The sequence below is a fragment of the Arachis ipaensis genome, chromosome B9, assembly GCF_059453495.1.
Source record: "Arachis ipaensis isolate K30076 ecotype BB chromosome B9, ASM5945349v1, whole genome shotgun sequence".
Taxonomy (NCBI): domain Eukaryota; kingdom Viridiplantae; phylum Streptophyta; class Magnoliopsida; order Fabales; family Fabaceae; genus Arachis; species Arachis ipaensis.
Genome location: NC_142444.1, coordinates 40,010,045 through 40,082,133, shown reverse-complemented (window position 1 = coordinate 40,082,133; position 72,089 = coordinate 40,010,045). Strand labels below are relative to the sequence as shown.

Below are 72,089 nucleotides of genomic sequence, written 5' to 3'. Positions count from 1 at the left end.
GTGCCACCTTTTTAGGTGGATAACCGTCCCCATATCTTAGGGAGGTTAAGATATGGCTCTATGAAGTGGTTAGAGAGCTTCTAGGGGCAGTTACTCATTCGAATGAGTGTTATCTGCCAGCTAACCCTTGTGTCCGACTTCTTCGGAGCAAGTCGTGTTTAGTACCGACTTCTGGGATGAAGGCTGATGCTGGATGGAGGGCCAACCTTCTGGGTTGGGCGCCTTTGCTTGGACCCTGAGCCCTATTTATTGGGCCAGGGTATGAACAAAAACTTATAGTAAAATAAAGATTTTGAGAAAAATCGTTTTGTATTGATTTTAAAAATTCGGTGTCATTACAATTAATATTGATTAAAATCATTAATTTTTGATCTATTAATTTTGATAATTTAATTATTTCTTCTCTTAAATCTTCTAATTTACTTTTTTCTATTAGGTGACGCTTTTTTTTATAAAGAGTTACGGTTTTAAGTAAAAAGTGTGGCTTTAGAATGTATAGTTTATATTTTGTCAGGTAGCATATCTTTAAACTTTAATCTATACCTTATATTTTACCTTTTGAGTATTTTTGACATTATTAGGCAGGTTCAACACTGGATAATTTTGGTAAATCAAAAACTAATTTAATTTACTGTACACATTTGAATTTTATTAAAAAATTTATTATTGATCAATAAATTATTATATATATGGAATTCGAATTTTCAATACAAAGGTGCTAACTGCTTAAAAAAGCCTCTTTAACTCATTAACCCAGCCAGCTTTATAAGCGTTCAATTCAGCTAACGAAACCCCTCTAACACGCTTGCTTTCCTGTGTGGCTTCGGAAACAAACCACACAACGCACAAACCTTCCTTCCTTGTGTTCTTTCTCAGTTCTCACCAATACCCTCTGAATTTTGATTTCCCAAACCCCAAGATAACAATCAAAACCTTTCTCTTCAATTCCAATATCATTCAATCAAATCACCTTCAGTCCTTCATCTCCCACAGCAACAGAAATAACCTTTGAAATTCCCGAATTGCCCTCAAATGTCCGATACCCAACAAACCCTAATGCCCCTTCACTCCCCCGACCCCGACGATAACGACGAATCCCCTCCTAACCAACCCCAACCCGCATCCCCTGACCCAACCCGAACCGGAACCGGAACCGCCATCGCCACCGCCCCTTCCCTCCTCCACCTCTCCTTCAACCAGGACTCTGGCTGCTTCGCCGCCGGCACCGACCGCGGCTTCCGCATCTACAACTGCGATCCTTTCCGCGAGATATTCCGCCGCGACTTCGGCCCAGGCGGCGGCACCTCTCTCGTTCACATGCTCTTCCGGTGCAACATCCTCGCCTTCGTCGGCGGCGGACCCGACCCTCGCCACCCTCCGAACAAGGTCATGATCTGGGACGACCACCAGTCGCGGTGCATTGGCGAGCTCTCATTCCGCTCCGAGGTCAAAGGCGTTCGCCTCCGAAGAGACCGAATCGTTGTGGTTCTCGCGCACAAGATTTTCGTGTACAATTTTGCCGACCTGAAGGTTCTTCACCAGATTGAGACAATTGCGAACCCTAAGGGTTTGTGCGAGGTTTCGCACTTGTCCGGGACGATGGTTCTTGCATGCCCTGGGTTGCAGAAGGGGCAGGTTAGAGTTGAGCATTACGCCTCAAAGAGGACAAAATTCATCATGGCTCATGATTCGAGGATCGCGTGCTTCTCGCTCACGCAGGATGGGAGGTTGCTCGCTACTGCGAGCAGTAAAGGAACCTTGGTGAGGGTTTTCAATACGTTAGATGGGTCCTTGTTGCAAGAGGTGAGAAACAGAGGAGTTGGTTTCTTGTTTTGGAATGTTGATTGGTAACTTCTATGAATTGTGATTGGATCAGATTGGTTTTCTTGGTATGCAATTGATTATGATCAGAATTTGATTTTACTCAAGTTGGTGAAGTCGTTAGCTCACTGGTCAGCTGAATTCGAATCCCACCTTTTATGCATGCAGTAATCCATTTGCCAGTGTCAAACCCGCAAATGGAGCTCAGACCTGCGATAGATTAGTCTTTAGTCTATCGGGTGGGGTTGGAAACCAAACGGAAAAAAAATGATTTTACTCGAGTTTCTGAGAGTGAATCTTTTGATTCCAAGTGAAAATTTGAATGTGTTAAATGCTACCAACACCGGGTTGGTCAAGTGGTAAACAAGCCTTATCCATTTTTAGTGGTCTTGAGCTTAAGTTGTATTAATCCGATTTTTGTTAAGGCTAAGAGGATTCAGATAGCAAAGGCAAAGACCAAGTAGAAAAATTGTGCTAATGCTTAATTGTTGATTTTATTGTTGACGATATGAATTTAGCAGAGGTTGTATCATAGAGAGATTAGAGTAGAATCCTGCCTCATGTAAGGAAATATCGATTGAATGGCATGTCTAAGGATGTAGCTTATCATAGTTTGCTTGAGTGTGGTTTGATTTATAGTTGGCTTTAACTAATAGGAAAATGATATTTTGTTGTTGCCTTTCTAGTGTTTCTTTGCCTGTTCAAATGAATTTAATTGACGTTGTTCATGTGGAATGTGATTGTTCTGCTATATGGATATTTTTAAGAATTGATTTATCTGTTCGGTTGCTAGGATTACAATGTTAGAGTTGGTTTGTCAACCTAATGATATGCATTTGGTGTTTAATGTCTTACAGTTTGGATTTTGAAATGCTAGTTAACGCTTAATATGTTTTGAAAGTTTGATTGTAAATTAGTGGGATGGTGATTCCAGGTACGGAGAGGTGCAGACCGTGCGGAAATATACAGCCTTGCCTTCTCTCCTACTGCACAGTGGCTAGCTGTTTCGAGTGATAAGGGGACCGTTCATGTCTTCAACTTAAAGGTTGATTCTGGACTTTTGGGGCTTGACAGATCGAATAGTTCATCTGAGTCAAATCCTAGTTCCCCAACAGCAGTTTCATCTCTTAAATTTATGAAAGGTTTGTGTATTTTTCTACCATGAGCTATGTCAGCATCATATATGAAATTAGATGCCTTTTTCAGAACACGTAAGAATTAAAGCAACATTTATTGATGAAAAATATTTTACAGGTGTTTTACCCAAGTACTTTAGCTCAGAGTGGTCTGTGGCTCAGTTTCGCCTGCAGGAAGGTTTGCAGCATATTGTTGCCTTTGGCCATCAAAAGAATACAATTGTTATACTTGGCATGGATGGCAGGTACTTTCAGTAATCAATCATATCTTTGCCCTTGTCAGTTTGCCATTGCAAATCCTTTTTCTTGTAGGTGTTTGTAAGAAATCGATATCAGTAATACCAATAAAAGGGTGAAGTGCAGAAGAATACCTCTATAGGATTTAGCCTATACCAGTTGGGATGCAAACCTCCTCCGTTGAAATTGTATTATTTTCCACTGAAACCTAAACTGGTCTGTTGAGAATTTGAGAGACTTAGTACTTCCGTACAGAATGCTATTTCCAAGTTTTTTGGGATACCCCACTTGGTTCTCTTCCTCCATTTTAAATACCTACTCTCCTCACCTATAAAGAATTACACTCACTATGCCAACATGGCAGAGTTAGTTACAAGAGTCTTTCCCTAATTTCCCTGGCCAGTTGCCTTTCCGAACGTCAACATTTTTCTTTAAGTTCCTTATTTTCCTAAAATAGGCCTCTGCTTGAAGAATGATTTGATTCCCCCCTCTGACAACATTACTAGCTCCAGGATCAGTCATTTTCACATTTGACTCCCTAACATTCATGTTACATTAAATCAGAGGTCTTTAGTAGTTTTCTCATTCATTCTTGTGCATTGCATGCTAACATTGCTCGATAAGACTGATGATTCTTGTTTGTTTGAGGGTTTGGGGTTCAAATGGTTCTTCAATATTGTCATTGGTTATATTTTGCTAATAATAATTTCTTTATCTGTTAATGGTTTATTATGAGTTATGACTGTTAAATATCACCTATTTAGAAAGTTATATCATGAAGCAATTAGACGAAATAAGGGTGTCTACTTTTTCAGATGATCAACCTACAAGAAATAGAATGTTCTTTTCCTATATGGCTATCCATCTCTGGGAGTTAAATATTGATGCAGATGATTATTGAATTTTTTTTTTGCAGCTTTTATCGATGCCAGTTTGATTCTGCAAATGGAGGAGAGATGACCCAACTTGAATATTACAATTTCCTCAAGACAGATGAGACATTCTAATAAAAATGCATCTTGTATATATCTTCAGTGGCCCTTGCTGTGAATACTCTTATTTTCTGTTTACCTCGTTACCCCCTCCCCTTTTTCTTTTATTTCTAAGCTGTGTAAGTACGAGTATATGCTAAGGTCCCAATGTCAATCGCCTTGCGTTGTATATATTACATTGTGAATCAAAATCAAGTTATGAACTCTCAGAATTCAGCAGGTCTCCGGATTCTTTATCAGCTTGAAAAAGTGGATATTCCTTTGATGTGGTAAATTGAATATTACTGTGCGAAATTTAACACAGCAAAAAGGAAGGGTAAAATGTTGGAAGTATGATTTGGCCTGGGCAATTTTTTCTTTTTTTAAAGACAAACCTGGAAGGAAAACAAGTTTATAGGATCATCTGGATTAGAAATTTAGTAAAGCCTTATATTTTAATGTGTTTTCATAAACATTTAATACATGTTCCAGTGATCTATATCGAACAATGGTTCCCATAAAGAAATATGAACATTTTTATTCTCCAATAAAGGATTAAATGCTTCATACATTATGCAAGAGATTGGGGGAATCTGGTGAACAATAGCGCCAAATCTTAAGCAGGCATAGAATAGAACTCAACAATAATCAATAATGGCAAGTGGAACCAAATTGTTTATTAGTTCGCAATGATGGGGTTTAGGTTTTCCCACCTAATCTTTCATTTTTTCTTGTATATATATAAAAAAAAAAAGCCGCCAAAGCCAAACCTATTCAGTTGTCTGTTTTTGACGTATCCAAGAAGACATCGATTGCATCAGGGAAAGAGCGAATGATTTTGAGCTGAATTGTCCTCAATTGAACAGCAAACTCCAATACCTCGTTCATGGTTACTCGAGCCCCGTCTAGTGCCTTTACAAGCTCGGTGTTTGTTAAGTAAGACTGACATATTTGATTCAAAATTCTATCATGTCTCTCTTCATATCTCACTACTCTTTCTTCAGCCGCTTCAAGAGCCTCCGTAATGAGTTTTAGCTTTTCTGCAGCCACTTGCTTCCTTTGCCATCTCTTGATGGTTGGAACACAAAACAAGAACGATGTAGAGAAGCCTATTATGGCGTACACTATGTTGTTATAGCCCATGTTCATGGCTTCCGCAAAACCATGGAGGATATATGAGCAAATATAATAATAATAATGTAGGCTCTCTTGTTATACCTTGCTTCACCTTGGGTTTACATCTTTACTTTAGCTTTAGTTTATTATCTATTCTTTTCACTTTGCTACCTTTTCCATATTTGCAAACCGAGTATCAAGGCCACCCTTATATCTAGCCAACTTTGAACAAACAATTAGCCTAAAGTTTAATTTAGGGTTAATTTTTAATAAAATTTTTTATGTTATTCCTAAACTACCCCTATTCCTATTTTAATAATAAAAGTTATAAAATTAAAAAAAAAGAAAACGCATGTGTGGGGGGGGGGGGAAGGGTATACGAAGGGAAGAGGGGGAGGGAGACGGCGCCGGCGCCGGCGAAACTTGGAGTTGCCGTCGCCGTCACCGACAGAAAGGAGAGAAAGGGATACAGAGAAGCGGGGGTGGGGAGAGAAAGAAAGGGGGGGGGGGAGAAACAGGGAGGAGGGGGGAGAGAAGGGGTCCTCGCCGCGGCCGCTCCTCGTCGCTCCTCACCGACTCGTCACCGCCTCGCCCTCGCGCCGCCGTCGTGCCCTCGCGCCTCGCCCTCCTCGTCAAGCCGTTTCTGCTCCTCCTCCTCGCCCTCGTCATCGCCGCCTCGCCCTCGTCGTCACCGCCGTGACCTCGTCGTCGCCGCCGCCTCCTCCAGAACTCTGATGATGATGACGATGATGATGATTTTCTGAGTTCTGGGTTCTGATGATGATGATGATTTTCTGAATTGAGTTCTTGTTTTTTTGAGTTTGAGTTCTGGGTTTGTTTTTCTGAGTTTGAGTTCTGGATCTGAGCTCTGGGTTTTGATGAGGATAACGATGATGATGTTGATTTTCTGAGTTTTGGTTGGTGTGATGCAGATGGTGATGGAGTGGCAGCGGGTGGGGGTGGTGTTGGTGTTGGTGTTGGTGGTGGTGCTGGTGGTGGTGTTGGTGCTGGTTGTGGCGGTGGTGGTGGTGTTGGTGGTGGTGGTGGTGGTGGAGGTAATTGTGTTAGTAGTGGTGAGGGTATTTTTGTCCAAAAAAATTAAAAGGACGATTTTAATACGAAAAAAAAACGTTAAGGATGATTCTAAATCGAAAATTAGATGAGGGACGGTTTCGATTTTCACGCTCAACTTTAGGGACCAAAACAGTACTTACCCCTTAATTTATTAGTAGAACCTAGAGCTTTCTTGAAATTTCCTTTAATTTTTCCATAAAATTGACAGGCAAATTCAAAGATTCATAGTTACCCAGTAGAAATAATAGAGTAACTAGACAAAAGGAAAAATATAATATATTACTTGTGTATAGTTGTATATTACTATAAGCATGGTTCTGAAAACCGGACCGAATTGGCCGGTCGAATCAGTCTAACTGAAAACTGGCCATAAAAGCGGTCCGATCTACTGCTAATAACCGTTGGAGAGAGAACCGTTTAGAAACCATTGAACCGGTAGGTTCTAAGAAAACGACGCTGTTTTGTGATTTACAAAAAAAAAAAAAACTAATCGTAAAACACCCCCTTTCCTTGAATTAAGAATCATTCGTGCACCCCCAATGAACCCTAGCCCTAGGTTCCTTGCCGCCGTAGTCCCCAGGTTCTTGATGCCTCCACTTCTTTCTCTTCCCCCTGTTCGGAACCCAGGTCGCTCGGCCTCGGCTCATCGTCCCGATCTTCCCTGGCTTTTCTGTTTGTGGCTTGGAGTAGCTCGTTGGGTCACTGCTTGTCTTCGCCTCACCTATCGCCGTCGCCTTGCCGGTTGCCATCCGTGTCCCCGTCGAAGGTTAGTGATGGCTCTGTTTAATTTTTCTTCTGGTTAATGAATACTGATGGCTCTGTTAGTCTGTTTACTTTTGCTTCGCATCCGCTCCTTCCTTTTAATTTTGCCATGGCTAGTGGTTACTAATGAGTGATGAGTAATGGCTTTGTTTAATTTTGCTTCTGGTTACTGATGGGTCTGTTTAATTTTGCTTTGCATCCGCTTCTTCCTTTTAATTTTGCTCTGGTTACTGATGAGTGATGGCTCTGTTTAATTTCAGAATGCTTGGTTCTTCTTGTTCTTTTTAATTTCTGGAATTTTTGTTCAAATTTTTGTGTAATATTTTGTAATGTTTTATAATGTTTGTGGCTATTTTGTCATTGCTGGTTGGAGGTTTAATGTGAGTATTGGTTAATGTTTTGTAATATTTGTTGCTGAATGCTGATTGTTAAGTTCAGATATGTTCTTGTTGCTGAATACTGTTTGTGCTGAATGCTGTTTGATGCTGAATGCTGCTGCTATTTTTAATTTCGTGAATGATTTATTAATTTCATTGTTCTTAACTTCTGTTCTTATTAAAAAATTTGTAATTGGTGATCTTTCGATTTATTATATGCTTCATGTTTTTAATTTCACTCTGCTTCTAGGCTTTGAAATCAATTTATGATAACTGTGATGCAATTATTTAGTTGGATAACTGATGTAATTATTGAATTCAAGAAATTGAGTTTTTCTGTTCTCATTATTAGTAAGACATGGATAGTTTAGAATTTTTTATTTCTTTCCCTTCTGAAGTTCGTTATTTCAGAAAGTGTTGGCTTCAACTTTCAAATGGGAATTAGGAGTTGGTGAAGATAATAACATCTTCTGGAACTGAGTCTGTTGTTTCACTGCCTAATAGAAAAGTAAAATATTATCTAAAATTAGTGAATTACGATAGTACACAGTGGTTTTGATCCATCTAGCTGGCCTCAGTGAGACAACTGAAAAATGTTCTTTTTATTTAACCTTGTTAATCATATCTTGTACAATTCACAGGGCCTATTTTGGTTGCCAAGAAAGTTATTGAAGCCTACAAGCGTAAAAGAATTAAAAGGGCTGTTTTACTTTACTTTTTGACTCAGCTACATTAAGGTAATATTTTCTATCTTTAATTTGTGTACTGCAATTAAATTCAGCTATTTTTAACGGAAGTATAATTATGTTAATTGTTAACAAATTTGCTGTAAGCTTTTGCATATTTGATGATTAATTACATTTAGTTGGTGATATTTTATGAAGGGATTTAAATTTGAAAGATATTTTATGTTTATTTATAATTTATTTATTATTTTATTAAGAAACGGTTTTTTCGGTTGAACTACGATTAGACCGGTTAGACCAGTAAATCAGTGAACCAATGAGTAGACCGGTTCGATGATCCGTCCAGTTTTTAGAACCTTGCTATTTTTCTCTATCATTCTCCTCTATATATAACTTATAATTTATATTTAATATTATTTGATAAACCAAAATGTGTCATGAAATATTCTTTCGTTACAATTAAAATAAAACCTTTTTCTTCAAAATTAACAAACTTTCTCATTTCTTCTTTATATTTTTTTCTCTTTTCTCTCTCATTCTCTATTTCTCTACCTTTTATTCTACAAAAAATAAAATTAATAGAATAATATATTTTAAATAAATTTATAAAATTAAACAATACATTAAATATATAATTAAAAATAATTCCATAATATTATTCACATAAAAGAATATATTATATTATTATTATTATTATCTGCATACTTTTTAATTTTTTATTTAGTTTCAAATTTTCACTGCTTATCTTTCTAATATATATTTTTACTTCTCTTCTTTCAAATATTATTATATATAATTTAAAGAAAATACTAATATGATAATTAATAATTCGAATCAAGATTCAATTTTTTCCAAAAAATTGATTTTGAGTAAATTTTATAACTATTAATATAAATTTGTTTATACTAATATCTAATTATATTTTTATATATAGAAAGAAAAAATATTATTTTTAAATAACAAGCATAAAAATTAATTCTTTTTGTTTATGCAATAAAATCAACACCTAATCAAATGTAAAAGTATATACATTAAATTATTTCAAAGTTTAGTTAATAAATATTAAAATTAATTATTAGTAAAAAATTTAAATTCTTTCACATGAAAATATTAACTAAAAAAACTTATCATTTAATCTTGTTTGTTTACAAAGATTATGGTTTTCTTAGCCAACGGATACTTTTGTCCCATACAACTTTTTTGTAAAAATAATTTGATTTAATATTTTATACTATAATTTATAATGTTAGGACAAAGTAGGTTTAAAAGATTTATATTCCCAACATTACAAACAAAAATACTAGTTAAATAAAGGATTAACCACCAAAATTGCCTCTGAATTATTAAAACGCTAATAATAATAACCCCCACTTTTATTATCGACAAAAATAATATTTAATAATTTAAAAACCTGCACGAAATATCCAGCCATCAAAAGAGACATTTTTTGTTAACAGAAATATCTGATGCGACAAACAGAATGCAAACGTGGCATCTGTAACTGATGATGTGGCACCGTTTAAAATTTAGGGTTTCAATTTCCAAATTATAACTCTAATTTCCCAATTAAATCCCTAATCTTCTAAATTTTTCTCTCTTCCTTGTTCCCAATTTTCCATTTCCAGATCTGCATTTTCATTATTCCTCATTCAGCATTTATGAGTCTCTCTCTACCAACAACAATAGCAACAAGAACCCATGAGACCCTCACAAAATCGTCCCTACCAACTCTGCCAAGATCACCTCCAGTGCCTACTTGCACCGTCGGAGCAATATCCTTCTCCCCACCTTGCTCATCCTTCTCTGTCTATGACCTTCCATCTCAGGCTCACCACCACTGCTTCAACATGCCGATGTCCTTGTCCGAGCATGTCTTTCGACGCCGACAAAGGAGCCAACTCCTATCTTGTCAAGCTTGCCTTACAGTTATGGTTATGGTGTTCGCCTTTCAATTCTGACCATCGCGCTTGCCTTCCAGTTTCAATCATCCTCACGTTCTAGTTCTAGGTGCAGGTTTTAGTTATTGTGATGTAGTTTTTGGTTATTGTGATGTAGTTTTGGTGTTGAAAAAAGTAGAAGATGAAGCTATGGCGGTGACTATGACATCGGAATGAGAAGAGGACAGTGTGTGCTTGTTGGGTTGCTAGGAATAGAAATGGAAACAGACTTGTAGGACCATGAGGACTTATTGGGTTGCAGGAGGGCCTTAGTTGGGAAGAGAAAGAGGTGGTGATGGTGGTGGTAGTGAAGGATGATCTATTTTTTTATGGAAGATTGAGGGTTTAAGATTAATAAATTTGGAGTTGGGGATGAAGACGACGCCATGATGAAGAGAAAGAAATGAGAGCTAAAGAGGAGAGAGTGAGTGGAGAGAGAGAAGATGAAATGGCCAAATGGCTAATTGCTAAGGAGAGTGTGGAAGGTACTTAATAATGCTTATGGAAAAGTGATGTTGTATTGATGATTCAGAATAATAATTACAAGAAAATTGGAACTATATGAGTTAGTAGTATTACTTGAAGACAAAATAAATCAATGAAACTGTGATATAAACTAAGAAAAGAAAGTGAAGCAGAAAATACAGCAATGCTCATCGTGCATGAGGACTTGGATGAAAAGAAGAATTAATTAGAACATATACAAGGAATTTGATGTAACCAAAAGAGGGAGGAACATAATGATAGAATGAAACTATACCAGGCTCAAGCTACCCTGCATAATCCTTCCATTTGGTATTTATGATGCGTCCTCTCATGCTTCTATGCACGTCTGAAGGAGGTGGGTCAGCAGCCACATGTCTCTGCTTTGTAACTAACTTCTCCTTAGTAGAATTTCTTGCATTAGAGTGCTCACTCCCATCCAATTCTGTTATTTTCTTTCTTACATTACCTTCTTTATTTAGATCAACCTTGTCCTCCAGGTTGAGAGCATGGTATAGTTTAGTCACAGCTACAACTGGTTCCCATGATGTTTTTGCAGTGTCTCTAATTCCCCACTGCACATGGACATTGTTCTGGTTTTTCATGTTTGAGAATGGTGCAAACTCTCAGAACTCAAGAAGGCTCAGATATAGAACCCTTGTCACTAGTCTGTAGAGGCAATGGCAAGTACTAATTAGTGTTATCCCCGCAGAATCTTTTTATCACTGAAATGTGGAACACATTATGAATCTTGGTCTCTGGAGGAAGTTCGAGTCTATAAGCCACCGAGCTAAGTTTCTTGACAATGCGAAATGGTCCAAAGTATCTCATTTTCAACTTCTGATTTTTTCTTAAAGCCACTAAGTGTTGGCGATAAGGTTGTAAACGAACTAGTACCATATTATTCTCTTGAAATTCAACATCCTGACAATTTTTATCAGCAAATGTTTTCATATATTGTTGGGCACGATTGAGATTGGCCTTAAGCTATTCAAGCAGCGTGTCCTAATCGGTTAGCAACTCTTGTAATGGCGGTTCATCAACATGAGAGAACTCATATCTAATGAGATTTGGGGAGGCACGACCATATAGAGCCATGTAAGGAGACATTTTGATGCTTCTGTAGTGAGAAGTGTTATACCAATACTGGGCCCAAGGTAGCATATCGAACCATAACCTGGGATTCACGAAACAGAAGCAATGAAGATACATCTCTAATGTCTTATTCATGACTTCACTTTGCTGTTCGTTTGTGGGTGGTATGCTGAGCTCATGGATAAAGTAGTGCCTTGCAACTTAAATAATCTCTGCCAAAAGTGACTCATAAAGATCCGGTCCCTATCCGAGACAATAGAGTTTGACAATATTCTTGATGAATGCCTCTGCCACTGAACGGCTATCAAAGTCATGTTTCGAGGGTATAAAATGAGAAAATTTTGTCAATCTATCAATAACCACCATAATGACCGTATACCCATAAGACTGTGGAAGAGCTGTGATGAAATCCATGAAGATAGCCTCCCACACCTGTGATGGTATTGGGAGAGGTTGGAGCAACCGTGCAGGTAGTCGAGCCTCTCTTTTGGTGAACTGGCAAGTGGAGCAAGAAAGAACATAAGCTCTTATAACTCTGCATATTTGGCCAATTAAAGGTAGAACAAATCCATTCCATAGTCTTGGCAATGCCGGAATGTCCTTCAATCATGCCATCATGGTATTCGTGCAAAATTGCTTGCATCAATAACCCCCTTTTGGAACCACCAACCTATTCCTCCATAATAGAACCCCATTCTGAACAGAATAGTTGGGGTCCTTAGGTGAGCCTTTCTCAGAATTCTCCCGAAGCTCATTCAGTTCGTTATCAACCTCAATTTTGCTCTTCAATGTATTGAACCATTCCAGTTTCGGGCAAGATCAAGCAGCCATGAAGCTACGTGAAAGGGCATCAATAGCAATATTCTCCTTACCAGGTTTATATTGAATCTCAAAGTCATACACCATGAGCTTGTGTATCCACCTTTACTGGTCAGAGGTGTGCAAGATCTGATCTCCCAGAGTCTTTAAGCTTTGCTGATCCGTACGTATAATGAATTTATTCCCCAATAAGTAATGGGAGAACTTGGCTACCGCTTCAGTCATCGCATAGAATTCCCAGGCATAAGCTGAATGGCATTAATTGTTAGTAGATAATTTCTTAGAAAAGAAGGCTATGTGGTGTTTATCTCGTAAAAGTACCGCTCCAATTCCTGTACTAGAAGCATCAGTCTCCACTAGAAAAGGTTGATCAAAGTTGGGAAGAGCTAAAACTGGTTCGAAAGTAATTGCCTTTTTCAATGACTCGAAGGCATGAGTAGCAACTGAGCTCCACTAGAAGGCATCTTGCTTCAATAAATCCGTGAGAGGAGATGCAAGAAAAGCGTAGCCTTTGATGAAGTGCCTATAGTAACCTGTCAACCCAAGAAATTTTCCGAAGTTGTTTGAGGTTCTCTGGTATCGGCCAAGCTATTACAGCCTAAACTATATCCTTCTCCATGTGAACATCCTTCTTAGTGATGGTGTGACCCAGATAGTCAATTTTGGACACAACAAACAAGCATTTTGATATCTTGGCAAATAAGGATTCCTTCTGTAATGTTTGCAACACGATCTCCAAATGTTCTAAGTGTTGAGAAGTAGAAGGGCTGTAGATCAATATGTCATCGAAGATCACAAGGACAAACTTTCTTAATAATGGCCGAAAGATATCGTTCATAAGATGTTGGAAGGTGGCTGGTGCATTCGTTAATCCAAATGGAATTACTAGCCACTCGTAATGTCCTTGATGTGTGCGAAATGTGGTCTTGTATCTATCCTCCGGCTTCACCAAATTCTGGTGATAACCTAATCTGAGATCCAACTTTGAGAAAATTTTTGCACCAAACAACTCATCGAGAAGTTTATCCACTATGAGAATGGGAAATTGATCCTTGACTGTAATATTATTTAAAGCACGGTAGTCAGTACAGAATCTCCAAGAGCCGTCTTTTTTTTTTTTACCAAAAGGATTTGCGATGAGAAGGGGCTATGGGTTGGCTGAATGATGCCATCCTTAAGCATCTCTTGAATCATGCACTCAATTTGAGTCTTATGGTGGTGAGGGTATCGGTACAGTCTAACCCGAATTGGTACTGCCCCCTCTACCAAAGGAATAGAGTGATCATGCAATCTTTGTGGGGGAAGTCCTGTAGGTTGTTGAAACACTATTTGATACTTCTAGAGGAGTTCAGCAAAAACAGGCTCCATGGTAATAGAAAACGGCAGGGGAATGACTGGATTCTGTGCAGGTTGCTGAACTTCTACTGTGAAGATTTCATCAATTGCATCAATGTTGAGAAGACATCGAATGTGGTGATACTGAGCTTGCTCCGAGGTGGAGTTCTTCTCACCATGCATTGTAACAAACTCACCATTATGAAGGAATCGAAGAAAAGCAGCATCATAGTCCACAATGTGCATTTTCAATTTCTTGAACCAAGGGGAAACGATCACCAAGTCACCTCTAGCAACATGTAGTACAAAGACATGTGGAATATTGACTTTGCACTCGCTCATTGTGACCTCCAGAGAAAGAATATAACCCTCAACATCCATGATGCCAAAAATTTCCACTATCAACCTCACACGAGGGCAGGCTGCACTGGGATGTTCAAGAATTTGGCTATTCGAGGCTGGAGGAAACTATCAGAGTTGCCTCCATCCAATAGAGCCCAAACCTCTAACCCTTAAAGGATAGCTCTGATTTGGATAGTGGACGAACCAGAGGTACCATGCATGGCATTGTAGGATAGGTGATGGTCAGTTACTTGTTGCTTAAGGGTATGGAGTAAAGGATCTACTACTTCTTTAATCACAGCTTGCTGTTCCACACACGGAGCTTCATATTCTTCAAGATGAAATAACATGAAGTGTCGATTTGGGCATTTATGAAGACCCGTGTACTTCTCATCGACCGATAACACAAGCCTTTGGCTCTCTTAGGTTGAATATCAGATGTGGATAACCTGCGAAATGGATTTCGTGGAGAAGAAGTGGAAGATCATTGGGATGGCACTGGAAGTAATAGAGGTGAGCCTGTACGTAGAGAAGGATTAGGTTGAGTTAAATCCAGGGTCTGAGAGTTAACAGAGCAGAACAAGGCTGACGCCATAGTAGTACTCGCATTGGGGGAGAACTTGTCCTTGTATAAATGAGCCAAGCTCACCTCCCTCATCAAGGAAGGCGGACATTGATACGGAAAAATTAATCCGAATAACTACCGGCAAGTATAACGGGTCGCATCAAGTAATAAAACTCACTGAGAGTGAGGTCGATCCCACGAGGATTGATGGATTAAGCAACTTTAGTGCAGTGATATGTCTAGTTAAGCAAACAATTTTTGATTTGAGTGAAATGTGATTAACTGAATATAAAGTGCAAGGAGTTTAAAGTGTTGAAAATAATTTGACAAAAACTTAAATGGCAAGAAACTTAAATTGCATGAGAAGTAAATTGCTGGAAAGTAAAGACGGAAGTGTAAACAGCGGAAAAGTAAATTACAAGTAATTAAAAGCTGAATGTAAATGGCGGAATGATAAATTGCAAGAAGATAAAAAAGGGAGTTGGGTGATAGGTACTCAAAATAACTAAAGAGCAATAGAAATGAGAATCAATGATGGAGGAGATCACTAGGGATCAGAGGTGTAAATTCTCATGAATTGATGATGATCAATTCCTTCTCAATCATGGGGATAGATCCATGGCGGATTGTGAATAATTGAGTCCCAATCTCTTGGTGACTCAATTTCTCTCAACACAATCAATTGCCACTCTCGTGATCTAATTGGTCAAGAGAAGAGATGAAGTTCAATAGCTAATCCTTCATGCCACACAACTCTCAGGATCTCAACCAAGGGTGGTTACATCTCACATACCAACCCAAAGTATATCAATCAAGAGAATTATGAAAGGATGAACTCTAAACTGAATTCTGTGACTCCTTTCTCAAGTTCCTCACATAATTCAAATAGATTCAATCCTTATCTCAATAGTAATTGAATCTGTGAAGAGCAAGAGTTCTCTCTTAGAAAAACCCACTTGAATTGAGAAGAAAAGAAGAGATATCAATTCATTCAAACAAACAGAGCTCCTCCCCCTAGTGAAAATGGGGTTTAGTGAATCATAGCTCCAATTACAACTTAGAAATTGCAAGAATGAAAATTAAACTAAGTACCAAGAAGAAGAATGGAAATTCAGAAAAGTAAATGAAAGCTACAAACAAAATAAAATTGATGTCAAGTATATGCTCTCCAAAAATAGAGTCAAAAGTCCCCTCAAGTACAAAACTCTTTCCTATTTATACTAGTCCTTTGGCTCCTTGAGAGGCCTTCAACCATGCTTTCCGGATTAGGAAATGGGCTTTGTTGGACTTGGGACTCAAATTTGGGCGTCTTCTCTTGTGCGTACGCACACTAGGTCGTACGGACGCATGCTGGCTTAAAACTCCTCTCGTGCGTACGCATATAAGGTCACGTGTACGCACGGCAACAACAAATCTCCTTGCGCGTACGCGCTCTTCATCTTTTACGCACGTATGGCAGCAAAAACCTCCTTGTGCGTACGCACACTGGGTCGTACGTATGCACAGCAACAAAATTTTCCAAGCTCCATATTGGGCACGTTATTGACACACACGCCTTCATATTTTGCAAGTTAGCAACGTGTGTGTTATTCTCCCTGGGTTGAAACTTAGTGAAGGCATTGCTAACTTGGTTTCCAAGTTAGCAACATGTTCTTCTACTCCCAGGAAGCCAAAATCTTGCAAAGGCGTTGCTAACTTGGACTCTAAGTTAGCAACGTGTTCATGTTCTTCCTGGAGCCAAAGTTTCAATGGTGTTGCTAACTTGGTTTTCCAAGTTGGCAACATGTTTAATGCCCTCCTGGAAGGATACATTGGCACTTGTAAACATGAATTAGTGACATCCTTCATTGCATTTCTATGAACCAGAATCATTGGCGTTGCTAACTTGAGTTCTAAGTTGCCAATGCCTTCATAATTTTGCCATCCAACCTCCATATCAAGTTAAGGAAGGCGTTGCTAACTTGAGATTTCAAGCCAAAGCCTTCACAATTAGTTTCCATCCTCCCATGCTGAATGAAAGAAGGCGTTGCTAACTTGAGAAATCAAGTTGCCAACGCCTTCCTCATATTGATTACCATCCTCTCATGTTAAAAATAGAAGGCGTTGCTAACTTGAAAAGCCAAGTTAGCAACGTGTTCATAGTTGAATTAGTGAAGGATTGGTAATGTAAGAATGGGAGGGCATTGCTAACTTGGAGAGCCAAGTTACAACTTGTTCAATGATGGAGTATTGAAGGCATTGCTAACTTGAATTCTCAAGTTGGCAACGTCTTCAATGTTGGAGTGAAGAGGGCGTTGCTAGCTTGAATAGCCAAGTTAGAAACGTCTTCAATTTTCTTAGTAAGGAAGGCGTTGGTAGCGCCCTGTTTTGAGTTGGCAACGCCTTCAATGACTTCCTCCTTGCTCTAGGGCTCTTTGCTTCACCTATCATCAACCAAGCACATGCATCAAACCCTTGCTAAATCACAAGATTTTGCATCATTCATAACATCAACTAAATCTTACAAAAATATCATGAAAATGCATAAAAATAACAGTGTTTGATTGATCCAAGACAAACATGAATTTCTCATCCACAATTACCTCAGAAATGCATGAAAACCAAGTAAAATAGATGAAAAAGACTTGTGAAACTAGCCTAAGATGACTTGTCATCAGACATTGCGCCTCAACCTTGCGCCTAATGTCCTGTTGTAACCCACTAATGAAACAATCCTTCAAGGCACCCAGGGGATCAATGTGGGATCTGTTAGCCAATGCCACAAATTCTGCATAATAATCGGAAACCAACCCTTGCTGTTGGAGTTTGAAAAGAAGTTCTTCGGCGATTCAAACAGCGAAGGACCAAACTCAATTTCAATTGATCTCTTCAGTTGGGTCCAAGAACGAATGGGGGATGTATGCTACGTCATCTGAAACTAGGGGATTGCCATACCCGACATGTGCATCACAGCGAAACTCACTTGTTCCTCCTCAGGAACCCAGAAGAGCTCAAAATATTGATCAACAGAAAATATCTAAGCTAAGGCATCATATCCATCAAATTTGGCCAAGTCGCACTTTACCTTCCTAGGTTGCGTAGTTCTGTGCCAAGAAGGATCCCCTCCAGAGTTCATTCCATGGTGAGAACCTAAAACAACCGATCGAGCCTGAGATGACTTATAGCGATTTAGAAAATGGAGGCTTGGAGAGACTCGAATTTCAGATCTGTTGCTTCCTTCAATCAAGCACGTTCAGATCTATTCTCCTCCATCATCTAAAATAGCTTATTGACATCCGTCTCTAAACCCTTCATTTTGGTGTTGTCTGCCATGGTAATGAAAGCACCAAATGGAAGGTACTTAATAATGCAGATGAAAAAGTGATGTTGTATTGATGATTCAGAATAATAATTACAAGGAAATTGGAGCTATATGAATTGGTAGTATTACTTGAAGACAAAATAAACCAATGAAACAGTGATATGAACTAAGAAAAGAAAGTAAAGTAGAAAACGCAGTAATGCTCGTCGTGCATGAGGACCTGGACGAAAAGAAGAATTAATTAGAATAGATACAAGAAATTTGATATAACCAGAAGAGGGAGGAACAAAATGCTAGAATGAAACTATATCAGGCTCAAGCTACCCTGCATAATCCTTCCATTTGGTTTTTATGATGTGTCCTCTCATGTTTCTACACACGTCTGAAGGAGGTGTGTAAGCAGCTATGTGTCTCTGCCCTGTAACTAACTTCCCCTTAATAGAATTGCTTGTATTAGAGTGCTCACTATGCCACGTTTGTCACATAATATCTCTCTTGATGATTGGATATTTTGTGCATTTTTTTAATTATTAAAAGTTATTTTTATTAATAATAAAAGTGGGATCATTATTGTCAGGATTTCAACACGGGGCGTTTTTGGTGTTTAACATTAAATAAAGGGTGAACACCCTACTTGACCCCTAACAATTACCTCGAAGGGACTACAAGGTTCCTAAACAAAAAAAAAAAAAAAACCCTTTTTGGCCCCTGATATTTTACTTTTATGGGACTGATTAGCCCCTGTGCCAAAAAAAAAAAAAACATTGACACAGGGGCTAACCAGTCCCATAAAAATAAAGATTAGAGACCAAAAATGATATTTTTTTTTCATAAGGACCTCGTTGTCTTTCGAAATAATTTTCAGGACCGTTTAGACCATTAAATAAATAAAAAACAGAATGTGAGCTTAAGTTAAACAACCTTCCTTCGTTAATTCATCTTCTTCATCCAAGAAAACATCGTGCTTTTCTTCATCATCTCAACTACTGATTCATCTTCCTTCTCCTCCTTCATCATCTCAATGCATCGACAAGCAGTGGGAGGCAGACCATCTCTGCCCCACAATTTCTGACGACTACACCACCACCATCACAGCTCTGCCCCCGACTACCAGTCCCAGCCGGAGTGATACCGGAGGATTTCACGAACCCCGAGTACTACCTCAACTGCGAGACAAGTTAAATGTCACTGACACCGATAGGCTCCAATTTTTTCCCTCTTTGAGCAGCCAAGTTTGATGCGGTGGAAGCGGCTCGGTCCGCGATTCCACGTGCTTGGATGGAAATTCTACTATTCCCTACCTCGTCCGGCGATTTTCGCTACCTTAATTATTACCCAATCATACCCTAACCTATAGCTCTACAATATGCAATTCTAGGGTTCCTCTCCCGTTCTTGTGCTTAGGCTGCTCTAATGCTGCGGGCGTTGCCTCTTTTGTCGCCGTCTCCCCCTTTCGTCAATTTGCTTTTGGGCCGTCGTGGCGCCTCCTCTCGTGCATGTGCTTCTACTTTCCTCCACTCTGGCGGCCTGCTTCTTCCTTCTGCTCTGCCGATCTGCTCCACCTCTTCTTTCCCTTTCTTTATTCTTTTTTTTGGCTGCTTATGTTTTAATTTTTGTTATTGATTAATGTGATGATGTTGCATGTTATTGTTTTTGCTACTATGATTTATAAATTTTTTTGTAATATAAATCAAATTATTGGCTTAGGCATGATCATCGGATGTCTACATAAACTAATATGAGTTTGATAATTGTTGAGTTAAGAAATTAACTAACATAATTGATGATGACAAATATTAGATTATTGGGCTAATTATCCAATTAGTTTTTGATTATTCTGGTTGAGTGATGCAGGCCAAAAATTAATATACAACAGCAGACCAATTGGATGGAAAATAAAAACAAGGCTGGTGGGCTACAAATCAATAACATCCCAAAGGAATCAAAAGCAATGAAATCAGATAGGCTAAAGAAATCAAATGGGTTGCATGAATGATAACCGATCCAAGCCCGATTGCATCTCTCAAGCAAATCCCTCCAATTTGCTTTCACCAAAAGTAACGTGCACCTTTTTCCCTCTTGGTCAGAAATCAGAGAAGTGAGAGAGAACTTAGTTCTTAAGCTATTCACCGAAGAAGAAAGAAAGAGAAGGTTAAACAAGAAAGGTTGAGGTCTAATCACCCACATCAAACTGTATCAAGAAAAGTCAGAAGCTAAAGGTGATTTATTTCCTTCTACATGCATCTCATTTTCTTCTCTTCATCTTCAACTCTCTGCCACTCCAAATTGGGATACATGGGAAAGATGACTTCTGATCAATACTGCTGTAAATCTATGGTCAAATATGTGTCTTAGAGACCAAGTAGTGTTTCAATGGCTAAGATCTGGGTTTACCATTGAAAATATTTGTTTCTGCTTTCCTGTGACTTTCGGTAAAAAAAAAAGGGTCAGAACCAAAGTTCCTATTTTGATGATTAACTGAAAAAGTGACATGGTGAGTTGGTAAAGCACACAGCTCAAGGGTTGACCTAGGAGAGAGCAACTTAGCAACATGCAAGAAGATACAAAAGAAGATTTTTCATCATTCAAAAAAAAAAAAAAGGAGAGATAACCAATGTTTTGAGGTTCATGTTTTGAGAATAGCTCTCTGAAGAAGTTCATCAACTTGGACAGTACTTCCTAGTCAAAGGAGCATTCCGGCAGAATGAAGAACTAAATCAGAGGCAAGCAAATCTGGTTTATCACATAGCAAAGAGGCTGTTGAAGCATTAATCTCTTTCATGTTTTACAGATTGTAATTTTTTTTTCAATGTTTATCTTTCTGTAATTTCTTGAGGTAAAAGGTTGAATGAGAGAGTCATTGAAAAAACCTATGAGTGGAAAGAGGCAGAGAGAAACACTTGAGAGAAAAGCCTAGAGTGATTTCAGATTTCTTTAGGTTGATTCTGTGTCTTGTATCTTGTACCAGTGAGGTACCCCTTTCTTAGTTGGGTGAGCACTAAGAGTGAAGAGTTAGGTATTAGCATAACCAAGTCAAGTTACGGTATAACTTGAGAGTGAAAGGATTGTGTCAATCCTGTGGAATTGGTGTATGTAATACTTTAACTATAGTGAAAATTCTACCACTGTTGTGGTGGAGACTAGACGAAGGTTGTGTTGCACAAGGCAACCGAACCAGGATACATGATGGTGTCAGCTTCTCTCTTCCCTTCTCTGTTCTATTTTCTTTTATTCATGAGACAAAATGAAATTGTCTCATAAATTTTCCGCTGCTGAGTTCAAACAGAATCAGAATTGAAAGTCTATTTTAAAGGGTTATTTCAGTAACATAAAAGAAGGTCATAGATTCAACTCTCCATTTTCTAAGCCTTCTACAACCTTCAATTAGTATTAGAGCCTTGGTCTCAAGAATCAAGCTTCACCGCTTGGAATAAAGGTCCAATGGCGAACAACTTGGGCACAACTACAGTTGCCTACACTCTAACTGAAAGCCAGTCAAACAATAGGCCTCCCTTGTTCAACGAAAAGAACTATGCCTACTGAAAAGAGAGGATGATGATCTTTATTCAATCCATTAACTACAACACGTGGAAGATTGTTGTATGCGGTCCCAAGATTCTAACAAAAACAAGTGCTGATGGAATGATGACTCCAAAAGAAGAAGCTGAATGGAATGATGACGACAAGAAGAAAATGGAGCTGAATGCTAAAGCCATCAACCTTTTTCACTATGCTATCATCTTTGAAGAGTACCGAAAGGTGTCTAGATGCAAGACAGCCAAAGAAATCTGGGAGAAACTCCAGGTTACACACGAAGGCACTAAACAATTCAAAGAAACGAGGATTGATATGCTGTGAAAAGAGTACGAGATGTTTAATATGAAGGATAGAGAAAGCATTGATGAAGTGTTTGAGAGATTCTCAATCATAATCAACAACCTTGATGCTATGGGTACAAACTACTCAGAACAAATCCTAGTGAGAAAAATCCTTAGAAGCCTCACAAAGGAATGGGAAGCTACTGCCACTGTCCTAGCCGAGAGCAATAATCTAGGCCCTATAACATATGATGAGTTGAGAGAAAAACTCCTTGCCTATTAAGTCACACACACAAACCCGGACTCAAAGTAAAAAGAAATAGCCCTCAAGTCAAAAATAGAATGAAAAAAGAGTGAGTCTAGTGATGGTATTTCAGATGATGAACTCATTTTTTTGGGAAGAGATTTAGAAGGATGATGAAGAACAAAGGCGAGTACAAGGGTTCAAGCTCAAAGGAACACAAGATGGACTTGAGCAAGGTGACTTGTCATCATTGCAAGGAAGCTGGACATTTTAAGCTAAACTATCCGAAGCTCAAGAAGGAGGACAAAGGGAAGAAAGAAAAGAAGAGAGTGCTCATGGCATCTTGGGAGGAACTTGAGAATGACTCGAATGAGGAAGAAGATTCTAAAGGTGAAGTTAAAATCTGCTTCATGGCTGGTAATGATCATCTTGATGAGGTAAATTATTATGACTTGTCCATAGATGTTTTACATGCTATAATTGATGATCTTACACTAAATTCCTCAAAACTGTTGGATAAGTACACTAAATGCAAATCTGAAAAAGATATGTTGAAAGCTGAAAATGATTTTTTGAGAGAAAAATGAAGGAAATTGAATGTGCTTTGGATATTATTGAAGAAAACAGATTTTTAAAATCTGAACTTGAAAAATTAATGGGAAAGCACATTGTGGATCCTTCTTAAGAGCTTATTACTGAAAACGAAAGATTAAATGAAATGATTAAAAGACTGAATGATGATTTGGCAAAATTTGCTCAAAGTTCTAGTAATTTAGAAGAATTACTTGCAAGTCAAAGACCATTGTTTGAAAAATCTGGTTTAGGTTATGTAACCAAGGAAAGTGGAGTTTTTAATGATTTCTCTATGAAATTTGTGGCTTCTTCATCAAAAACCAAATCCGATTCAAACAAACTTGGTCTTGGATATGCTCCCACACATGAGGAGGAATTTGATGAATTTTACACCAGTGAAATTGAGCCATCATAAAAAACCGAACCTACTTCAAATTAGTCAAGTCTGGGATACATTTCGAATAATGAGGTTGTTTTAAAAAATCTACCATTTTACAATAAAACCTCACATTTGAAAAGTCCAAAAGCTTTCAAAAATACTGGTTGGAATGCTTTTGCAAAGAGGAAAAATAATATCAAAAATCAGTTTGTCAAAAGAAATGCACTTCCTCCAAAAATCAGAAAATTTTAGTCCTTTAATCATTTCCAGCATAATAACTCACATCAATTTTAGAAATATGCATAAGAAATATGCATCAGAAAATCACATAATAACTCATATGCACAATGCTTCATTGAAAAAAGAATTGTAGGAAACCAAATTTACAATGTTGTGTGTGATTTCAATGTACTTGGGCAACCAAGATGGATTAACTTCAAAGGATTCAAATTAATTTGGATACCTAAGGTTACTTGAAGTTTTTATTGCAGATTTTCCTGGAATCCAAGAACAAAAGGGATATGTGGTACTTGGATAGTGGATGCTTAAGGCACATGACTGAAAGGTCAACTTTCTTCATCAAACTAAACAAGTATGATGTCAGGATTGTGCAGTAACAATAAATAAGAATTTATTTGATCAACAGAAAAATAAGAATTTTATTTACATATCAAAAATCATAACTTAAAATATGTATAAACTGACCTGACTATTGTGACATTCTTTTGTAATAATTAAGACATACTCTATTGGATTAACAATTTAATAATTTGGGAGATTTTATGATACTGAAAGGCAAAACCTTTAACTACTTATTGATGTTGTAGTGTCACGCTGCTGGGTTGGACGCGTGTCCAAGACACAAATTGATGCGTGTTCAAGACACAAATTATCTAATACATAACATGTCGCATCTTTTTATTTATCCTAAAAATTAAAGTTAGTTTGTGTTACTTTTTTACTTTTTTTTGGTTTTCAGTATTAGCCTCTATATTATCAACTTATTTCTGTTATTTATGCAATAATTTTTTTCTTCTACTGGTTATTCATTAATAGATGTTAAACTACCCAAATTCAAATCTATTCTCTTAAACCACTTTTTAATCATATGGTTGAATTTGAACAGTAGTTCTTTAGACTCTAAAGTTTTCAGAGTAAAAGAAAAAATACAATAAAATAAATTTGAGTGCCTAATAAAATAAAATAATTCAAAAAATAAAGGATATATAAAAAACTAATAAATTAAAGCTTACATGCCCCATGAGATAAGAAAAAAAAAGAAAATAATAATGAGGTTCAAACTAATAAAAAATATATATTCAGATATTTATTGGATTGCAAATTATTTAAAAAATGAAAAATAATTAATAAGGTTCTTATCTTGTCACATTTTAAATTAATCTTATTCTGTTTATTAATTAGTCTTATAGCTTGAAATTTAAAAATAAAAAAAATTAGCATTTCTGTTTCTTTTGTTTTTTTCATTATTTATAGGATAACAAAGGTCTCTTCATATCCAAAACTATATTTTAGCCTATCACTTAAAAAAAAATGCAGACAAATATGAACATCTATGACATTTAAATAAAATGATCTTTTATAAATAACTAACGTGTATTTTGGTTTATATATATTCTTTTCCAATTTGGGTAATATTGTTATCATTATTTTATAATTTAACATTTTAAAAGTTTTTTATACTAAAAAAAAACAAATCAATTTCTTAAAAAACAATAAAAAAGTGGCTGAACAGGCACTAGTTGAGCCGCTAGTAATTATTAAATTGGCTATTTTTAGCGGCTAAATTTGGTTCAGAAATAGCTTTTTCATCTTGAGATAATGTGTTTGGTGTACACATATTGTCTTCGACCAAATAAGCCGCAGGCGGTTACAACAACGGTCTGACCTACTATCATATAGGTTTCATGTCCATTTGGATAAGACGTGGGTCCACCAACCCGGTTGTGGCATTACATTGGGGTTACGAGGCGAGGATACATGTTTCTCTATAAAAGAGGGAATGTTCTTGCCAACACAGTGTTGCAAGAAGCATCACACTATGGGACCGAGAACAGAATCGCCTACAGGTGCATCAGCGTCAGCCTCCGGGGGCCAACGAGATGCGGGGAAAGGTGCCGGGGGTTTCGACTCCGCTGTCACCTCCGCGGATATCGAGTGCGGCAGCATAGGTAGGCTAAATACCTACTCCTTGCTGGGTTGGGTGTTTACTTCCTCTATTCCAGTTCGGTCTAGTAAATTGGTGTCTTGTTGCCTTGTTTGTCGATTTGCAGATGTCATCCCCGAATGGGACCCTCGAAGTTCGTTGTGGTGACCGACTTAGTGGAGAAGCTCAACGTGGCCTGCATAAAAGTTGGTGTGGGTCCTCTCGATTTTTTTCCCTTACAATCGTTTGTCTCGGTCAAAAGGATTATTTCGCCTACGGAGTGCACTTGCACAGCACACCGTCGGGGGTGAATTTCTTGGTCTCTGGCCGCTACTCGACGGACCAGTGGTTGGCCCGGCAAGATGCCGCGTTCATCACGTTAGAGCGGTTGTTGGAAGAGCATGGGAAGAAGCTTTGGGACTTTAATTACATGGTTGCTGGTCGTTTCAGGGACCAGGCTGAGGAGTTGCGGTGCTTACGGACAGTGCCCTTGGTGGACTATCTGTCTAAACTGGAGGAGGAGCTCGCTTACCTGAAAGAGAAGTTGGCCTGTTACACCAACAGCCCCCGTAACAATTAGGTTATGGATAGTGGGTCACCCTTTTTGCTAATATTCAGATGGTCGTGTGGGTTATGGCTACTCTTTTTGCGAATTACATCGTTTTTTACTTATTTTCCATATCTGGTCGTGTGCATGTACTTTAACCAGGTGAAAGCGAGGCACATGGAAATCATTTTGTATCCGTTCAGAAACAAACAAAATATTCCGCAGGAAGGCGCTAATGTTTAATCGTTCGCATGTTATTCCTTCGGTCTCTTCAAAAATATTTGTGTGCCACGCTGGTTCTTTGTCATAGGAAATCACTAAAATATTCTTATTGTATATTTTTTAATTAAAAAAACCCTAAATTCTACGTTGAGTACGGTGGCTAATTTTTTTTTGATATGAGGTTGACATGTGAGTTATGCTGAGTTATGAAATATTGGGGAGATATACACGGTTGTGACGGCGTTCAATTTTTTGTTTTAGTGGAAAGAAATCAGACTGTCCGATTTCATTGCAGAGAGAATGGGACACAAATCGGACAGTCCGATCTGTCTTGCGCAGTTCTCATATCCTAGTGAAACACCATATACCTTCATAACTCTGGTATACACCAACCCTCTCTCCATATTAAAATTAATAAGTTCGAGTACTGTTAGGGGAGATATTCAACATTTACTCGGTATTAAAATAAGTACTTTTCCAAGAAAAAAATAAAACTTCGGCAAAGGATAATCTACATTTTAGTAACCATCTGATAGGCTTCAAAGAGTTGGCCTTAACTTAACATGCTCGCCTTGTTTCATGCGTCAGTATCGTGTAGGGTACGTTTCGTGACTGGACAGAACTGACAACTGACGCGAACCACTGCCGCGCTACCAGTGGGCTAACAATAACCACAGAGCTGAAGATGTTGACACAGTCACTGCAATGTATAATTATAAAAAAAAAATACTCGCATAGTAACTCTTCTGCCTAATGGCACAGGTTTACATAGGTAGTAGTCGCTGTTCCCGATGAGCATTGTTAATGGGACAGAAAGCCTTAATTCAACACATGGGGTGCTTTAAGTTACTTCAAGATGCTATGATCCCTTACAATGCATTTCAAAATAGCGATTCAACCAGATTCAGTTTCAAACAAGTACACAAGCTACTACAAAACGTAACCAATTCTGAATGTCTACTGCAAAGAGGCAGACAAAGGGAATTTTTTTAGGAGACGTGCATCTGACCTCCAAATCAACGGCCTCCCGCAACCTCGTTATCCGCTGGTGGTGTCCCCGGCTGGTTATGGTATTGTGCCGACCGCGGTGGCGTAGCACCAACACGGCGGAGCAGCACTGCATGCTTCCTTTCCAGCTCCGCCACCTGTAGTTCCAATGCACGCCACTTTGCTGCCTCATTTTCTTCCTGCTGCCGAAGGTAACCGGTGTCGGCCGTCGGGTCAGCTGCCTTAGTTATCACTTGGCGAACCGTGGCCCTGTGTTCCTATTTCGCATCTCCCACCCGTATCTCCAGCCAGCACGTCGCGCTGTCCCCCTCATCGATGTCCGACTCCGTCGTATTCCGCTTTACACAGGGAGTTGCTTGCGCCACGTTCTTCGCAGGCAGTTGTTCACGGTACATGCAAATTGAGCCGTGAGTTTGACTCTCAACTCTTGGTGCACTTCAAGGAGCATGTCACAGTCTGAAAATTTTACGTCCCTGCGGATGAGGTCGATCAGTTCCGAGACCGATAGTTCCGCGAGCTCCCTGTGCTGGGTCAGGGTCGGTTGGTTGACTGAATCTTGCGACATTGTCGGGTTTGTGTGTAGGGAATGGGTCCGGCTGGGAAGTAAATAGTTGTGTGTCATGGTAATTGTAGTTTGGTGGCCAGCGAAGCTAAGATTGCTGTAAACTGATGGGTAACGGTAACTGGCGAGACCATGGGCACATGTTATGGACATCTGTCCTTTAATATACAAAACCTGTTAGACACGTTAATACACATCGTATTTTGAATGTGAATTTATGTATATATTTACATTGATTAACCTTTGGCTTTTATTATAGATATAAATTCAATTAAATTTTAAATTTCGGTTTTAAGTATGTTTGGATCAATGGAAATTAGAAGGAAAGAAAACGTAAGGAAGGAAAATTGATAGAAAATAAAATTTTCCCTTGATTGGATCAGCATAGAAATTGGATGGAAAGGAAAATAATGGTGTGGGGTCCACATCCAAGTTTTCTTTCCAAACTTGCGGAGAAAACTGCTGAAAGTTCCAAAATAAAAGTGAAATTACTAATATGTCCATTGTTAAAATTAAGCAAAATTTATAATATTTAATAGAAAATAAAAAAGGATAAATTTAAAAAATATTATTGTTTACAATGATTAATACATTAAAATTCTAAAATACAATTAGGAACACTTTTTTTATTAAAAAATAATTTAAATACATTAATATATTATAATTTATATATAATATAAATAAGGATATTAATGTAATTTTACTTGGTTATAATTTTCTTTCTTCCTACTTTTTCTTCTATCCAAAAAAAAAAAAAATTCTTCTTACTTTCTTTCCATCCATTTTCTTTTCATCCAAACAATATAAAAAAAATTAACTTTTCCTTTCATTTTCTTTCCTCTCATTTTCTTTCCTTCTATTTTCTTTCCTTACATTTTCCATTTTAAATTTGATTTTAAATTTACTTTGGAACTAAATCAAGATTCAGATAAGATTTGCTTTAAACACCTTGATATTTTCAATACTCAGCATTAATAATTACGTTTGCAGTCTCTTCGATGCCCGTGCTAAACCCACAAACGAGGCATCAGTTATCGTGGGCGTAAATATAGGCATATGTGGTAAGGAACCTGACCTATCTGGTACGGCGTTTAGAGAACTTGCAGTTTAAATATGTTTCCTCCCTAACGTTCCTTCATTGTGTCTGGTATTCCATACTCACGGAGGTCCTCCTGTAACCTATTCCCCTCCAACAATACCCATGCGTAGGATGAAAATGGGTGCTACCTCCACCAAAGGCAAAATGGACAAGAAGGCCAAAAATGGAAGAAGGAAAGGGAAAGGTGTTCCCCCGCGCGACTGTCCGCTGAGTCTTCTGCCTCACGATATATGGGTGAGAATTGCCGCAAGGGTTGCGTTGGCCTCGATCCAGGATCTGTTTAACATGCAGGCGACATGTAAGGTGTTTTTGGATGCAGCCCGTTCATCTGCGGTGTACATGGTGGCCTCTGTGGCGGAGCTACCCATCGCTGTCGGTACTCACTACGACGAACGTCCTGAGCGGGGGTTCCTCTATAGCTGCGCGAACGCAGGAAATTCCGCCACTATGTTCTGTACAGGGATGATGGAATTCTTCTGGATTGGCCGCTACGTCGGAGGGATGAACACCCTGATTGATGCCACCAATACGGGCAATTTCCACGCGCGCTACATGTGTGTGATGCTGCTACTTACACCCAGTGTCGGGCACGAGGAGTATGTTGGTAGGGTTTTGAGATGTATACCAACGTACAGGCTTCTGAAAAAATCAAAATGTGCAGATAACTGTTTGGGCAGCTGTTCACAAATCCGTTGGTTGAGGTGAACCCGTTGGATCTAGGGAAGCCCGTCGTCTGCCAGTCAAGCATGTGCCCGACCCGCGGGACCATGGGTGCCGCCAATGCTTTGTCGAGTGTATCGTGCGTCCACTGCATGGACGAGTTCGAAGTCTTGAATTTCTTGAATCTGTTTAAGTTCAAATGATGCTTCATTGTGAGCAAACTTGAATGTATTTTATTGTTAATGATTCGAGTGGCTGGTTTAGAAGTGCGTTTAAGTTCTGTGAAGGCTGTTCTTTGATGCATTATTTATAATTTCTTATAATATGTATTATTATTTTTATTAGAAATGATAAATTAAACAAAATATTAATAATAAATGACAATAAAAATATAACTAATAATAAGTTAGAATCTAAAATAATAATAAAAATAAGCTTATTAAGAGTATTTAAAAAAGTAATCAAACGTGTTTTTATATGTTCTTTTTAACCTAATAAATAAATATTAACTTTTATTGTAAAAAAAATACTTAAAAAGTTGTCAATTTTAATATGTTATTTTTAATTTTATAAATAAATTTTAATTTTTATTATGATAGTAAATAATTATAATACACTCAAATAGAGCATTATAAAAAATATTATATAAAAAAAATATTAAGAGAAGTATAAAAAAAGATTAAATATACTTAAAAAAACAATATTATAATCTAATATTATATTTGTTTAGTAATTAATTAATTATTTATCTAGAAGTGATTTTAACTAATATTATTTAAACAATATTTATTTTATCAAACTCAATTTGAATATAAAATTGCAAAACAGAAATCATGTTGATATAAACTCAACCAATTCTACAAAATCTCTTTTTTCACCAACGTAAATCTAAACACACAGAACTGCTTCAAGATTAGTTTCCGTCTTTAGGGTGTGCATAAGCATGTTACATCGGGCAGAAAATTTTAATTAATCACATCAAGCGTTAAAGGACATCAGTAATTAAAACGCTATGTTAGCCTAGACAGTATTCTAAACACCCAAAATAAAATGTCCCTCGTCTAATGACTGAACAATGAGCTAAACAAAATAACTGGAAATACCTGTATAATTGAAATTTTAAATGGCGTGCTTAAAGAGCACGCCGATATGTCTGCATGTCAGTTGCCCACCGAACCGTCATCATCAACGGCCGACGCTTCGGGGTGGTTATGGGCATGTGACGACAGCGACGGTCCATCCTCATCGTGGTGGCGCTTGTTTCTAACCATCCTCTCTAGAGCCGCGACCCTCAGTCCCAAAGCATGCCACATGGTAGTCTCTTCTTCCTGCTTACAAAGTTTGTCGACCATCGTCGCCAGATCAGCTGCCTTCCTTTCCAGAGTGCGTACCGTGGTCTTGTTATCGTGTATCTCATCCGGCGCCGGCGGCTCCATGCCCTGTTTTGTGTTGTCTCCGTCCCCCGCTTCCAGTAGCTCGTCCTCGCCGAGCACAAAAGTCGACGGTACAAACGAATTTTGTCCTCGAGGTTAGCCCCTCTTAACCAACGCTGCCTCGACCATGGAACATTCTGCACGATTCTCCTCCGTGCGGATGAGGCTGATCAGTTTCGTGATCGACAGTCCCTGCAGAACATCGGCACTCATCTGCGCCGTTGGTTTTGGCATGGAGTCTTGCGACATCGTAAGGTTCGGTGGCAGGGTTGAATCGGGATGCAATCGCACCCTAAACCCGCAAACGTAGAGGTGGAGTGGTGGCTAGATATGACAAGATTGATATTTATTGATGCGCATAGGTAGTCAGCGAGACGTGCAACGAACGTTTGGCCCGAAACCATATAAGGCATTGTTTGGATGCAAAATAGAAAATGTCTAGGAAAGAAAATGGAAGGAAAAAAAATAAGAGGAAAGAAAATGAGAGGAAAAGTGGACTTTTGTGTGTATTGTTTGGATGAAGAGAAAATGAATAGAAAGAAAATAGGAATTTTTTTTCATTTGGGTGAAAAGAAAAGCAAGGAGAGAAAAAATTACACTGAGTAAAATTACATTAATACCCTTATCTATATTATATAAAATTATAATTTATACTAAATAAAAGGCAAATTCGTAACTAAACCATTATTTACTTTTTCTTCGTCCATTCTCATCTCATTGTTGGAGCGAAAACCTTTAGATGGGTCCCACAATATATTTTCCTTCCCCTTTTAATTTTCTTGGATTATCCAAACAATGGAAAACTTCATTTTCCACTCATTTTCTTTCTCTACATTGTTTCCCTATTTCCCGTGAATCAAACAGTGTGTTAACATTCCCCCAAGTGGGGATAACCGGTTCGATATAACATTAATTAAGAATTAATGTAGCATAGTTGTGTTGGAATACATCTATTTACAAGTTAGAAAGCAAATTAGGTGATGGACACGTGGGCAGCTGGGGGTATCACTCCAGAGCAGATAATCATCACCACGTTTTGGGTTCCCAATGTACCTGTGCGGGTTCGTCGAGGTAGAATTACAGGGCAGCTGGACAGGTGCTGGTTACCGTACCTTAGAAACGTTGGGTGCTCGACTATATCCCTATACAACCCCCATTGAATACCCCTCTCTGGTCCTATCAATGCTCGTTGGGACTTGGGAAGAGTACATGACGTCGTGAAAAGGAAAGGTATACGAATAATGGAGCGACCATTCCGAGAGGAAATAGGGATCCTCTCCAGTGAAAAAAATTGGACGGTGTCTAGTGTTAAATCTAACCCTTTATGATTCTCTCTCTCATATTTATTTTTGGTCCCACTTATAGAATTAAAGGTGAGAGACCACATTTCATTTCCTCAAGTGTTAAAAAAACTGGAGAGGATCCATTTCCAAAAAAAAATATTGTGTTTTATATATATATGTAATTTAATCAAATACCCAACCCATATTATATTTATAAATAATTATTTACCTGTGTAATTGATGAGGAAAAACGATTCCACACAAAACTCACCGGCAAGTGTACCGGGTCGCATCAAGTAGTAATAACTCACAAGAGTGAGGTCGATCCCACAGGGATTGATGGATTGAGCAATTTTAGTTAGGTGATGAATTTAGTTAAGTGAATATTTGATGATTTGAGTGAAACTTGATCAACTGTAGCTAAATTGTAAGTAAATAAAAGGGAGAAAGTAAATTGACAGAATCTAAAGGCACTGAAGAAGTAAACTGCAGAAACTTAAATTGCAAGAAAGGTAAATGACTGAAACTTAAAGTGCAAGAAACTTAAATTGCTGAATCTAAATTGCTGGGAAATGTAAATTTCTTGAAGAATAAAAGGGATTTGGGTATTAGGATTCAGAATTGAACAAGAAAATGTAAATTAAAGTAAATCAGAAAGCTATGAGATGAAGAGATTGAGATCTAGATTTCAGTAACAAAACAAAAATGGAAAATTGCTTGGAGAAACAAACAGAAAGAAAACTTGGCTCAATTATGAAATTCTAAAAGAGAAGTTGAAGATCGAAGAAAAGTAATGAGATCAGGAAGAAGAACTAGATCTCAATCACTCCCTTGACCAAACAGAAAAGAAATTGCAGAAGAAATGAAAATGAAAACAGAAAAGGGAACTCAGATCCAACTTCTAATTCTCAGAATTATCAAAAGAAAAGTAGAAGATGGTTCTCAGATGAATGATTCCAATGGAATTCTTCAATCTCAATTCAAAAATCCAAAATAGAAAGTAGAAGTTGCAGAAGAAAGAACAAACAGAAAATAAACCCAATCCCAATTCTCAAATTCAAAAATGAAAACTAAAAGTGAAAAACTAAAAAATGAGCAAAGGGTCCTTCTCAAATCAAATTAAATCCTATTTATACACTTTCTATTTTGGTCTTCAAAACTTGGAGTGGGCTTTTCAATTTTGGCCTTGAATGAAGAATGGGTCAGGGGTGGTGCATGCTCCAGTGGAGCGCTCCGTTTCATTAGTGAACGTCGCGTTCACTTGCCTTGCGCCAATTTTGGTGCGCACTTGGCCTCTCCATTAGCGTTCAATTTTTGAACGCCACACTCAAATTTTGAGTGCTACACTTCATGCTTCCTTGGATGCGCGTGAAAACGTTCACTCTAGTGAACGTTACGTTCACTTTTCCAAACGTTGCCTCCTTGACTAGCGCTTTGGTGCGCACCGTTCCCACTAGCGTTCACTTCTTTGAACGCCACGCTCCCTTGGTTGAGCGTTCCCTTGGTTCCAAGCCTTGTGTCATGATAAAGTTCACAAAAGTGAACGCTACGCTCAAACTTTTGAGCGCTACCCTTTGTGTATTTGGTGCATTTGGCAAGGAGCTTCCTCCCAAGGCTGAAACCCACGATAAAGTTCACAAAGTGAACGCCAAGTTCACTTTTTTGAATGTTTCTCCTTTGATTGGCCTCCCCCTTTTCTTCACCTGCAAGTAACCAAGCAAGTAATCAAAGTATCACCAAATTCACAAGGTCTTTGCATCATTTATCAAAATCAATTAATTCTAGCATAAACCCTATGATTTTGTGTAAAATAATTGATGGTTGATCGATTCAAAATAATCATGAAAATCCACTCCAATTACTTACTTATTGTGCAAGAAAGTGCATGAAACCTAATGAAACTAATGAAAAATGCTTGTAAAACTAGCATAAGATGACTTGTCATCACAACACCAAACTTAAACCTTGCTTGTCCCCAAGCAAGCACTAAATATGAGAAGACATGAAATGAAACAGAGAAGCATATATCCTTATTTAGCAGGTAATTAAATTCAGACCATGGGATTTTATGCAGACAAGATGCAGCTCACTTATTATTTGCTGATAGATAAGAAATGCTTCTTTGAGGATTCACTATAGTTGCTATCATAATTCCTTGCTCTTTGATTGATCCCTTTTTGATTTTTTCCTTCATTCTTTTGCTTAGAAAGCTTAGTGTCAAGTATTGCAGCAGCCTTTTGGCTCAATTTTTCTCAACACTTCTTCACTACAGACACTTGGCTCACAATTCTTCTTAGGAACATTGATGCCCAACACCTCTTTGGATTACTAAATGCTTTGTAACTAGGTTGCTCTTGATAATGGACTTTCGGTTGATAATCCTGGATTAGTTAATCCAAGTTACCAAGTTTTAAAAGACTCCTCAGAACCTAATTGTCCAAGCATACTAGTACAAGAAGCACCACAGGCATATGTCCTAAGGTCCAAGCTATTGGTATCTAGCCTTATTTTTTGTTTCTTTCTTTCTTGTTGCCAATCCTTGGCTTTTCTTTTCTTTTTCTTTCTTACTTTTCTTCATTTTCCAAGGGGTGATTATTAATGACAGGTTTTATAACAGCAACTAAGTTCATACTACAAAGAGCATTCTATTATGCATCTTTTATTATTGAGCTTTCCATCCAATCAAACAATTACCACCACAAAATTTCATTCTAATTCCTAACACATTGGACAATCACTTTCTATTTCAAACATTTTCTCTTATTGATGCAAAAGGGAAACAAAACATAATTCAGCAGATGAGCGATAACAAGCATAATGCAGGTCCTAATAAAGATTCCAATAAAATATGAAAGTGCAGAACATAAAACATTTGGAGGGATATCATGTTTCAGATATGCATCATCCTTATTTAATTAAAAACATGAAAGGAACTCCACCACCTCCTAATGTTCGTGCTCCTTGCCTTTGCTGGACTCTCCTTTCTTCTTCTGCCTCTTCTTGCTTGTTTATTGGGGTTCTTCAACAGGACATCTTCGATCCCAAATGTGGCCTATCTGACCCCAGAGCCAAGCATCCTTCAATCCTTGTTGCATGTGTGCTGTATTTTTATTGGCTTGTGCTCTCTGATGGTCTACCAATTCTTGGCATTGCTTAAATGGCTTGATCTGTTGGTTCAATGCTGGCATGCTATGGACTACATAGTCCAGCTTTGCTTGAGTTGCTATATCATACTCCATTCTGTCCAAGTTCCTATGCTCTCCAATTGTATGATATATGTTCTTCCATTGGTAGAGGTTTTGGGTGTACTCCCCATACTTGGCCTGTCGTAGGGACAATCTGTTAAATGATTCTTGAAAGTTTGCTGATTGTTCCCTTTGCCCCTCAAGAATTCTTGCTTGAGACTCTCTCTGTTGATCTAACATCTTGAGCTGAAAGTTTTCTTGCTTCTCCATCATTTGCTACTGCCAATGCTCTTGTTGCTCTCGATCCTTCAAATATTGCTCTTGTTGCCTCAAGTATTTCTCATGTTGTTGCTCCTGTGCTCTCATGTATTGTTGAGACATTTCTTCAATGGCTCTTTGCATTTGGCTCAGGTCTATTGCACTAGAAGCTTGTTCCCCCTCCACTTGTGGTCTCCTCCTTCTTCCTTGAGCTCTTCTCTCCTCCTCGGGTTCAGGGACACCATCCATTTTCTCCCTGGTGATTCCTCTGCCTCCCTTTACCTTCTCTGTATCTTCATCCTCAAAGAGTACCCCTGCTCTTTTGCACAGCCTCAGAATAGTACTTGGGTGACCAAGTCTGCTTGATGTGCCAGTATCCTCAGCCATCTCTTGAATGCTATCTGCTATGAGCTGAGGAATATCGATTTCTCCTCTCCTAAGTATGCAATATGTCAGGATTGCTCCCTTTATGATTACCTCTGAGGTGTTTGCAGTAGGGAGTATGGATTTTCTCACTAGCTCATACCACCCTTTGGCTTCAGGTATGAGATTTATTCTCTTCAAGTGGCTTGGAGTTCCTTCTGAGTCCCTTTCCCAGTCTTTGCCTTCAAAGCATAGACCATGTAGTATCTCATCAGGATCACTCTCACCTGCCATTCTTTCCTCAAAGCTGGATTCTTCATAGGTTATCACTCTTATCTGTAAGACTCTCATGATGGATGATGGGCTGAAATCTACAACATAACTCTTATAGGGAGGGCTGTCCTTGCCTTACCTCACAGCATTTGCATAAAACTCCCTTATCATGACTGCACTAATGTCTGTGAGAGGTTCACACAAAAGTTCCCATATTCTTTCTGTGGTGATTCTTCTCATGATGGGATACTCTCCATCTTTTAATCTGAACCCCATCTCTGGAATGACTTTCTTTGATTCCATTAGCCTATAATACCTTGATTCATGAAATTGAGACTTAAATCTCTTGGTATCATAGGTTGGTGGTTCAGCTACAACTGGCTCCTTTCCCTTCCTTCTTATGGAACTTGATGAAGCCATAAATTAGGAAGGAAAAAAAGATAGAGGTAAGGATAAATTTTGGTTAATGCACGGTTTAGGATGGAGGAAAGAAGAAGTTGGGTGCTGTGTGGTGTCTTTGGGTGAGAGAGGAACAATGCAAATCTTGTGGGGGACTTATATGAAGAAAGCAAAAGTGTGTGGTTTAAAGAGTGTTGCTTCCAATTTATAGACAAGGTCATGAAGTCTAGAAGCAAAACACAAGGGTGGAGGATTCGGTTAAGTTGCCATGAAGGGTGAAGATTGAGCAAAGTATTGTTGAAAGTTCATGGAATGGACGGCTTGCATGTAGAGATGGATGAAGACAAGGATCACTCCCTCATTGGTCATGTTGTTCGGCTTCCTAGATGCTAAGCCATGCAGATTTTGTTTCTAAGAGAGCACACTTCCCTAAGCACATGTGACTCCCTTTTCCATCTTGTGATGACCGTACATGCATGCCTTTTGTCCTTTTCTTCAAATTTCACCATTCCTATCCTCGTGAACCAAATAAATAGTGAGCTTAAACTTTCAATTCAATACGGTGGTGGTGTAAGATATATATAAAAAGAAAATGTTGCTATGTGTTCCTCATTTATGAATAAGCAACCATGCCTCTTAGAAATTGAACAAAATTTTGGTGAACACCAAACTTGTTTTCTTCTAAGTGATCCATATAAAACACAATGAATATCTATCATAATTGGTATATTCATTATAAGAAACATTTTATTTGCTACCATGCTACCATGAACTCATAAAATGATGCAATGTATAGTTTTTCTATTCATGAATTTGAGCCTTTGAGTAAAAATAATTTTCTTGAAATTCATAGCATATATAGATACCAAACTTAAGGTTTGGCTATATACTTAAACAAAATGAATGAGTATATATCCCAAAATGGTTCTATGATCAATTATGCATGAAAAGCTATTTTAAAGTGCCTTTAGGCACACCAAACTTAGGAATCAAACATATGCTTCAAAATGATGTGTGCAGTTATCAAATCCACTCATGAAAACTCAAATTTATTCTAGAAGAACCAACAATTATTAAAATTAAAATAAAAGCAAGAATATTAAATCATGGGCTGCCTCTCATGGAGTGCTCTTTTATTGTCACTAGCTTGACATTGGTCCCTTGTTAGGGTGGCTGATGATTGTGGTGCCTCAGTTTATCTCCTCTCACTGTGAGCCTTCTTCCTGTGTGTTGATGATAAATCTCCATGTGCTCCAGTGAGAGCATCTTATTGATGATGTAGTAATCATCAGTTTATGGATCTGTCTCCAACTGCTAGTATATCAATCTTACTCTGTCCCCTTTTGAGAATCCTTCAGTTGGTATCTTTTTGTTCTTCCACCCTTTTGGAGCTCTTTTCTTGTTATTCTTTCCTTTCTTTGGTGGCTCTTCTGTCTTTACATCAGATTTAATGTCAGGAACTTCCTTCCCACAGATCAAATCTTCAATCTCTTCCTGCCTTCTCTTTTTAGCCTTCTTATGTTTCATACCCTCTTTTCCTTCTCCACTATCCATCTCTTGCTTCACAGGTGAGCTGAGGAGTGTCTCCTTGGCTTTTTCTTCCCAATGTATGTCTTCTTTCTTCAACCCTCATGCAGCTTTTCTCTTCAATAGTATGCTGTATTTCTTGGAAAACATTTAGAGTGATCTTCTCATCATTTATCCTCAAAGTCATTTTTCCTTGTTCAACATCAATGATGGCCCTTGCTGTGGCCAGGAAAGGTCTTCCCAATATAATAGAATCATTCCCCTCTTCTTCTAAGTCTAAGATTACAAAGTTTGCTGGAAATATGAATTTCCCTACTCTGACAAAGAGATTTTCAATCACCCCCTTGGGAATTACCAGAGATATATCCACTAGCTCCAATGACATCTGTATAGGCTTTACTTTTTCTATAGATATCCTTCTCATCATAGACAGAGGCATGAGGTTAACACTGGATCCTAAATCACACAGTGCCTTGTCAATGATTGTGGCACCAATGGTACAAGGTAAGAAGAAGCTCCCAGAGTCTTTGAGCTTTGGTGGGATGCCTTCTTGGATCATTGCACTGCATTCTTGTGTCAAGATCACTATTTTTTTTTCATTCCAGCTCCTCTTCTTGTTGATAAGCTCCTTTAGAAATTTTACATACAGAGGCATTTGTTCTAAGGCTTCAGCAAGTGGAATGTTAATTTCCAACTTCTTGAAAACTTCTAAAAACTTTGGGAATTATTGATCCTTGATCTCCTTCTGAAATCTTTGAGGATATGACAGAGGAGATGTGTGAGTCTTTACTATCGTCCTCTGTTCTTATGATTGCTCCTCCATGAGTTCCTTTCCCTTCTTTGAAGTTTGTGGTTGTTCCTCTTTCTCTTTGAGTTTCTCCTGGTCGTGCTTGGCTTTGAGTGTCACTTCTTCCTTGCTGCTAGCTTTATCATTCTCAGCTGGTCTCTTGTTAGTTTCTTTGTCATTTACCAAAGTTCTTCCACTCCTTAATTGGATTGTTTTGCACTCTTCCTTGGGGTTGGGAAAGATGTCACTTGGTAGTGCATTAGATGCTCTTTCAGCCACTGCTTGCTTGGACAACTGGCCAATCTGCCTTTCCAAATTCCTCATTGAAGCTTCATGGTTCTTGTTGGCCAATTCTTAATGCTTGATCATCTTCTCCATCAATATCTCCAAGTTGGAGATCCTTTGAGATTCTTGAGGTAGTTGTGGTTGATTTTGTGATGTTGATGGTTAATGATAATTTTTTTGGTTAGTGGATGAGTTGTTGGGTGGATAGTAGTTGGATTGGGATTGATTGTTTTGTGGTTTTCTGTATGAATTTTGGTTAGTGTTTTGATGGTTTTGATGGTTTGTGTTTCTGGAATTGTTCTAGTTTGAGTTTCTTTGCCAAGGCTGTTGGTTTTGGTTCTCTCCCCATTTCAGATTGGGGTGGTTTCTCCAGGATGAGTTGTAAGGGTCTCCATGGAAGTCATTTGGTCCAGAACTTTGATTATGCATGTACTGCACTTGTTCAGGCTGCTGCTCCTCATAGCTTTCCTCCTGCTGTCCCCACACCACTGATGGTTGGTTAGTTTTGCTCACTGCTGCAAGTTGCAATCCATCCATCCTCTTTGACATTGTTTCAATTTGCTGTTGGAGCTGCTGGTGTATGAGTTTATTCTGAGCCAATATGGTATCAACTCCTTCAAGCTCAAATACACCTTTCTTTGGAGCTGTTTGCCTTTCAGAGGAGAAGAAATACTCATTGTTGGCCACCATATCTATTAGATCATGTGACTCTTGAGCAGTTTTCATCATTTGCAAAGATCCTCCTGATGAATAATCCAAAACTTTTTTTGAAGGTAAGGACAAGTCTTCATAGAAATTCTGCAACTCCACCCATTCACTGAACATTCCTTCTGGACATCTTCTGATTAGAGCTTTATACCTCTCCCAAGCTTCATACAATGACTCTCCTTCTTATTGTCTGAAGGTTTGCACATCAATTTTTAGCTTAATGATTCTTTGGCGTGGATAGAATTTGGCTAGAAATTTGCTAACCAAATCATCCCAGCTGGTAATGCTCTCTTTAGGAAACGTTTCTAACCACTGTGTGGCTTAGTCTCTCAGTGAAAATGGGAATAAAAGAAGCTTGTAGATGTCAGGGTGGACTCCATTAGTTTTGACAGTGTCACAGATTCTCAAAAATACAGAGAGGTGTTGGTTTGGATCCTCAGCAGCACTTCCTCCATATTGACAATTGTTTTGAACCAGGGTAATTGGTGCACAAAATTGTGATCATCAATGGTGCCATCAACATGGTACGCTCAATTGTAATCTCAACTTTTTATCACAACTTCGCACAACTAACCAGCAAGTGCACTGGGTCGTCCAAGTAATAAACCTTACGTGAGTAAGGGTCGATCCCATGAAGATTGTTGGTATGAAGCAAGCTATGGTCACCTTGTAAATCTCAGTCAGGCGGATATCAAATAGTTATGGAGTTTTCGAAAATTAATAATAAAGTAAAGATAGAGACACTTATGTAAATCATTGGTGAGAATTTCAGATAAGCGTATAGAGATGCTTTTCGTTCCTCTGAACCTCTGCTTTCCTGCTATCTTCATCCAATCAGTCTTACTCCTTTTCATGGTAAGCTTTATGTAAGGACATCACCTTTGTCAATGGCTACTTTTAATCCTCTCTGGAAAATGGTCCGATGCGCTGTCACTACATGGCTAATCGTCTGGAGGCATCACCCTTGCCAATGGGTGCATCCTATCCTCTTGTGAAAATGGTCCAAATGCTCTGTCACAGCACAGCTAATCATCTGAGGTTCTCGATCATGTTGGAATAGGATTCACCCTCCTTTTGCGTCTGTCACTATGCCCAGCAATCGCGAGTTTGAAGTTTGTCACAGTCATTCAATCCCAGAGTCCTACTCGGAATACCACAGACAAGGTTTAGACTTTCCAGACTCTCATGAATGGCCATCCATGTATTCTAACTTATACCACGAAGACATTTAATAACTCAGACTCGGTCCCCTGTATTAGATATCCAAGAGATATCCATCCAATCGAAGGTAGAACAGAAGTGGTTGTCAGGCACGCGTTCATAGGGAATGATGATGATTGTCACGTTCATCACATTCAGGTTGAAGTGCGAATGAATATCTTAGAAGCGGAATAAGTTAAATTGAATAGAAAACAGTAGTACTTTGCATTACTTCATGAGGAACAGCAGAGCTCCACACCTTAATCTATGGAGTGCAAAAACTCTACCGTTTGAAAATACATAAGTGATGAAGGGTAGGCATGGCCGAATGGCCAGCCCCAAACATGATCAATAGATCAAAATATAATCCAAAGATGTCAAATACAATAGTAAAAGGCTTATTTATAATAAACTAGTTACTAGGGTTTACAGAAGTAAGTAATTGATGCATAAATCCACTTCCGGGGCCTACTTGGTGTGTGCTTGGGTTAAGCTTGAATGTTACACGTACAGAGGTCATTCTTGGAGTTGAACGCCAGTTTGTAACGTATTTCTGGCGTTTAACTCTGGCTTGTGACGTGTTTCTGGCGTTTAACTCCAGACAGCAGTGTAGAACTGGCGTTCAACGCCCTTTTACATCATCTAAACTCGGCCAAAGTATGGACTATTATATATTGCTGGAAATCCCTGGATGTCTAATTTACAACGAAATTGGAAGCACGTCATTTTGAGTTCAATAGCTCCAGAAAATCCACTTTGAGTGCAGGGAGGTCAGAATCCAATAGCATCAGCAGTCCTTCTTCAACCTCTGAATCTGATTTTTGCTCAAGTCCCTCAATTTCAGCCAGAAAATACCTGAAATCACAGAAAAACACACAAACTCATAGTAAAGTCCAGAAATGTGAATTTAACATAAAAACTAATGAAAACATCCCTAAAAGTAACTAGATTCTACTAAAAACATACTAAAAATAATGCCAAAAAGCGTATAAATTATCCGCTCATCACAACACCAAACTTAAATTGTTGCTTGTCCCCAAGCAACTGAAAATCAAATAGGATAAAAAGAAGAGAATATACTATAAATTCCAAACTATCAATGAAACATAGCTCCAATCAGATGAGCGGGACTTGTAGCTTTTTGCCTCTTGAATAGTTTTGGCATCTCGCTTTATTGATTGAAGTTCAGAATGATTGGCATATATAGGAACTCAGAGTTCAGATAGTGTTATTGATTCTCCTAGTTCAGTATGATGATTCTTGAACACAGCTATTTTATGAGTCTTGACCGTGGCCCTAAGCACTTTGTTTTCCAGTATTACCACCGGATACATAAATGCCACAGACACATAATTGGGTGAACCTTTTCAGATTGTGACTCAGCTTTGCTAAAGTCCCCAATTAGAGGTGTCCAGGGTTCTTAAGCACACTCTTTTTTTTTGCTTTGGACCTTGACTTTAACCGCTCAGTCTCAAGTTTTCACTTGACACCTTCACGCCACAAGCACATGGTTAGGGACAGCTTGGTTTAGCTGCTTAGGCCAGAATTTTATTCCTTTAGGCCCTTCTATCCACTGATGCTCAAAGCCTTGGGATCCTTTTTATTTACCCTTGCCTTTTGGTTTTAAGGGTTATTGGCTTTTTGCTCTTGCCTCTTGGTTTTAAGAGCTTTTGGCTTTTTCTGCTTGCTTTTGCTCTCTTTTTTCTTTCGCTATTCTTTTTCTCTTTTTTTTTCTGCAAGCTTTGTTCTTTGCTGCTTTTTCTTACTTCAAGAATCATTTTTATGATTTTTCAGATTATCAAATAACATGTCTCCTTGTCATCATTCTTTCAAGAGCCAACATATTTAACATTCTTAAACAACAACTTCAAAAGACATATGCACTGTTCAAGCATTCATTCAGAAAACAAGAAGCATTGTTACCACATCAATATAATTAAACTAAGTTCAAGGATAAATTCGAAACTCATGTACTTCTTGTTCTTTTGAATTAAAACATTTTTCATTTAAGAGAGGTGATGGATTCATAGGACATTCATAACTTTAAGACAAAGTTACTAACTACTAATGATCATGTAATAAGACACAAACATGGATAAGCACTTAACATAGAAAATGAAAAACAGAGAATGTAAGAACAAGGAATGAGTCCACCTTAGTGATGGTGGCGTTTCCTTCTTGAGGAACCAATGATGTCCTTGAGCTCTTCTATGTCTCTTCCTTGTCTTTGTTGCTCCTCCCTTATTGCTTTTTTGATCTTCTCTAATTCCATGAAGAATAATGGAGTGCTCTTGATGTTCCACCCTTAATTGTCCCATGTTGGAACTTAATTCTCCTAGGGAGGTGTTGATTTGCTCCCATTAGTTTTATGGTGGAAGGTGCATCCCTTGAGGTATCTCAGGGATTTCTTGATGGTGAGCTTCTTCATGTGCCTGTTGAGATCCATGAATGTGCTCTCTTGTTTGTTCCATCCTTTTCTTAGTGATGGGCTTGTGAGATGAATCTTTCCATCTCCCATGGCTCAGAGGTGGAAGCATTTGTCTTCCCTTTCCTCTTTCTTGAGGTGCCATTAATGGTTATGGAAAAACAAAAAAAGCTATGCTTTTACCATACCAAACTTAGAATGTTGCTCGCCCTCGAGTAAAAGAAGAAAGAATAGAAGAAGAAGAAGAAGATATGGAGGAGATGGAGGGATGTGTGTATGCGGCCATATGGGTGGGATTGGGTGGGAAAGAGATTTTGAATTTTGAAGGTAGGTGGAGTTTATGAGGTAGGTTTATGGGGAAGAGTGGATGGATGTGAGTGATGAAGTGGTGATAAGGAAGAGAGATTGTGTGAAAGAGGGGTGAGAAGAAGTGAGTGGAGGTAGGTGGGGATCCTGTGGGGTCCACAGATCCTGAGGTGTTCAAGGATTTACAACCTTGCACCAAATTAGGCATGCAAAATGCCCTTGCACACAACTCTGGGCGTTCAGCACCAGATTGGTGCTTGTTCTGGGCGTTGAACGCCCATTTGTTGCCCATTTCTGGCGTTAAACGCCAGAACCATGCTTGTTCTGGGCTTCAGCGCCAGCTCTTCTCCAGGGTGCAATTCTGGCGTTCAAACGCCCAGATACTGTCCATTTTGGGCGTTCAGCGCCAGAACCATGCTCTGTTCTGGCGTTGAACGCCAGCCAGATGCTTCTTACTGGCGTTTAAACGCCAGTAAGGTCTTCCTCCAGGGCGTAATTTTTCTTCTGCTATTTTTGATTCCGTTTTCAATTTTTATATTTATTTTGTGACTCCACATGATCATGAACCTAAGAAAACATGAAAAATAAAATAAAAATAAAATTAGATTTAGATAAATAAAAATTGGGTTGCCTCCCAACAAGCGCTTCTTTAATGTCAATAGCTTGATAGTGGGCTCTCATGGAGCCTCACAGATGTTCAGAGCATTGTTGAGACTTCCCAACACCAAACTTAGAGTTTGGATATGGGAGTTCAACACCAAACTTAGAATTTGGTTGTGGCCTCCAACACCAAACTTAGAGTTTGACTGTGGAGGCTTTGGTTGACTCTATTTTGAGAGAAGCTTTTTATGCTTGCTCTCCATGTTTACAGAAGGATGACCTTGAGTTTACAACTCAAGGGAGTCCTCATTCAATTGAAGGACTAGTTCACCTCTGTCAACATCAATTACAGCTCTTGCTGTGGCTAGGAAGGGTCTTCCAAGGATGATGGATTCATCCTCATCCTTCCCAGTATCAAGGATTATGAAATCAGCAGGGATGTAAAGGCCTTCAACCTTTACTAACACATCCTCTACTTGTCCATAAGCCTGTTTTCTTGAATTGTCTGCCATCTCTAATGAGATTTTAGTAGCTTGCACCCCATAGATTCCCAGTTTCTCTATTACTGAGAGGAGCATGAGGTTTATCCCTGACCCAAGGTCACATAGAGCCTTCTCAAAGGTCATGGTGCCTATGGTACAAGGTATTAAGAACTTTCCAGGATCCTGTCTCTTCTGAGGCAATGTCAGTTGATCCAGATCACTCAGTTTATTAGTGAACAAGGGAGGTTCACCTTCCCAGGTCTCAATACCAAATAATTTGGCATTCAGCTTCATGATTGCACCAAGGTACTTGGTAACTTGCTCTTCAGTAACATCCTCATTCTCTTCAGAAGAGGAATACTCATCAGAGCTCATGAATGTCATAAGGAGGTTTAATGGAATCTCTATGGTCTCTAGATGAGCCTCAGATTCCTTTGGTTCCTCAAAGGGAAACTCCTTATTGATCACTGGACGCCCTAGGAGGTCTTCCTCCTTGGGTTTCACGTCCTTCCCTTCTTCCTTGGATTCGGCCATGATGGTTATATCAATGGCCTTGCACTCTCCTTTTGGATTTTCTTCTGTATTGCTTGAGAGAGTACTAGGAGGGATTTCAGTGATCCTTTTACTCACCTGGCCCACTTGTGCCTCCAAATTTCTAATGGAGGACCTTGTTTCATTCATGAAACTTACAGTGGCCTTAGATAGATCAGAGACTAAGTATGCTAAATTAGAGGTATTTTGTTCAGAGTTCTCTGTCTGTTGCTGAGTGGATGATGGAAAAGGTTTACTATTGTTAAACCTATTTCTTCCACCATTATTAAAGCCTTGTTGAGGCTTTTGTTGATCCTTCCATGAGAGATTTGGGTGATTTCTCCATGAGGGGTTATAGGTGTTTCCATAAGGTTCACCCATGTAATTCACCTCTGCTATTGCAGGGTTTTCAGGATTATAAGCTTCTTCTTCAGAAGATGCCTCTTGAGTACTGTTGGATGCAGCTTGCATTCCATTCAGACTCTGAGAAATCATATTGACTTGCTGAGTCAATATTTTATTCTGAGCCAATATGGCATTCAGAGTATCAATTTCAAGAACTCCCTTCTTCATAGGCGTCCCATTACTCACAGGATTCCTCTCAGAAGTGTACATGAACTGGTTATTAGCAACCATGTCAATGAGTTCTTGAGCTTCTGCAGGCGTTTTCTTTAGGTGAATGGATCCACCTGCAGAAGTATCCAATGACATTTTAGCTAATTCAGACAGACCATCATAGAATATGTCTAGGATGGTCCATTCTGAAAGCATGTCAGAAGGACACTTTTTGGTCAGTTCTTTGTATCTCTCCCAAGCTTCATAGAGGGATTCACCTTCTTTCTGTCTGAAGGTATGAACATCCACTCTAAGCTTACTCAGCTTTTGAGGAGGAAAGAACTTGGCTAAGAAAGCCTTGACCAACTTATCCCAAGAGTTCAGGCTATCTTTGGCTTGAGAGTCCAACCATATTCTAGCTCTGTCTCTCACAGCAAAAGAGAAAAGCATGAGCCTGTAGACTTCAGGATCTACTCCATTAGTCTTAACAGTATCACAGATTTGCAAGAATTCAGTTAAGAACTGAAAAGGATCTTCAGATGGAAGTCCATGAAACTTGCAGTTCTACTGCATCAGAGAAACTAATTGAGGTTTCAGCTGAAAATTGTTTACTCCAATGGCAGGAATGGAGATGCTTCTTCCATGTAAATTGGAATTAGGTGCAGTAAAGTCACCAAGCATCCTCCTTGCATTATTATTATTTTCGGCTGCCATCTCCTCTTCTTGTTCGAAAATTTCTGAAAGGTGCTTGCTGGATTGTTGTAATTTAGCTTCTCTTAGTTTCCTCTTCAGAGTCCTTTCAGGTTCTGGATCTGCTTCAACAAGAATATTCTTGTCCTTGCTCCTGCTCATATGAAAAAGAGGGGACAGAAAAATAATAATAATAGAGATCCTTTTTGCCCAAGCATAGAGGTTCCCTTATGTGAGTAGAAAAAAAGAAGAAGAGAAAATCTGAACTCAGAGAGAGAGAGGGTTCGGATTTTTGGTGAGATAAAGTGTTAGTAGATGAATAAATGAATAGAAGGAGATGAGAGAGAAAGAGAATTTTCGAAAATTATTTTTGAAAAAGAGTTAGTGATTTTCGAAAATAGTTTTTGAAAAAGGTTAGTAATTTTCGAAAATTAAAATAAAAAATTAAAATAATTAGTTAATTAAAAAGAAATTTTGAAATAGGGGGAAGATATTTTCGAAAATTAGAGAGAGAGAGTTAGTTAGGTGGTTTTGAAAAAGATAAGAAACAAACAAAAAGTTAGTTAGTTAGTTGAAACAAATTTTGAAAATCACTTTTGAAAAGATGAGAAGATAAGAAGTTAGAAAAGATATTTTAAAATCAAATTTTGGAAAAGATAAGATAAGAAGATATTTTTGGAAAGATATGATTGAAATTAGTTTTGAAAAATATTTGATTTTTAAAATCACAATTAATGACTTGATTCACAAGCAATCACAAAATATGATTCTAGAACTTAAAGTTTGAATCAAAACATTAATTGATGATGTTATTTTTGAAAATTATGTGATAAAGATAAGAAAAAGATTTTTGAAAAATATTTTTAAAATTTTTGAAAATAACTAAGAAAAATGAAAAAGATTTGATTTTTGAAAAAGATTTTGAAAGAGATAAGATTTTTAAATTGAAAATTTGATTTGACTCATAAGAAACAACTAGATTTTAAAAATTTTTGAAAGAGTCAACTCAAATTTTCGAATTTATGATAGAAAAAAGGGAAAGATATTTTTTTTTTAATTTTTGAATTTTTAATGATGAGAGAGGGAAACATGAAAAATGATGCAATGCATGAGAATTTTGGATCAAAGTATGTGATGAATGCAAGAACACTATGAATGTCAAGATGAACACCAAGAACACTTTGAATGTCAAGATGAACATCAAGAACATATTTTTGAAAAATTTTTAATGCAAAGAAAACATGCCAGACACCAAACTTAGAAATCTTTCATGTTTAGACTCTATGGATGCAAGAATGCATATGAAAAACAAGAAAAGATGCAAAACAAGAAAACATCAAGATCAAACAAGAAGACTTACCAAGAACAACTTGAAGATCATGAAGAACACTATGAATGCATGAATTTTTCGAAAAATGCAAGATGAATATGCAATTGACACCAAACTTTTAACTTGACTCAAGACTCAAACAAGAAACACAAAATATTTTTGATTTTTATGATATTTTGAAAATTTTTTTTTGGATTTTTCGAAAATTATTTGAAAAAAAAAAATAAGGATTCCAAAATTTTTAATATGAATTCCAGGAATCTTATGCTCTTTAGTCTAAAGCTCCAATCTGAGGGTCAGGCATGGCTTAATAGCCAGCCAAGCTTTAGTATGTAATTACATGCATAAGCTAATTTGCTAAGAAAGACAAAGAAGCTCTTCTCTTGAGTATAAGTGAAACCTCAGTCCAAAAGAGTTTAGACATGGCTTTACAGCCAGCTAGGCTTCACAGGCTTCATGATTTCTTAAAAATTCTGAAGAAAAATATATTTTTGAAAACATTTTTATTTTTAAAATTTTTTTTTTCGAAAACAAATGAGAAGTTTTTGAAAAGTTTTTTTGAAAAAATTTTTGAGAATAAAACAAAAGAAAATTACCTAATCTGAGCAACAAGATGAACCGTCAGTTGTCCAAACTCGAACAATCCCCGGCAACAACGGAAAAAACTTAGTGCACGAAATTGTGATCATCAATGGCGCCATCAACATGGTACGCTCAATTGTAATATCAACTTTTTATCACAACTTCGCACAACTAACCAGCAAGTGCACTGGGTCGTCCAAGTAATAAACCTTGCGTGAGTAAGGGTCGATCCCACGGAGATTGTTGGTATGAAGCAAGCTATGGTCACCTTGTAAATCTCAGTCAGGCGGATATCAAATAGTTATGGAGTTTTCGAAAATTAATAATAAAGTAAAGATAGAGACACTTATGTAAATCATTGGTGAGAATTTCAGATAAGCGTATAGAGATGCTTTTCGTTCCTCTGAACCTCTGCTTTTCTTCTATCTTCATCCAATCAGTCTTACTCCTTTCCATGGCAAGCTTTATGTAAGGACATCACCTTTGTCAATGGCTACTTTTAATCCTCTCTGGAAAATGGTCCGATGCGCTGTCACTGCATGGCTAATCGTCTGGAGGCATCACCCATGCCAATGGCTGCATCTTATCCTCTTGTGAAAATGGTCCAAATGCTCTGTCACAGCACGGCTAATCATCTAAGATTCTCGATCATGCTGGAATAGGATTCACCCTCCTTTTGCGTCTGTCACTACGCCCAGCAATCGCGAGTTTGAAGTTTGTCACAGTCATTCAATCCCAGAGTCCTACTCGGAATACCACAGACAAGGTTTAGACTTTCCGGACTCTCATGAATGGCCATCCATGGGTTCTAACTTATACCACGAAGACATTTAATAACTCGGACTCGGTCCCCTGTATTAGATATCCAAGAGATATCCATCCAATCGAAGGTAGAACAGAAGTGGTTGTCAGGCACGCGTTCATAGGGAATGATGATGATTGTCACGTTCATCACATTCAGGTTGAAGTGCAAATGAATATCTTAGAAGCAGAATAAGTTGAATTGAATAGAAAATAGTAGTACTTTGCATTACTTCATGAGGAACAGCAGAGCTCCACACCTTAATCTATGGAGTGCAGAAACTCTACCGTTTGAAAATACATAAGTGATGAAGGGTAGGCATGGCCGAATGGTCAGCCCCAAACGTGATCAATAGATCAAAATATAATCCAAAGATGTCAAATACAATAGTAAAAAGTCTTATTTATACGAAACTAGTTACTAGGGTTTACAGAAGTAAGTAATTGATGCATAAATCCACTTCCGGGGCCCACTTGGTGTGTGCTTGGGCTGAGCTTGAATGTTACACGTGCAGAGGTCATTCTTGGAGTTGAACGCCAGTTTGTAACGTATTTCTGGCGTTCAACTCTGGCTTGTGACGTGTTTCTGGCGTTTAACTCCAGACAGCAGCGTAGAACTGGCGTTCAACGCCCTTTTACGTCATCTAAACTCGGCCAAAGTATAGACTATTATATATTGCTGGAAGGACCTGGATGTCTACTTTCCAACGCAATTGGAAGCGCGTCATTTTTAGTTCTGTAGCTCCAGAAAATCCACTTTGAGTGCAGGGAGGTCAGAATCCAACAGCATCAGCAGTCCTTCTTCAACCTCTGAATCTGATTTTTGCTCAAGTCCCTCAATTTCAGCCAGAAAATACCTGAAATCACAGAAAAATACACAAACTCATAGTAAAGTCCAGAAATGTGAATTTAACATAAAAACTAATGAAAACATCCCTAAAAGTAACTAGATTCTACTAAAAACATACTAAAAACAATGCCAAAAAGTGTATAAATTATCCGCTCATCAGTAATCAATTGAGGCTTAAGTTCAAAGTTATTAGCATGGACATTGGGGGTTAGGATGCTACTCCCACAATTCTTTGGGTTGGGGATAGTGTAGGAGGCTAAGACTCTTCTCTGAGGCTGGCCATTGTTGTTGGCCATACCATCAGTGTGAATTGGGATGTTATCCTCCATCACTTGATCTTCCTCCTCTGATTCCTCTTCTCCAATAACTCCCTTCCCTCTTGCTTCTCTTATCAATCTTCGGAGGGTTCTATCGTCAAGGTTAAAAGATGTGGATTTACCTCTTCTTCCTCCTGACATAAAACACAAAACTAGAAATCAAAAGCAATTCACTCTACTGCTAGAGTGAGGTGAATGTTAGCTTAAACAAAAACTCATATAGTTAGTGTGCTTAGTAAAAATAAAAAGAAAATGCTTAATCTAGATTATCACCCTACTTAATTATTGTCAATCTAAATCAATCCACGGCAACGGCACCAAAAACTTGATGAGGAAAAAATGATTCCACACAAAACTCACTGGCAAGTGTACCGGGTCGCATCAAGTAGTAATAACTCACAAGAGCGAGGTCGATCCCATAGGGATTGATGGATTGAGCAATTTTAGTTAGGTGATGAATTTAGTTAAGCGAATATTTGAGGATTCGAGTGAAACTTGATTAACAGAAGCTAAATTGCAAGTAAATAAAAGGGAGAAGGTAAATTGACAGAATATAAAGGTGCTGAAGAAGTAAATTGCAGAAACTTAAAGGGCAAGAAAGTAAAAGATCTAAAACTTAAATTGCAAGAAAGGTAAATGACTGAAACTTAAAGTGCAAGAAACTTAAATTGCTGAATCTAAATTGCTGAGAAATGTAAATTGCTTGAAGAATAAAAGGGATTTGGGTATTGGGATTCAGAATTGAACGAGAAAATGTAAATTAAAGTAAATCAAAAAGCTATGAGATGAAGAGATTCAGATCTAGATTTCAGTAACAAAACAGAAATGGAAAATTGCTTGGAGAAACAAACAGAAAGAAAACTTGGCTCAATTATGAAATTCTAAAAGTGAAGTTGAAGATCGAAGAAAAGTAATGAGATCAGGAAGCAGAACTAGATCTCAATCACTCCCTTGACCAAACAGAAAAGAAATTACAGAAGAAATAAAAATGAAAATAGAAAAGGGAACTCAGATCTAACTTCTAATTCTCAGAATTATCAAAAGAAAAGTAGAAGATGGTTTGATAAACCCCAATTTTGTGGTTTATACTGTGTAGAATTTGGGGTTTTTGTCAACATTTCTCACACTTATTCAAAAGAAATGCATGGTTTTGTGTTCACTTCCTAATATTGCTCCATGATGAAAAATATGCTTATTTCGCCTTAAAATTGCTATATTTTGATCCTCTTTTATTGCCATTCGATGCCGTGATGCATTTGTTGAGTGATTTCAGAATTAATAGGGCAAGAATGGCCTAGAAGAGAGAAAGAAAGCATGTACAAAAGGAAGGAATATGAAGATTTGGATTTTGGGAAACCAAGCATGGACGCGCACGCGCACTCCACGCGCACGCGTGCATGAGGATGTTTGGAAGTGGCGCACAAGGATGGACGCATCTGCACGGGTCAAAGACTTCCCACCGACGCGCGCACGCACCTGGTGCACACGCGTGGATCACAAAAGCAATCGGCGCGCACGCGCGGAAGGCTGCACGTGACCTCATTAAAGAAAATCGTGCCTGGAAATTTCTGAGGCTCATTAGGCCCAAATTCAAGCTATTGCTACATGGAAAAGATCCAAGGATGCTAGGGAGAAAGGGGGGATCAATCATTTTACACTTAGACACAATTTTTAGCTAGTTTTTGGTTCTTTGTTCTTCTAGAGAGAGAAACCCTTGTTCCTCTCTAGATCTAGCTTTAATTTGATCTTCCCTTGTTGAATTTTGAATTGGATCTTGTTAATTACTAGTTTTGATTGTTTAATTTGAATTCCTTAGTATAATTTTACTTAGATCTTGTGTTAGTTTTATGGATTCTTGTCAATTGTTACTTTATACCCATTGTTTGAGTGTTGTGAATCTTGACTTTTTAGTGTTACATTGATGATTTCTTTGATTAATTGTGTTGTTTGAGTGATTATATGTTGATGATTGTTAGTGGGTACTTGTTAATTTCAATTTAATTGCAATTTGAACATGTCTTTTATTAATGCTTACCATGTGTTTGATGAATTGTTTACTATGATTATGGAGTAGTTCTCTTTACTCTTGGCCTAGGCTAAGGGGATTGGGTAAACTTGAGTCATTGGGTCTAATGGATTTGATGATTTGGGAACCCTTAGTGGTCAATTTGATAACCATTAACACTAACCTACTACTAAGTCAATTAGTAGTGAGGTTAGGCCTTATGGGTTGATGTTGACCAAACCATTTAACGTACTTCAAGTATAGAAGTAGACTTAATGAGTTTGGTTCCTCATAATTGTCAAGATATGGTTGTTAGACAAGGATAGTGACCCCAATTCCCATGCCTAGCCAAGAGTTACTTTTATTATTCATATTTGAAAACCCAAATTCTAATTGTCTTGTCTTAGTTATAGCTATTGTTTAGTTTTAGAGTAGAATTATATTGAATGTTATCCTATTAGTTTGGAATTGCTCACATCTTGCTTAGTTATTTGAATAGTTACTTGCATTTTAAGATTACTTGTTTGTTAAGATTCCTATTTTAATTTCTTGCTCATGACTTACAACCCCGAATTTCTAAACAATGTTGAAGCATATGTTTGCCCATTCCTTGTGAGACGACCCGAGGTTTGAATACTTCGGTTACTTTTATTGGGATTGAACTTGTGATAACCAAATCCCTTTTTAAATTTGATACTCGAGGATTGTTGTTGGTAGAGCTATACTTGCAACGGGACTTTACTGAGAAAATCTATTCCGACGTGACCCTCGAGGTACCATCAAATTTTTGGCGCTGGTGCTGGGGAATGGTTGCAACATATGCCTTGATATTGGTTATGTGAATATGTGAATATTGTAGATAGTTTACTTTCTTTCAATACTTAGCTTTAGTCTAGATTTCTTTTGTTTGTGTGCTATGACTCCCAAGTTTGATGACTCGATCTCAACTAAATTCTAGCTTAGCCGAGTTTGACCCTGAGATTGAAAGAACTTTGTTATACACTCGGCAAGCTAGACGGCGGTTGGACTATATGGCTAGTACTTCAGCCTCTCTTGAGGAACATACCGAATCACTAGGTGGTACCGAGAGTGACTTGGAGTCCGCTACTTCCTATTCTTCTGTTGGCACTACTAATACATCTTTGCATCCTACAGGTGAACCATACATGGCGGAGCCACGACGGATCACTTTGCATGAGCAAGGAGCTCCAGATATCACACTTCAACCATTGCAAGCGAGGTATCCTAACCTTGATCCAAACTTTGAGTTGAAGAGTAGCTTGATACATATACTTCCTAAATATCATGGGTTGCCGGGTCAAGACCCCATCCGACATCTAAGATATTTTCAAGTTGCTTGTTCTACGGCTCGAAGGCATGGAGCCGATGAGTTGGCTATTATGGTTTTTTCCTTTCCTTTTTCTCTCGAAGGGCAAGCGAAGACATGGTTTTATTTGCTACCGGATGAGATTGCGACCAATTGGGATTTCTTGGGAAGAGAGTTTCTAGATAAGTTCTTTCTACCGGAAAAGACCGATTATGTCCGGAAGGAGATCTCGGGTATAATGCAAAGAGACCAAGAGAGTTTGTATGAGTATTGGACTCGGTTCAAGAGGTTATTGGAATCTTGTCCGCATCATAGATTGAACACTCACTTGCTCATTAGTTACTTCACCAGAGGTCTTTGTGTGGAAGATAGAAGATTGCTCACCGCTACTAGTGGTGGTTCCCTTTCGAAAAACAAGATGGAGGGAGAAGCTTGGAAGTTGATAAATGATGTTGCCGAGGCTACACAACATACAAGGGTGAGAAGTAATCCTCTCAAGGGTGTGGTAGAATCATCCCCTTCCGAAGCAAGCCTAACCAAAGCACTTGGGGATATGACCACCATCCTCACGCAAATACAAAAGGATCAAAAGGAATACTACTCCATCCAAGCCATCCAAGCCCCACCTCCAGTTTCTCAACTTGAAGGCCTTCCTAGGATTTGTGGTTTGTGCTCTAGCACCACACATTACACCGATCAATGCCATTAAATTCTAGAGGAACATGCCCTTGTAGTGGCTAATGTGAATTACAACAACTGTCCACCCTCTCATTCTCAAGGCCAAAACAACTACTCTCATGGTGGTAATCAAAATCAAGGGTGGAGGGATAATGCACAAGGGAGCAATCAAAACCAAAGATGGAACAACTCTTCCTCTCATCACAACAACCAATCTTCATCCCAATACCACCATAACAACACCAACTACCAAGCCAACCAAGGTCACTCCAACTAAAACCAAAACAACTACACCAAATACCAAGCACCACACCATAGACAACAATCCAACTAACCCTCTCCATCTTCCACCAATCAAGTTGATGAGCTTAGAACTGCCATGGAGAAACGGGACGAGAGCAACAAGGCTCAATTTGAAGCCTTAGGCGCTCAATTGGCTAACCTCACCAACATGCTTTCAAAGATGGCCATGTCAAACCAACCCTCAAACTCCAACAACAACACCAACTAACCCTCAAGATCTTCAAACCTTCCATCCTAACCCCAACCAAATCCCAAGGGCGGTCTCAACGCCATCACTCTACGGTCGGGGACTACATTAGAGGAGATACCTCCAAGGGTCATGGAAGACATTCGTGAGAAAGAAGTGGTTGTTGAAGCTGCTCATGAAGAAGAGGAGGTGGACAAAAGGCATGAGGAAGAAGGAGTAAGCCTCAAGGAACCCAAGAGGAAAGCTATAGTGGATGAGTCCATTCCTATTCCATTCCCTTCCATGGTGAAGAAAGCAAAAAAAACGCCGGAATTTGATTTGAACATGCTTCAAGTGTTCAAGAAGGTTGAAGTAATCATACCACTTCTTGATGCTATTCAACAAATTCCGAAGTATGGAAAATTTTTGAAAGACTTGTGTACACACAAGGATAGGATAGGAGAATTGGAGACATTATCCTTGGGTACTTCAATCTCTTCCTTGATGGAACCTATTCCAAAGAAATATGGTGACCCTGGGCCTTGTTTGGTGTCTTGTTGTATTGGTGGGCGCACTTTTCATGATTGTATGTGCGACCTAGGAGCTTGTGTAAGCATCATTCCACTTTCTATTTTTGTGCGGTTGAATTTAGCTCCATTAAAGAAGTCGGCGGCGAAGTTTTCCCTAGCCGATAAAACTGTGATCACGGTGATAAGAATAGCCAAAGATGTACTTGTGGCGATCGAGGATTTAGTTTTTCTGGTTGACTTTTACATCCTTGAAATGCCTCCAACAGAAAATAGAAGCTCATCCTCCGTTCTACTTGGTAGACCCTTCCTTAAGACCTCTAAATTCAAGTTAGATGCCTTTACCGGCACATATTCCTTTGAGGTTGGAGACAAGACTATCAAGTTCAATTTGGAAGAAGCCATGAAACATCCTCCCGAAGAGCATTCCGTTCTCCGATGTGATGTAATTGACGAAGTGGTAGCAGAAGTGCAAGAAGAAGACCACAACAAGCTATGCTACCCTATTATTGAAGAGACGGATGCCCAAGAGGGTGAACATGAGAAAGTTGTTGAGAATGAACTCCGTGAACTTGATGAAAAAGAACCTCAGCTTGAGGCAAAGAGTGAATTGAAACCTCTTCCATCTCATTTGAAGTATGCTTTCTTAGAGGACAACCAAAAGTTTTCGGTCATTATTGCTAGTGAGCTTTCTAGTGAAGAGGAAGAAAAGCTCCTAGATGTTCTAAGAAAGTACAAGAAGGCAATTGGATGGAGCCTAGCCGATATTGTGGGGATTGACCCCCGCAAGTGCATGCATCGCATATTTTTCCAAGAGGGGGCTAGCGCTTTGGTGCGCACCATTCCCACTAGCGTTCACTTCTTTGAACGCTACGCTCCCTTGGTTGAGCGTTCCCTTGGTTCCAAGCCTTGTGTCGCGATAAAGTTCACCAAAGTGAACGCTACTCTCAAACTTTTGAGCGCTACCCTTTGTGTCTTTGGTGCATTTGGCAAGGAGCTTCCTCCCAAGGCTGAAACCCACGATAAAGTTCACAAAGTGAATGCCAAGTTCACTTTTTTGAACGTTGCTCCTTTGATTGGCCTCCCCCTTTTCTTCATTTCTTCACCTACAAGTAACCAAGCAACTAATCAAAGTATTACCAAATTTACAAGGTCTTTGCATCATTTATGAAAATCAATTAATTCTAGCATAAACCCTATGATTTTGTATAAAATAATTGATGGTTGATTGATTCAAAATAATCATGAAAATCCACTCCAATTACTTACTTATTGTGCAAGAAAGTGCATAAAACCTAATGAAACTAATGAAAAATGCTTGTAAAACTAGCATAAGATGACTTGTCATCAGTAATTAAACATAATGGCATATGATTTAATTAAAGGGGTACTCTTCACAGAGTAACAAAAGTGCAACATTCGTGTTACCAATATAGAAAGCAAACAGCCAGGCCGTATACTGGCCGTCGGACAACGGAAAATATCATAACACGCTAAGACATGGACAAGTATGACGACCCTTAACCTCGGTTTTCTTACTGGCTGGACTACTCATGGTTGTCGTCGGTATTAGCCGGCTGCTCAGAGTCATCACTAGGCTTTTCGATCGGGAGTGTAAGCTTCTCCTCCAAAGTAGCCACCCTGCCTAGCACTTCCTACCACTTGGCGAGCTGATGATTTTCCTGTTGACGGAGGTCGTTGATCTCCGCCGTCAACTCAGCTTCCTTGGCTTCAGTTCGCCAGATCGTGGCATCCTTCTTCTCCCTTGCTAGGCTAAGCAACAGATGCTTTCCCCGAACTTCTCTCTCTGCTTCCGCCAGCTCCAAGTCTGTGCCCCTCAACTTCACGTCAGTCGTCAAATGCGCAGTCCTGGCGGTGCTCAGCTGTTCGAGGTACTTCTCAATTTTGGCCTTCAGATCATCCTCCCACCTTACTAGTGCCTCCTCAACCAGATCACAGTCTGCACACTTTCCCTCCAGACGGATGATGTCAATCAGGGCCGCGATCGGCAGGTCTGCTAGGTCCTCCATGCGCCTCTGGTTGGTTGGTTCGGTGACGGAGTTTTCGGACATGGTCAGTTCACTTGGCATGAGTTTTGGACTAGTATTTACGTTAGGATAAGCCTGTGGCAAGTATCACGAGAACAGAAACTTACGAGTTACGAGTGATTTATAACGAGGAGCGTGGGATCAACCGAAGCATCTGGGAGACGTTTCGGCCTCTAACTGGGACAAATGCATCAATAGTTATATGTATTGGTTATGATTTCATAAATTAACATAAACCATTGTTGAGATGAAGACTTACTTAGTTAACATAATTAATCATTATAGTTTGTAAACATTAAATTTGATTTATCATTCGATTAATTATGAAATAAATAACTGTACTAAATAATGAAGTCATGTCTAACTTGTTGGGTAAAACATGAAACTGATGGTCGAATTTGAATAGGGATAGAAAACTGAGGGCCATCACATGGCTCATAGTCAGATTTGTAAGTTTTCATCCCTTTTTTTTCCTAACGGGAATAAAAACCTTGATATCCGAGGATGAGGTGCTTAAAGAAAAAAAGGAAAACAACCCTATTGTCAGAAAACACCATCGAAACCCCGACAAAAAACAATGTAAAGCAGGAGGTCGTCAATGGTTTTTCCGTCTAAGTCTAAGATGAAAGCATTAACGCACATGGCAATAGAGCAGTACAGAAGCAACCAAACATAATAAGTAATAACTAAGATCCTCCAGGCGAGGACGGAAACGGAAGAATGACATGTGTCATGTGCTTACGCACCAGGAAGACTAGCCCCGGCACCCTCATTGCCCGATTGTGTCAGGTCAACACCCGCTTCACGGAGCAGTTCTCCATGCCTCTACTTTGGCTCCCCGACACTCACTCCCAGAGCATCCCACTTTTCAAACTCAGATTGTTGCCATTGACGAAGGTTTTCGACCCTCGCCTTTATGTATTCTGCTTGCGGTTCCAGCACCCGGATTAGGCGATCGTTAGTGTGTCTCACAAACCACAATAGCACTTCCACCTCATGGCTTGCGTGCTCGCACTCCTCACCTCAAAATCCTTCACCTTTAGCCTGGCTTCGGCCGCTGACTGCGTCACTGATGAGCAGATAATTTATACGCTTTTTGGCATTATTTTTAGTATGTTTTAGTATATTTTAGTTAGTTTTTATTATGTTTTTATTAGTTTTTAAATAAAAATCACATTTTTGGACTTTAATATGAGTTTGTGTATTTTTCTGTGATTTCAGGTATTTTCTGGCTGAAATTGAGGGACCTGAGCAAAAATCTGATTCAGAGGCTGAAAAAGGACTGCAGATGCTGTTGGATTCTGACCTCCCTGCACTCGAAGTGGATTTTCTGGAGCTTCAGAAGCCCAATTGGTGCGCTCTCAACTGCGTTGGAAATTAGACATCCTGGGCTTTCCAGCAATATATAATAGTCCATACTTTGCCCGAGATTTGATGGCCCAAACCGGCGTTCCAAGTCAGCATAAAATTCTGGCGTCAAAACGCTAGAACTGGCATAAAAGCTGGAGTTAAACGCCCAAACTGGCACAAAAGCTGGCGTTTAACTCCAAGAAAAGTCTCTACATATGAAAGCTTCAAAGCTCAGCCCAAGCACACACCAAGTGGGCTCAGAAGAAGATTTCTGCACTAATTGCTTATTTCTGTAACCCTAGGCTACTAGTTTTCTATAAATAGGACCTTTTGCTATTATACTTTTCGATACTTTCGATACTTTTCGATACTTTCGATACTTTCGATACTTTCAATACTTTTCATCTTTGGAACTTATATGTTCACGTTTGAGGCTGGCCTCACGGCCATGCCTAGACTTCTTGTTCTTATGTATTTTCAACGGTGGAGTTTCTACACACCATAGATTAAGGTGTGGAGCTCTGCTGTTCCTCATGAATTAATGCAAAGTACTATTATTTTCTGTTCAACTCAAGCCTATTTCTTCTCCAAGATATTCATTCGCACTCAAGAACATGATGAATGTGATGATCCGTGACACTCATCATCATTCTCACCTATGAACGCGTGCCTGACAACCACTTCCGTTCTACATGCAAACAAGCTTGAATGTATATCTCTTGGGTTTCTAATCTCAGATTAAAACCTTCGTGGTATAGACTAGAATTATTGGTGGCCATTCCTGAGATCTGGAAAGTCTAAACCTTGTCTGTGGTATTCCGAGTAGGATCTGGGAAGGGATGACTGTGACGAGCTTCAAACTCGCGAGTGTTGGGCGTAGTGACAGACGCAAAAGGATCAATGGATCCTATTCCAACATGATCGAGAACCGACAGATAATTAGCCGTGCGGTGACAGCGCATTTGGACCATTTTCACTGAGAGGACGGGAAGTAGCCATTGACAACGGTGATGCCCAAGATAAAGCTTGCCATCGAAAGGAGTATGAATGATTGGAAGAAGGCAATAGGAAAGCAGATGTTTAGGAGGAACAAAGCATCTTCATACGCTTATCTGAAATTCTCACCAATGAATTACATAAGTATCTCTATCCTATTTTATGTTTTATTCATCTTTTAATTATCAATCCTCCATAACCATTTGAATCCACCTGACTGAGATTTACAAGATGACCATAGCTTACTTCAAGCCAACAATCTCCGTGAGATCGACCCTTACTCACATAAGGTTTATTACTTGGACGACCCAGTGCACTTGCTGGTTAGTTATGCGGAGTTGTGATAAAGAGTTGAGATTACAATTGTGCGTACCAAGTTGTTGGCGCCATTGATGATCACAATTTCATGCACTAAGTTTTTGGCGCCGTTGCCGGGGATTGTTCAAGTTTGGACAACTGATGGTTCATCTTGTTGCTCAGATTAGGTAATTTTATTTTATTTTTATTTTCAAAAAATTAAAAAAAAAATATTTTATTCTTCAAAGTCTTTAAGAATGAATTCTAGAGTTTAATGATGATCTGTTGAAGTCTGTCTGGCTGTGAAGCCATGTCTAATCTTTTGGACCGAGGTTTCAACTGATCATCACAAGAGCTTGTTGATTTCTATCAAGGTAATGATCTGCTAAAGCTTGGCTGGCCATTGGCCATGTCTAGTGTTTTGGACCGAAGCTTTCACTGAAAGCTTGGCTGGCTAGTAAGCCATGTCTAATTCCTGGACCGGAGTTTTAGACTAACATTGTATGATTCTTGGAATTCTCATTAAAAATTTTGAATCTCTTTATTTTCTTTTCCATATAATTTTTGAAAAATCACAAAAAATGTTTTTTATAAAATCTCAAAACCAAAAATATTTTGTGTTTCTTGTTTGAGTCTAGTGTCTAATTTTAAGTTTGGTGTCAATTGCATGTCTTTATTCTTCTAATTTTCGAAAATTACATGCATTATGTTCTTCATTGATCTTCAAGTTATTCTTGATGATTTTCTTGCTCTGATCTTTAAATTCTCTTATTTTGTGTCTTTTGTTGTTTCTCATATGCATTCTCAATTTGTTAGTGTCTCTAATATGAAAATTTCTAAGTTTGGTGTCTTGCATGCATTGTTTGTTTGATCTTGTTTTTCATGATTAGTTGCATTTTGATTATTTCTCATCATTAAAAAAATTCAAAAAAATTTTCAAAATTATGTCTTTTCAAGTCAATAATACAGAGAATTGAAGATTCAGAACAGACAGCAGAGGAATTACACAGAAAAAGCTGGGCGTTCAAAACGCCCAGTGAGGAAGGAAAACTGGCGTTTAAACGCCAGCCAGGGTACCTGGCTGGGCGTTAAACGCCCAAAAGGGTAGGATTTTGGGCGTTAAACGCCAGAATGGATACCATTCTGGGCGTTTAACGCCAGGATGGCACAAGAGGGAAGATTTTGTTTTTAATTCAAATCTTTTTCAAATTTTCATAATTTTTCAAAATCATATTAATCATATCTTTTCAAAATCAATTTCTTTCTATTTTTTTTCATTTTCAAAAATCCTTGCCACAATTAATGATTTAATTCAAAATTTTCAAGTTGTTACTAGCGTATTAAGAAATGATCAAATTTTAAATTCTAGAATCATATCTTCTAATTTCTTATTAGTCAAGTAATTAACTTTAATTTCTAAAACTTTTCTTTTTTTAATTTGATTTTCAATCATATCTTCTCAATCACATCTTTCTCAAAATAATTTTCAATCATATCTTTTTGATTTCTAATTTCAAAATCTTTTTCAAAATCAATTACTATTACCTCAATTTCAATTTTCGAAAATCATCAACCATTTTTTTAAAATTTCTTTTAATTATTTCAAAATCTTTTTAATTTATTTTTGAAAATTCTTCCTCTCTTCTCACATCCTTCTATTTAAGGACTAACACTCCTCCACTGTCAGCAATTCGGACTCTCTCTATAAGTTCTAATTGTCTCCTCTCTACCTCCTTCTTCTATTCTTCTTTTCCTCTGACACCTCAAGGAATCTCTATACTGTGACATAGAGGATTCCATACTTTCTTCTTCTCTCTTTCATATGAGCAGGAGCAAGGACAAAGGAATTCTTGTTGAAGCTGATCCTGAACCTGAAAGGACCTTGAAGAGAAAGCTAAGAGAAGCTAAAGTCCAACTATCTGTAGAGGACCTAACAGAAATTTTCAAACAAGAAGAAGCCATGGCAGCCGAAAATAACAACAATGCCAACAATGCAAGGAAGGTGCTTGGTGACTTTACTGAACCTACTCCCGACTTCTATGGGAGAAGCATCTCTATCCCTGCCATTGGAGCAAACAACTTTGAGCTTAAGCCTCAATTAGTTTCTCTAATGCAACAGAATTGCAAGTTTCATGGACTTCCATTAGAAGATCCTCATCAGTTCTTAGCTGAATTATTGCAAATTTGTGATACTGTTAAGACCAATGGGGTTGAGCCTGAGGTCTACAGACTTATGCTCTTCCCTTTTGCCGTAAGAGACAGAGCTAGGATATGGTTGGATTCACAACCTAAGGAAAACCTGAACTCTTAGGAAAAGCTAGTTAATGCCTTCTTGGCAATGTTCTTTCCACCTCAAAAATTGAGTAAGCTTAGAGTGGAAGTCCAAACCTTCAGACAGAAGGAACGTGAATCACTCTATGAAGCTTGAGAAAGATACAAGCAATTGATCAGAAGGTGTCCTTTTGACATGCTTTCAGAGTGGAGCATCATAGGTATCTTCTATGATGGTCTGTCTGAACTGTCCAAGATGTCATTGGACAACTCTGCTGGAGGATCTCTTCATCTGAAGAAGACGCCTACAGAAGCTCAGGAACTCATTGAAATGGTTGCAAATAACCAATCATGTATACTTCTGAAAGGAATCCTGCGAATAATGGGACGAATCAGAAGAAAAGAGTTCTTGAGATTGACACTCTGAATTCCATATTGGCTCAAAACAAAATATTGACTCAGCAAGTCAATATGATTTCTCAGAGTTTGTCTGGAATGCAAGTAGCAATAGGAAGTACCAAAGAAGCTTCATCTGAAGAAGAAGCTTATGATCCTGAGAACATAGCAATGGAAGAGGTGAATTACATGGGAGAACCATATGGAAACACCTATAACCCTTCATGGAGAAATCATCCAAATCTCTCATGGAAGGACCAACAGAGGCCTCAACAAGGCTTCAACAACAGTAATGGTGGAAGAAATAGGTTTAGCAATAGCAAGCCTTTTCCATCATCTTCTCAGCAACAGACACAGAATTCTGAGCAGAGCCACTCTGACTTAGCAACCATAGTCTCTGATTTAATTAAGACCACTCAAAGTTTCATGACTGAAACAAGGTCCTCCATTAGAAATTTGGAGGCACAAGTAGGTCAGCTGAGTAAGAAAGTTATTGAACTCCCTCCTAGTACTCTCCCAAGCAATACAGAAGAGAATCCAAAAAGAGAGTGCAAGGCCATAACTTTAACCAACATGGCCGAATGCATAGAGGAGGGAAAGGCAGTAATTTCTACTGAGAAAGATCTCAATGGACGTCCACTGGCCTCTAAGGAGTTTCCTAATGAGGAACCATGGGAATCTGAGGTTCATACAGAGACCATAGAGATTCCATTAAACTTGCTTCTTCCATTCATGAGCTCTGATAAGTATTCATCATCTGAAGAGGATGAAGATGTTACTGAAGAGAAAGCTGCTAAATACCTTGGAGCAATCATGAAGCTAAATGCCAAGTTATTTGGTAATGAGACTTGGGAGGATGAACCCCCCTTGCTCACCAAAGAACTGGATGACTTGACTAGGCAGAGATTACCTCAAAAGAGACAAGATCCTGGAAGGTTCTCAATACCTTGTACCATAGGCACCATGACCTTTGAGAAGGCTCTGTGTGACCTAGGGTCAAGCATAAACCTCATGCCTCCCTCTGTAATGGAGAAGCTAGGGATCCTTGAGGTACAAGCTGCAAGAATCTCACTAGAGATGGCAGACAATTCAAAGAAACAGGCTTATGGACTTGTAGAGGATGTCTTGGTAAAGGTTGAAGACCACTACATCCCTGTTGATTTCATAATCTTAGACATTGGGAAGTGTATGGATGAATCCATCATCCTTGGCAGACCCTTCCTAGCCACAGCAAAAGCTGTGATTGATGTTGACAGAGGAGAATTGGTCCTTCAAGTGAATAAGGACTCCCTTGTGTTTAAGGCTCAAGGATATCCCTCTGTAGTCATGGAGAGGAAGCATGAAAAGCTTCTCTCAGTGCAGAGTCAAACAGAGCCCCCACATTCAAACTCTAAGTTTGGTGTTGGAAGGCCATCATCATGCTCTGAGTATCTGTGAGGCTTCATGAGAGCCCAGTGTCAAGCTATTGACATTAAAGAAGCACTTGTTGGGAGGCAACCCAATTTTATTATATCTACTTATTTTCCATTATTATTTTATATTTTCTGTAGGTTGATGATCATGTGAAGTCACAAAAACAACTGAAAAAGCAAAAACAGAATAAAAAATAGTATGAAAAATAGCACACCTTGGAGGAGAAGCTTACTGGCGTTTAAACGCCAGTAAGGATAGCAGAATGGGCATTAAACGCCCATTCTGGCACCATTCTGGGCGTTTAACGCCAGAAATGGGCACAGAGCTGGCGTTAAACGCCAGAAAGGGGCACAGAGCTGGCGTTAAACGCCAGAAATGGGCAGCAACCTGGCGTTTAACGCCAGGATTGGCAACCAAGGGGCATTTGCACGCCAACATGGTGCAGGGATGCGAAATCTTTGACACCTCAGGATCTATGGGCCCCACAGGATCCCCAACTACCTCATCTCTCTCTCTCTTCTTCACACCCTTCCATAACACTCTCCCCCAAATACCCTTCACCAATCACCTCAATACCTCTTTCCCAAAAACCCCTCACCTATCAAATCCTACCATTTTCTCCATAATCCCTTCACCAATCCACATCCATCCATTGTAAAACCCCACCTACCTCACCATTCAAATTTAAACCACTTTTCCTCCCAAACCCACCCATACATGGCCGAACCCTACCCCTCTCTCCACTCCTATATAAACCCATCTTCACTCCTTCATTTTCACACATCATACACACTACTAATCCCCCTTGGCCGAACCACAAAACCCCCTCCATCTCCTCCATTTTCTTCTTCTACTCTTTTCTTTCTTCTTTTGTTCGAGGACGAGCAAACCTTCTAAGTTTGGTGTGGTAAAAGCGTTGCTTTTTGTTTTTCCATAACCATTTATGGCACCTAAGGCCAGAAAAACCTCTAGAAAGAGGAAAGGGAAGGCAAAAGCTTCCACCTCCGAGTCATGGGATATGGAGAGATTCATCTCAAGGGTGCATCAAGACCACTTCTATGAAGTTGTGGCCAAGAAGAAGGTGATCCCCGAGGTCCCTTTCAAGCTAAAAAAGGGTGAATATCCGGAGATCCGACATGAGATTCGAATAAGAGGTTGGGAAATTCTCACCAACCCCATTTAACAAGTCGGGATCTTAATGGTTCAAGAGTTTTATGCCAATGCATGGATCACCAAGAACCATGATCAAAGTGTGAACCCGGACCCTAAGAATTGGCTTACAATGGTTCGGGGGAAATGCTTAGATTTCAGTCCGGAAACTGTAAGGTTGGCATTCAACTTGCCCATGATGTAAGGAGATGCACATCCCTACACTAGAAGGGTCAACTTTGATCAAAGGTTGGACCAAGTCCTCATAGACATTTGTGAAGAGGGCGCTCAATGGAAGAGAGATTCAAGAGGGAAGCCGGTTCAACTAAGAAGGCATGACCTCAAGCCTGTGGCTAGGGGATGGTTGGAGTTCATCCAACGCTCAATCATTCCCACTAGCAACCGGTCTGAAGTTACTATAGACCGGGCTATTATGATCCATAGCATCATGATTGGAGAGGAAGTAGAAGTTCATGAGGTTATATCTCTAGAACTCTACAAGGTGGCGGACAAGTCCTCTACTTTGGCAAGGTTAGCCTTCCCTCATCTCATTTGTCACCTCTGCAATTCAGCTGGAATTGACATAGAGGAAGACATCCTCATTGATGAGGACAAGTCCATCACTAAGAAAAGGATGGAGCAAATAAGAGATCCCACTCATGGGCAAGAGCATGAGGAAATTCCTCATCATGAAATCCCTGAGATGCCTCAAGAGATGCACTTTCCTCCACAAAATTATTGGGAGCAAATTAACACCTCCCTAGGAGAATTGAGTTCCAATATGGGACAACTAAGGGTGGAGCACCAAGAGCATTCTATCCTCCTCCATGAAATTAGAGAAGACCAAAGAGTCATGAGAGAGGAGCAACAAAGGCAAGGAAAAGACATTGAGGAGATCAAGCATTCCATAAGATCTTCAAGAGGAAGAACAAGCCGCCATCACTAAGGTGGACCCGTTCTTTAATTTTCTTGTTCTTTATTATTCTGTTTTTCGAAAATTATGCTTTAGGTTTATCTATGTTTGTGTCTTACTACATGATCATTAGTGTCTTAGTGTCTATGCCTTAAAGCTATGAATGTCCTATGAATCCATCACCTTTCTAAAATAAAAAGTGTTTTTAATTGCAAAAAGAAAAAGAAGTACATGAATTTCAAATTTTAAAACAGAATAATTATTTTGATGTGGTGGCAATACTTTTTATTTTTTGAATGAATGCTTGAACATTGCATATTTTTGAATTTGTTGTTTATGAATGTTAAAATTGTTGGCTCTTGAAAGAATAATGAAAAAGGAGAAATGTTATTGATAATCTGAAAAATCATAAAAATGATTCTTGAAGCAAGAAAAAGCAGTGAAAGGCTTGCAGAAAAAATATATGCGAAAAAAAAAGAGAAAGAAAAAGCAAGCAGAAAAAGCCAATAGCCCTTTAAACCAAAAGGTAAGGGTAAAATAAAAAGGATCCAAGGCTTTGAGCATCAGTGGATAGGAGGGCCCACAGGAATAAAATCCTGGCCTAAGCGGCTGAACCAAGCTGTCCCTAACCATGTGCTTGTGGCGTGAAGGTGTCAAGTAAAAGCTTGAGACTGAGCGGTTAAAGTCGTGGTCCAAAGCAAAAAGAGTGTGCTTAAGACCTCTGGACACCTTTAATTGGGGACTCTAGCAAAGTTGAGTCACAATCTGAAAAGGTTCACCCAATTATGTGTCTGTGGCATTTATGTATCCGGTGGTAATACTGGAAAACAAAATGCTTAGGGTCACGGCCAAGACTCATAAAGTAACTGTGTTCAAGGATCAACACACTGAACTAGGAGAATCAATAACACTATCTGAATTCTGAGTTCCTATAGATGCCAATCATTCTGAACTTCAAGGGATAAAGTGAGATGCCAAAACTGTTCAGAAGCAAAAAGCTAATAGCCCCGCTCATCTAATTAAAACTGATCTTCATATATGTTTTAGGAATTCATTGTATATTCTCTTATTTTTATCCTACTTTATTTTTGGTTGCTTGGGGACAAGCAACAATTTAAGTTTGGTGTTGTGATGAGCAGATAATTTATACATTTTTTGGCATTGTTTTTAGTATATTTTAGTTAGTTTTTATTATGTTTTTATTAGTTTTTAAATAAAAATCACATTTCTGGACTTTACTATGAGTTTGTGTGTTTTTCTGTGATTTCAGGTATTTTCTGGCTGAAATTGAGGGACCTGAGCAAAAATCTGATTCAGAGGTTGAAAAAGGACTGCAGATGCTGTTGGATTCTGACCTCCCTGCACTCGAAGTGGATTTTCTGGAGCTTTAGAAGCCGAATTGGCACGCTCTCAATTGCGTTGGAAAGTAGACATCCTATACTTTTCAGCAATATATAATAGTCTATACTTTGCCCGAGATTTAATGGCCCAAACCGGCGTTCCAAGTCAGCATAAAAATTTTGGCGTCAAAACGCCAGAACTGGCATAAAAGCTGGAGTTAAACGCCCAAACTGGCACAAAAGCTGGTGTTTAACTCCAAGAAAAGTCTCTACACATGAAAGCTTCAAAGCACAGCCCAAGCACACACCAAGTGGGCTCGAAAGAAGATTTCTGCATTAATTACTTATTTCTGTAACCCTAGTGGTGCACGAAATTGTGATGTCCAGGCTCGAACAAATCCTGGCAACATGAGCAACTTGGTGCGCGTAATCGTGATTACACACTCATAATTTGTCACAACTTCGATACAACTAACCAGCAAGTGCACTGGGTCGTCCAAGTAATACCTTACGTGAGTAAGGGTCGAATTCCACGGAGATTGTTAGTATGAAGCAAGCTATGGTCACCTTGTAAATCTCAGTCAGGCGGATATAAAATAATTATGGAGTTTTCGAATAATAAATAATAGAATAGGGATAGAGATACTTATGTAAATCATTGGTAGGAATTTCAGATAAGCGAATGGAGATGCTTTTCGTTCCTCTGAACCTCTGCTTTCCTGCTATCTTCATCCAATCAGTCTTACTCCTTTCCATGGCTGGCTTTATGTGATACATCACCACTATCAATGGCTACTTTCGGTCATCTCACGGGAAAATGATCCAATGCCCTGTCACGGCAGGGCTAATCGTCTGGAGGCATCACCCTTGTCAATGGCTTCATCTTATCCTCTCAGTGAATAATATGCTCACGCACCCTGTCACGGCACGGCTATTCATCTGTCAGTTCTCGATCATGCCGGAATAGGATTTACTATCCTTTTGCGTCTGTCACTAACGCCCTGCAATCGCGAGTTCGGAGCTCGTCACAGTCATTCAATCATTGAATCCTACTTGGAATACCACAGACAAGGTTTAGACCTTCCGGATTCTCTTGAATGCCGCCATCATTCTAGCTTACGCCACGAAGATTCTGGTTAAGAGATCTAAGAGATATTCATTCTAGCTTATTTCATGTAGAACGGAAGTGTTTGTCAGGCACGCGTTCATAAGGGAGAAGGATGATGAGCGTCACACATAATCATCACCTTCATCACGTTCTTGGGTGCGAATGGATATCTTAGAAGCGAAATAAGATGAATTGAATAGAAAACAGTAGTACTTTGCATTAATCTTTGAGGAACAGCAGAGCTCCACACCTTAATCTATGGAGTGTAGAAACTCTACCGTTAAAAATACATAAGTGAAGGTCCAGGCATGGACGAGATGGCCAGCCCCCTAAAACGTGATCAAAGGATCATAAGGTAATCCAAAGATGCCTAATACAATAGTAAGAGGTCCTATTTATAATAAACTAGCTACTAGGGTTTACATGAGTAAGTATTTGATGTATAAATCCACTTTCGGGGCCCACTTGGTGTGTGTTTGGGCTGAGCCTGAGTGTTGCACGTGCAGAGGCCATTTGTGGAGTTGAACGCCAGTTTCTGTGCCAGTTTGGGCGTTTAACTCTGGTTTTGGATCCTTTTCTGGCGCTGAACGCCAGTTTACGTCGTCAATTATTGGCCAAAGTATGGACTATTATATATTGCTGGACAGCCCTGGATGTCTACTTTCCAACGCAATTGAAAGCGCGCCATTTCGAGTTCTGTAGCTCCAGAAAATCCACTTTGAGTGCAGGGAGGTCAGAATCCAACAGCATCAGCAGTCCTTCTTCAACCTCTGAATCTGATTTCTGCTCAAGTCCCTCAATTTCAGCCAGAAAATACCTGAAATCACAGAAAAACACACAAACTCGTAGTAAAGTCCAGAAATGTGAATTTAACATAAAAACTAATGAAAACATCCCTAAAAGTACTAGATTCTACTAAAAACATACTAAAAACAATGTCAAAAAGCGTATAAATTATCCGCTCATCACAACACCAAACTTAAATTGTTGCTTGTCCCCAAGCAACTGAAAATCAAATAGGATAAAAAGAAGAGAATATACTATAAATTCCAAACTATCAATGAAACATAGCTCCAATCATATGAGCGGGACTTATAGCTTTTTGCCTCTTGAATAGTTTTGGCATCTCACTTTATCCATTGAGGTTCAGAATGATTGGCATCTATAGGTACTTCAGATTTCGAATAGTGTTATTGACTCTCCTAGTTTAGTATGATGATTCTTGAACACAGCTTTTTTTTTTGAGTTTTGGCCGTGGCCCTAAGCACTTTGTTTTCCAGTATTACCACCGGATACATAAATGCCACAGACACATAATTGGGTGAACCTTTTCAGATTGTGACTCAGCTTTGCTAAAGTCCCCAATTAGAGGTGTCCAGGGTTCTTAAGCACACTCTTCTTTTGCTTTGGACCTTGACTTTAACCGCTCAGTCTTAAGTTTTCACTCGACACCTACACGCCACAAGCACATGGTTAGGGACAGCTTGGTTTAGCCGCTTAGACCGGGATTTTATTCCCTTAGGCCCTCCTATCCACTGATGCTCAAAGCCTTGGGATCCTTTTTATTTGCCCTTGCCTTTTGGTTTTAAGGATTATTGGCTTTTTCTGCTTGCTTTTTCTTTTTCTTTCTATTTTTTTTTTCTATTTTTTTTTCGCCCCTATTTTTCTTCTTTTTTTTTTTTTTTTTTTTTTTGCAAGCTTTGTTCTTTGCTGCTTTTTCTTGCTTCAAGAATCATTTTTATGATTTTTCAGATTATCAAATAACATGTCTCCTAGTCATCATTCTTTCAAGAGCCAACATATTTAACATTCTTAAACAACAACTTCAAAAGATATATGCACTGTTCAAGCATACATTCAGAAAACAAGAAGCATTGTCACCACATCAATATAATTATGCTAAGTTCAAGGATAAATTTGAAACTCATGTACTTCTTGTTCTTTTGAATTAAAACATTTTTCTTTTAAGAGAGGTGATGGATTCATAGGACATTTATATCTTTAAGACAAAGTTACTAACTACTAATGATCATGTAGTGAAGACACAAACATAGATAAGCACATAACATAGAAAACGAAAAACAGAAGAAATAAGAACAAGGAATAAATCCACCTTAGTGATGGTGGCGTTTCCTTCTTGAGGAACCAATGATGTCCTTGAGCTCTTCTATGTCTCTTCCTTGTCTTTGTTGCTCCTCCCTCATTGCTTTTTAATCTTCTCTTATTTCATGAAGCATGATGGAGTGCTCTTGATGTTCCACCCTTAGTTGTCCCATATTGGAACTCAATTCTTCTAGGGAGGTGTTGATGTGCTCCCAATAGTTTTGTGGAGGAAAGTGCATTTGAGGCATTTCCGGAATCTCATGGTGATGAGCTTCTTGCGCCTCTTGAGCTCCATGACTGGGCTCTCTTGCTTGCTCCATCTTTTTCTTAGTGATGGGCTTTTCCTCTTTAATGAGGATATCTCCCTCTATGTCAATCCCAGCTGAATTGCATAGGTGGCAAATGAGGTGAGGAAAGGCTAACCTTGCCATGGTGGAGGACTTGTCAGCCACCTTGTAGAGTTCTTGAGGTATAATCTCATGAACTTCCACCTCTTCTCCAATCATGATGCTATGGATCATGATGGCCCGGTCTATAGTAACTTCAGACCGGTTGCTAGTGGGAATGATTGAGCATTGAATAAACTCCAACCATCCTCTAGCTATAGGCTTGAGGTCCAATCTTCTTAGTTGAACCGGCTTGCCTTTGGAGTCAATCTTCCATTGAGCTCCTTCTACACATATGTCCATAAGGACTTGGTCCAACCTTTGATCAAAGTTGACTCTCCTTGTGTAGGGGCGTGCGTTCTCTTCCATGTATGGCAAGTTGAACGCCAACCTCACATTCTCCGGACTAAAATCTAAGTATTTCCCCCGAACCATTGTAACATAGTTCTTTGGATCCGGGTTCTTACTTTGATCATGGTTCTTGGTGATCCATGCATCGGCATAGAACTCTTGAACCATTAGGATGCCGACTTGTTGGATGGGATTTGTTAGAACTTCCCAACCTCTTCTTTGAATTTCATGTCGGATCTCCGGATACTCATTTCTTTTGAGTTTAAAAGGGACCTCAGAGATCACCTTCTTCTTGGCCACAACATCATAGAAGTGGTCTTGATGGGCTTTAGAGATGAATCTTTCCATCTCCCATGACTCGGATGTGGAAGCTTTTGTCTTCCCTTTCCCTCTTCTAGAGGATTCTCCGGTCTTTGATGCCATCAATGGTAATGGAAAAACAAAAAAGCTATGCTTTTA

At 38.8% G+C, this 72,089-nt stretch overlaps 3 protein-coding genes and 1 non-coding gene across 4 annotated transcripts; 3 read left to right on the top strand and 1 right to left on the bottom strand.

Annotated features, from left to right (window-relative positions):
• Positions 1-1,153: 1,153 nt before the first annotated feature.
• On the top strand, positions 1,154-4,420 carry LOC107617484 (autophagy-related protein 18a). Its single transcript, XM_016319252.3, has 4 exons — positions 1,154-1,803; positions 2,756-2,963; positions 3,076-3,202; positions 4,111-4,420. Exons 1-4 carry the CDS (start codon positions 1,318-1,320, stop codon positions 4,199-4,201), a joined length of 912 nt encoding a protein of 303 aa, XP_016174738.2. The 5' UTR covers positions 1,154-1,317; the 3' UTR covers positions 4,202-4,420.
• Positions 4,421-28,775: 24,355 nt separating this feature from the next.
• LOC107615421 (uncharacterized) lies at positions 28,776-29,378 on the top strand. The gene has a single exon (XM_016317485.1). It carries the CDS (start codon positions 28,776-28,778, stop codon positions 29,376-29,378), a length of 603 nt encoding a protein of 200 aa, XP_016172971.1.
• Positions 29,379-38,073: 8,695 nt separating this feature from the next.
• LOC107615422 (uncharacterized) lies at positions 38,074-38,613 on the bottom strand. Its single transcript, XM_016317486.1, has one exon. It carries the CDS (start codon positions 38,611-38,613, stop codon positions 38,074-38,076), a length of 540 nt encoding a protein of 179 aa, XP_016172972.1.
• A 7,530-nt stretch (positions 38,614-46,143) lies between these two features.
• LOC148544398 (small nucleolar RNA R71) lies at positions 46,144-46,251 on the top strand. The gene has a single exon (XR_015901846.1). It is a non-coding gene; the product is annotated as a small nucleolar RNA R71 (small nucleolar RNA).
• Positions 46,252-72,089: the final 25,838 nt, after the last annotated feature.

Bases quoted from the DNA above. Each gene is read 5' to 3' on its own strand.
- LOC107617484 (XM_016319252.3), top strand. From the start codon at position 1,318: ATGCTCTTCCGGTGCAACATCCTCGCCTTCGTCGGCGGCGGACCCGAC. The intron at 2,964-3,075 runs GTTTGTGTATTT...AATATTTTACAG, and splicing joins ATCTCTTAAATTTATGAAAG to GTGTTTTACCCAAGTACTTT. The intron at 3,203-4,110 runs GTACTTTCAGTA...TTTTTTTTGCAG, and splicing joins ATACTTGGCATGGATGGCAG to CTTTTATCGATGCCAGTTTG.
- LOC107615421 (XM_016317485.1), top strand. From the start codon at position 28,776: ATGCGTAGGATGAAAATGGGTGCTACCTCCACCAAAGGCAAAATGGAC.
- LOC107615422 (XM_016317486.1), bottom strand. From the start codon at position 38,613: ATGATCCAAGAAGGCATCCCACCAAAGCTCAAAGACTCTGGGAGCTTC.